Genomic DNA, 59,448 nt, shown 5'->3' with positions numbered 1-59,448 from the left:
AGACAAATATCTGGTCACTGGACCCAGATGACTCAGGAGAAGAAAGTGAGGTTGGTGACCCTGAATAGCCCTCCCTCACTTAAAACAAAGTCAAGTGCAAGTCATATATCATCATTTCTCTGATGTCATGGTCTTCTTCAAAAACAAAGGGCAAACACAGACTGTAGGCATTCTTCAGGATTTTGTTTCATGTGTTTTTTTAATTTAATATTTTCCCTCAATTACCTGAAAAAACAATTTTAACATTTTTTTCCTTCAGATTTTGAGTTTCAGATTCTCTCCCTCCCTCCTTACCTTGCTGTCATAGAATTTTTTTTCTTTGCAGTCTTATTCTGTTGCCTGGGCAAGTTACCTAACTGCTTGATTTCATTTTCAGTGTAAAATCAGAATAGTAATAGCACCTATCATATAGGTTGTTGTCAGGATCAAATGAAATTCATTCACCCATTCATTCATTGATTCAAGAAGAATTTATTAAACATCTCTGAAATCCTAGGAGGGAATGTCCCCTGTGATGTAAATTGTCTGTGTGACCCTAGGCAAGCCATTCTATTTGTCTGTGCTTCTCCAGGCGATTTTCTAAGGTTGTAAGTTACAGAGCAATTGCTGATGGCATTGGTAGAAAGAATTTCTTTGGGAGTTACCTGTATCATTGAAATCACAGCCCAGTCCCCAAACCAAAATGTACTAGGCACATTGCTAGATGCTAGGGATAGAAAGACAAAAATTAAACATGTTAAAATACTATTTAAATTTAAGATATTATTGTTTTTACACTAGTGCCCTAGTAGAAACCCTCCCAACTCAAACTCATCCTACCTATGGAAAGCCCTATTCCCTCTTCCCCCTCTTCAGTTTCAAGGTATTCTGCAGGTCTGCAGGGTTAAAACTATTGCTTGCAAGTCCCTACCTATGTGTTGACCTTTCAACAGTTTGACAGGAGATACAATTAACTCAAAGGAAAGGCATTTTCTGGAATACCGCAGTAAAGGTATTTTTAATAAAGTACTTTCCTAAGATACTTTGAGTACCATTTCCTAAAATACATACTGTCAATTTGGAGAGTGAAGGAGCATAGAGACTGAGCAAAAGAGCCTCCTATACCAAAAACACACATAGAAGGACAACTTATACCTCCTGTACTTGAGCAGAGATGTCAAACACACAGTGGGGAGTGTGGCCTGAACCAGATTAAAATGTAATTGGGAAATATTTAACAAAATCAAAATAAATAAAAATACAGTAAAACATAGATAATGTTAACATGGTTTTCTAAGTCAAGATGCTCTCCACAGGGATCCTTATGATACCAGTTCTACTTGAGTTTAACACTACTCCAAGTCCCCCAAAGCACAACCACTTTTCAGCCCAGCCTACAATATTACCCATTCTGACTCAGAGAGAATTGTTCACATTTTGTAAAGGGATCACTGTTAACACTTTGTTACCATAATCTGTTGGATTACTTCATCATCTATGCCTATTTCCTCTGATACATAAACTGGGGGACAGGAGAATCAAATTCCCCCTCCCCTCTGCTAAAACACAATGGGGTTACATTTAGAAAGGAAGAGCCTGAAGACTGTATGGAAAGCATGATTTCCTAAAGTAAAAAAAAATAACCTAAACTGTGGTTACCTTATTACTTACAGTTAAAGAGGGAGACACACAAGGCAAATACTCCAGGTAGAGCTGAGGATGATGGGAATTAGATTGAAAACTGGAAGTTTAGAACCTATCTGTTCCAACTCCCTCATAGAGAGGTGGAGACCTAGGCTTAGTTAGGTTAGTGACTTGGTCATGGCCATACAAGTTAAAAGTTGAAGAGCCAAGATTAAAACTGACTCCAAATCTTGCATCCACAACCAATTAGGTCTGGTATGGTTGCTATAGTATCCCTCCACATTTCAGATAACAGTTACAAAATAAATTAAAGAGGCTTATTACTATCCTTCTAGTCTAGAAATTCAAATAACCCACTGTGCCGTATGCCTTCTGCTTCCTATAATAAGATCCAGGTTCTTCCCAAGTCAACAATGTTTGCTTACAGCAAATCTGGTGTGGCTGATTAAATGGATATGACAAAAATAATATCCAAAGAGTGCTTGTATGCATTTAAGAAAAATCAATTGGAAATACTTGTGAAAAATAAATATAAGAAACAAACTAAGATTTACTAATATTTATCATATAGATTGACATTAACATCCTCACTTCATCAGTCACTTGTCATATATGGCATTCTATTTGGTGAATTCCTCTCAGAATCTCCACTTGAGAAAATATCCACAACATGCTCACTTCTAACTCAGCTCTTTCCCTGACTGTCCTTCTGGCTCCCTTTTCTGTGTTATCTTCTCCCATTAGAATGTAAACTACTAGAGAGCAGACTGTTTATTTGTGCTTGCCTTTGTATTTCCTGGGATTAATACCATTAATAGAAATTTAATAAATGCTTTATCTAGTCTGAGATACACCAAGTGAAGAGTAGGAATTCCATAATTTGGAAGGGTTGACTGTAGTACCCTCACTTAGTCCACTTTCAGCATATGGCCAATAGCTAATCAGAAAGTGTTAAACCAATATTTTAAAAAATGATGAATATTCTCATTAAGAATTTTATTATTGATAATTATTGATATTAGCACGAAGAAGAAGGTAAGTGGTGCAGTGGATAGAGCATTGGACCTACAATCAGGAAGACCTGAGTTCAAATCTCGCCTCACACCTTTTAGTAGTTGTATGAAGTTGGCCAAGTGATTTAACCCATCTGCTTCTGTTTCCTCACCAGCAAAATGGAGATAATAATATCATCCACCTCCTAGAGCTGTTTCAACAAGTATCTATTACAAATATGTGCATTTTCACACTAGACGTGATTCATTTTGTCATGTACACAACTTTCTGGACTTTTTCAGTTAGGTGGTTGTGATGAGGGCTGGAATGGGGTGTGAGACCCCCACAAAGACCAGGACACAAGGGGCAGGTCATCTGGAAAAGAATTCACGGACTCAAGCATTGTTGAAGTCAAGGTAAAGATTTATTAGGCTTTTCAGCAGACAAGAGTTCTTAGGGAAACTGTGACCTTAGAGGAGTACAGGTAAAGTTTAAACAGGATATTCTATAGGTCACTAGTACTAAATATGCTAACTAGGTGTTTGGGGGTGGGATTAGGGAGTGGTTAAGGAATGGTCAGTTCTTAAAGCAACATGCACTTTTTGCATCTACTGCTCAGGTATTTTACCTAACATTCATCAGGAAATTGCCCAAGATGGGTGCTACCTAGAGGTGTGGTTTTAGGCCTGAAATGTCACTAAGTCAACCAATGGTCAGGGCTAGCTCAGAAATACCAGGTTGATCTCATCAATGTCTTGTTAGACAAGACAAATATAAGGGAGTATAGGTATGTCTAAGTCTAAGATACATATGATTGATCAGTAAGTAATAAATGTCATCATCACCCAGTACACAGCCTGTTCAGTCAGTACACAGCTGGTTTAAACTAATGAGTTCTACAGGTGCAGCTGGCTACTACAGCAGGAAGGGAGATAATAGTTGTTGCAAGGGCAGGCTGTACCCTTGGGCTGGGGAGAAACTGCCTGGGATATAATTTGAGGCTAGGGAGAAATGTGATTTTTAAAGAGAAATATGATTTTAGAACTGGGGTCAAAGTACATGCACCCAAGCACCCCATCAGTTGTACACATAAATACTGAAAAATGATTGACATTTTAATCTAACATAGGAGTTCTTTAACTAGTTTTCTTTAATAAAGGATATCCATATGTAAACTACTTTGCAAACTCTAGTTCTTTTTAAATTTTATTTTAATATTATTAATCTTTGTTTTTAATAGTATTTTTCCAATTACACATAAAGAACATTTTTAGCCTTCATTTTTTACAAAATTTTGAGTTCCAAATTTTCTCCCTCCCTTCCGAAGATGGTAAGCAATTTGATATAGGTTTTATATGTGCAATTATGTAAAATATTTCCATATTAGTCATGTAATGAAAGAAGAAACAGAACAAAAGGAAAAAAATACTAAAAAAAAAGTGAAAATAGTATGCTTTGATCTGCAGTCAGACTCCATCAGTTCTTTTTCTGGATGGGGCACATGCTCAAAATCTTTTTTTACTGAGAGGAGTGCTTGATCAAAAAAATTTTAGAAGTTACTATTCTGGTGCACTCTTCTCACCCTTTTTTCTTCTAAAAACTCTACTATATTATGTTTACATATGTTTGTTTATATTAAGACAGTAACAATATTCTAAACATGAAGAATCTTCATGGTTCCTTGTACCTCCTTGCTGTTGTACCCTTAGAGGCAGAGCAGTATACTGGAAAGGAAAAGAGAGTTATCAAAGACTCAAATTTATATTCCACCTCCAACATCCACCAGTTGTGACTGAATAAATCATTTCATCTCTACAAACTTTAGTCTCCTCACTTATAAAAAGAGACTACAAGTCATAGTGATGACAAAATTGTAGCGAGGATTAAATAGCTTAACGTTAATGTACTAATACCTCTTTGCAAACTAAAGCACTAGCAGGGAGGGATTCTTAATGTTTTTTTTGTCATGGCCCTTAGGTGAAGCCTATGGACCTTTTCTCAGAATAATGTTTTAAATGCAAAGTATTAAAAAAAAAAACCAACCCAATAGTGTTGAAGTAAGTTGTCTAAATACGGTTAACTGCATTGAAGCTTTTGGAATACCCTGTATTAAAGAAATTATGTGAAGAACTTTTATGTTAGATAAAAAGAGTCAGTCTTTTTTTGAGTATCTATGTCTAGAATCATCTCACTGAAAAAGTGCAGAAAAGTTGCATACTTGATGAGTCAAGACTAGTATGAAAACACACACACATGTGTGTATAAATATATATATGTATATATACATAAAATAGATATTTGTTGCAAGAATGATTTTTCTACTCTGCGATCAGAAATTTTTAGGAGTAACCTTAATGTACTGGGGAAGGGCACTCATTAGACTGGAATCTGTTCAGAAAAGGTTAATCTTTAAGGTTGTTCATTCTGGTACTTTCTATATCTATCTATCTACCTATCTATCCATCTATATATCTATCCATCTATCCTGTTATCTATCCATCTATTCTAGCTATCCATCTATCTATCTATCTACCTGTCTATTCATATATCATCTATCCTATCTATCTATTCATCTATCATCTATTCTATCTATCCATCTATCCTGTTATCTATCCATCTATTCTAGCTATCCATCTATCTACCTATCTATTTATCTACCATCTATCATCTATTCTATCTATCTATCTATCTATCCTGTTATCTATCCATCTATTCTAGCTATCCATCTATCTACCTATCTATTCATCTATCCTATCAATCTATCATCTATCCTATCTATCTATCTATTCATCTATCATCTATCTATCTATCTATCTATCCATCTATCTATCGATCCATCCATCCATCTATCCATCCATCTATCCTGTCATCTATCCATCCATCCATCCATCTATCTATGTATCTATCTATCCATCCATCCATCCATCCATCTATGCTGTCATCCATCCATCCATCCATCCATCCATCCATCCATCCATCCATCCATCTACCTATCTGCCCATCTCCGTTTGCATGCAGTCTCCCCCATTAGATCCTGAGCTCCTGGAGGACAAGCCCCCTTCTGCCTCCTTGTTCACAGTACCTGTTTCTCTTTTACCCGGGCACCCTGAGGGTCCTCCCCTCTCAGTCTGATTTTTTCTGTTATCAAAGGGGCCATCCCTTAAGTAACTTAAAGAAGCCTCTTCATGGAATGGGAGTATCTCACTCCAAGTGAGACCTAAGCCAGAAAGGTCCAGGGTCCCCCACTGCCTCCTGGGCCATCTCCGGGTATCCTGATGAACACCTGACCCCTGGACCCAGATGGCTGAGGAGGAGGAGGTGAGGCTGCTGCCCTTGCCCAGCCCTCCCTCCCTCAAGGCAAAGCCAACCCCAAGTCACGTCATCACCCTGATGTCACGGTCCTCTTCCAGGACAGACGCGCCTGACACACCCTCACCTCTTAACAAGTGTCTGTCAAACGTGACAGATCCCTTTCTGTCTGTCTGTTCGCACACGGTCTCCTCCCTTAGATTTCGAGCTCCAAGGCAGGAGGGGCTTTTGCCTCTTCGTACCCCAGTACCTGGCACAGTGCCTGGCACACCGTGGTCAGACTGGTTTGCCATCTCCTCCTCCAACTCATTTGACAGATAAAGGTGGGTAAGTGACTTGCCCAGGGTCACACAACAAGTGAGAGTCTGACGGGGGATTTGAACCCAAGGAGGTTCGTTGTCCAGACTGGCGCTCTGCGCACTTCGATGCCTAGCTGCCCCCTGGCAGCTGGCACACAGAAGGCACTTAATAAATGTGTACGGAACTGAATCTCCAGCAGTTATAAAGCTTTTCTGCAAATACAAGAGACCCTTCCCTGTCCCACAGCTTTCTCATTCTTCCTGCCCAGAGGCAATGTAAAAGCCGAATCAACTTTCAAAAAAACGTACTGAGGTTGCGCGAAACTTTCTGCGCATGCTTAGTAGCGGGAGGGGGCGGGGCAAATGTCTATAGCCTGAAGCTTAGTCCGTTCAGTTTTCTTGGAAAAGGCGGGAACCAGCCAGCGGGGCACGGGAGGGGCGAGGTCCAGTCGGTGTCTGTCCCGCCCACACGGCATCATGATTGGCCAGCGCCCTCGCTCCGGGTGGAGAAGCCCGGGTCTCATTGGCTGTCTGTCGGAGCGGCAGCGTGTAGCCGGCATCTTGCCCCGCCCCTTCCCCAGCTGTCTACGTGGGGGCCCCGAAGCGGTCTGGGGGTCCGGGGTGGCGTGCAGGGTCCCCGCTCGAGGCCCGGCCGGCCGGTGTCGGGGGGCGGGGATGCGGGGGCTTGGGCTGCTGCTGGCGATGGCTTTCGGCTGCTTCTCGTGGCTGCCGAGCAGCCGGGGCAAGACCCTGCGAGGCAGCTTCAGCAGCGCCTCGGCCTGGGAGCTGCGGGGCCAGAGCATCGGCCACTTCCAGTTCCACGGTAGGCAGCGGGCATGGAGGAGGCGCCGGGCCTGCCCCGCAGGCCTCTGGGCCCGCGCCGCGGGGCGGCGTGAGGGACGGCCGGGGCGGGGGGCGGGGCGCGGCCTCTCCGCCGCTCCCCCCTCCCCCTGCTTCGGAGCGGCTCGGGGCGGGAAGGGGTTAATCCCGAGGGAAAGGGCCCCCTCTCTTGGCCTCAGTTTCCCCATCAGTCAAGTGAGGAGTTAGCCTAATGAGTCAGCTGGGTGTAGTGGAGAGAGCCCAGACTGACGGCCCAAGATGAGGGTTCGAATCCTGGTTCCCCTTTGGGCCTCAGTTTCCTCCTATGTAAAAGGAACGACTTCTTAAAGTTCCCCATTGAGCTCTCAGGCCTGTGATCGCCCATCATTCCGGAATCAGAGCTCCCCGTGACCGGCAGGTCTTATTGATTACAGGCGGATTCCGATTGCCCTCTATCTCCAAAGTCTCGCCTTGGCCGATGCTATTTTCTTGTTATTTTTGTTTGTCCCGGGGTTCTTGGCTGTGGCCCTGGGGTGATTCCTAGGAGCAAGCCCTGCCCTGGAAAGGCTCTTGGAGAAACCCGAATCCGGGAGAGAACGTTAGAGCTGGGAGGTTCTGACCTTTGCTTGTCCAGAAAGTAGAGCACACGAAGGAGGAGCCCAGACCGGAGGTCAGGCCTCCAGGTTCTCAGTCCAGTGTTATCCAAGACTGCCAAGCCGTCTGTGCGGAGGGAGGACGGAAGGAAGGAGGGGAGTAAAGGACACACTGGCCCAGAAAAGGAGCGCATGGGAAATACCATCATATAGCACTTTAGCCTCATCCCCTGGGACTCTTATCCTAGGAGAAGTTAAAAGTCGAGAAATGCAGTCTTTTCTTGCATATATTACACATGGCTACAGTATGTGCTTTGTCCTACTGTATCTATAAGAGCATTTCACCTTTTCAATTTAACAATAAATTGATTATACCTAAACTACTGTTTTTCAGTATAATATAATAAAGGTGAATAAATATGTAAGATTATATATTACATGACTATAAACATATGCGATTATATAGACTACATAAGGTAAATAAGGTAAATACAATGAAGTGGCTAGAAAATGCAACCCAGTATTAATAATTAAAAATAGCATCCTAACTGCTCTGTGGGGTTTCAGACTAAGTAAAGCATACAGAGAATTACTAGAATATTCCTATCGCAGATTCCTAAAAGTTATATCACCTTTTATTGTATTTATGTACTTTGTACACCCAATGTACTGGGACAGTACTGGGACAATGTGATAACAGTGGAAAGAGCCCTGAATTTGCATACAGAACTGCATTTGATACTGGCTTTGATTTTTACTCTCTTCGTTACTTTGAACATCGAACTTAGCCTTTCAGGTCCTCGATTTACTCATTTGTAAAATGGGGAACTAGATGATCTTTATGGTACATTTCACTCATTTTATAATTTTTTCCTTAAAATGATAGGATGTAGGTTACTTAGAACCAGCAAAATGCTTGAATACTTCAACATGGCAACCTGATCGTCAGAAGCCTTATAAGAAATTACATGTGCAGTAAGCTCACATCTACTCCATATATTTAAAGAACAAGTTATTCTTTTTGTTTGCTACTCATGCATTAGCAAATAATCTTACATTGCTTCACAGATGCTATTCTGCACAATGATTATTATATTATAGTAATTATGGAAGATTTAGAAGACCTGGTTTAATGTGTACTGAGGCTATGACAATATACAATATTGTAAAATGTCTTTTTGAAATCACCTACAATGTCAGCTCGGAGAAGAATGTATGTTGTAATGGAAAGAGCATGGGACTCAAAGCCAGAATATCTGGTTTTGAATTTGATTCTGTCAGTGACTTCCCTTTGGGACCACAGGCAAGTCTGAAACTTAGTTTCCTTATTTGTAACACAGAGGTAATACTTACCTAACTTACCTCACAAGGTATTGTGAATATTAAATGAAATGCATGGATAGGATATTTTAACCACAAAATGCTATATGTAAATATGAATTGTCACTATCAGCTATTTTGTTTATCATTTATCTCTTTCTCATAAGTCAGATACAAAATGTATCCTCCCCCACTGAAAAATAAAGATTATTTCGGTTCTCTAAGTATTTGGACTGATAGTCACTTTTTATATCAGGATTTTGAAAAGTTTTCAGTGTGTATTTTTAAATTCCCCATTATAAAATAGGAAATTAATATTCGAAAGGAAACTGCCTGTAGATTGCTAATCATCCAGTGTAAATCAATCAGTTAATCAACAAACATTTATTAAGCTCTTGTTACATGCCAGGCACTATGCTTAGTGTTGGCTCTATAGACCTACAGATGACCTAGAGGTCACATGGGGGAAAGACAGGTCAGCTCATGTGAAAATAAATACAACAACTACATACATCTACAAATATGACCAGAAAAGCTTAATAATGATCTTTTCCAACAGAATTCCAGTCAACAAATAAAGACATTCCCTTGAGTTTCATACTAACTTAATTTGTTGTATCATTTACTCAACAAATATTTATTGGGTTATCTGCTATGTGTAAGACTGTGTACTAAGTGGTATAAGAGGTGTTAGACATGACCCTTTGGGGATATTTAGGCTAATGGGAGAAACAGCATGAAATGTAATAGATACACAAATAGTTACAATGCAGAATAGAATGTGATAAATGAAGCCAGAGGTACAAGCAAAGTCAAGTAGGATTGAGAAAAGGTATGAAGAGGTGTGTCATGGTGTGGTGCAAGTAAGAGTGGCAGATTTGTAGTTAAAGGATCTGAACTCAGACCCCGCCTCTGCCTCTCTACCCATTTGATCTTGGTCAAGTCACTATACTTTTCTGGGCCTTATCTATAATATGAGGGGGTTGGTCTAGATGATTTTTGGAGTCCCTTCTAGCTTTACATTTATGATTGCCTTATTTCCAGCTGAGGTGGCAGTTGACTTAGAATTTTATGTATGATTGAGAAGTAGCTTGGAGGAGCTCTAAGAGAAGTGCCTTCCTGGTGGAGGTCACAGTGTGAGGCAGTCACAGTTCATGTCCTGGGAAAGACTAGTCAAGTTTGGTTGGAACATAGGATATGTAAGAAGGAGTAGCTGCAGATAAGGCTGGAAAACTAGTTTGGGGCTTTAAAAGATTTGACCACTTTTTTGACAAACAGTTAGTTATTCCATCGTTTCTTTCTTGATTCTATAAGAGACCAAACTAGTTAATAACATTTTTTTATCATGTCAAGGTGACCATGCTCTTCTGTGTGTCAGAATCAACAACATAGCAGCAGCTGTTGGAAGAGAAGCTAAACTTTACCTGTTTCAAGCACAAGAATGGCTAAGTCTGCAGGAAAACACCCAAGAGGATTATAGCTGCACAGAAAAATTATCCAAAGCTCCTTTGACAAGTGAGTTTAAACCCCATCCCCCATAAACATTTTCTTTAAAATAATTTTTCCACATCAATTGATAATATATTATTTGCATTTTTATGATATTTTGTTTCAGGTTTGTATTCTACAAATGAGAAGTTTATGGAAACACATTGTATTATTTGTTTGCCACTTGACAGAATAAATTTTTTAAAATATCCATACTTTTGGAAAATATTCCAAAATATAATTGACTGGAACTGGTGTTGGCAAGCTATATACTGATTCAATTTGTTTTATTTTTTTTCAAGTTCTATAGTTCATACTAATGAAGATAGTAGTACTTCTTTTGTCAGATGTATTTTGGCAACTTGGCAATAGTCTGATTCCACAGAGGTTTGAATTTCTTCTTAAGTGCTGATACTTTAGAAGCTGCTTTTGATACGTGAGAGATAAGATCAGACACTTTTTTGTAATAGTCTAATTCTCATCCTGGCCATGCCCATGGAGAGAATTCATTTTCACTAATCCAAACTAATTAGGGAAATCCTTCAGATTTTCCAGACTTTTAAAAACTATTCCAAGCAGCAAGTACACATTACCCAGAGTATACTGGAAATCTTTGCTAGCAAAGAACTAAACCATATATGCTCATTCTACCTGCATCCCATTTGGTTCTTCCTTTAGCCATTTTAGAAGCATACTTTAATAAATCCATAGTCTCATCAATATTGATACTCCCAATATAGCTGATGATATACCAGTGCAGATTGTAAATCACCCATGCCTTCTCATCTTCTACGAAACTTATACATGTTCTGTATAATAGAGGTGCTATCACCCAGTGTACTTGGAGTTTTACTATTATCGGTCATTTTATATGTCTTGAATACTAATGAGAAGAATTACCCATTTCAAATTCTGTAAGTCATGAGTAGGAGACAACTAAGAGCCAGATTAGGAACCACTGTGTTGAATGGTTTCCATATTCCTGAAGGTTTCCTGACTCCTCAGTATTAATCTGGGAACATATTAAGGTTCCACTTCTATACATCCTGAATTCCTGCTATTTGATTCCCCTATGGGGTGTGCTACTGGGTCAGACAGGTAACAAGGAAAAGTTAGAATTGAACCATGCCCATCACTTGTCACTCATTCATGAGGATTCTGATCTAAGTGGGTGAGAGTGGATGCTGTTGTTGAGACTAGAAAGGTCTGGGTGATAAAATTCAGAAATCATAAGGACAATTTGCTTTGTAAATTGTCCTCGTGACCATGAACTTGCTTTTAACATTGGGAATTTATTTTTACTTGGTCAGTTCTCTAACACTGTAGGAAAGAGTTTTTTTGCTATTTTGACATTTTGCTCTTTCTAAATATTCCACAAATGTGCAAAAAGTTGCTGGATTTCAATTCCTAGTCGATGGAATGACAAATCCTGATTGCATTGTTGTGGCAGCAAACTGGAACTTGATGCTTATGGAAACTTACTCAATTTGGGCTCTTTTGTATTTTGAGCCAAAGAATTTTCTGTCACTAGTAAAAACTGTCAACAAGTAATTTCTAACCTTGTTCATATCAACAGTAATTGATTACTTATATTACACTGCAAGCTCTAGGGACCGTCTTATCTAAACTTTATATCCTCCCAGGGCTAAGCACAGTGCTTTATACGTACACATTGGATGCGTAATAGATGTTTGGTAAAATTAGTATGTTCTAATGACATGGTCAAAATCATGAAACTTTCATGTGAAAAATATGACTTTCATATTTGTTGATGAACTGTACTTCAGATCTCATTTTTGGAGATTCAGAAGACATGGTATTATATCTGTTTATATAAAATAATAATAAATAATAAACATGTTTGTATATGCATATATATGCGTCTGTGCACATATGTTAAAAAATAATCATCTTAAAAGTTGCTATTGGATGAAAAAAACTGATAGGTTAGTGAAAGATCTTAGAAAATCTAGAAGTAGAATCTATGAAAGACTGACAAACTTAAGATTAAAGCATCAAGGAAATAAATTATTATTGAATGAAAACAATTAGAAAGCAAAAATGAGTTTAGATCCATAATCTCAGATTTGTGATCTTGTTGATTGAGTATATCCCCCAGTAGTAGTGATCTCAACCCAATCTTGTGCTGCCTTTGTCCAAGTCATCATAAATATGCTGCAGAATGTACATATAGCATGCTAGAAGTTCCTTCAGATGGTTTGACATGGTATAATACCAATGGATGAATGAATGCAACAACAGTTATTAAGTGATTACTTTGTGCTAGATGCTGTGCTAAACACTGGGTATACATGTACAAGAAGCAAGATTTTCCTTGTCCTCAAGAAACTCACATTTTAATAAGGAAAGATGATATATATAGGGCAGTGGTGAGCAAAAAGGGATATTTTGGTTAAGGAAGTAACAGGGATGATGAATGGAGCCTTAGGTTAAATGCTTGTCATGTTCTTTCCAGAAATGCTAGTGTTGATTTGATTAATGTTTCTAGAACTAGAGATGGAAAGAGAATGGGAAAAAGAGTATGCCCTCAGTGATATGGGGTATAGTAAGGGTAGAGGTGGAGTTATGGTATGAAGATGGCCAGAGAGTAATATGGTAGGTCTGTGTCTGGCCTTGATATGGAGCATTCTCACTAATCAGGATCCCAGTATAGGCACTGTAGTGCCAGGGCAGAGGTGGGAATTGGAACCAGAAAGCATAATTTGAAGATGCCCAAAGAGCTGTGTGGTAGGTCTTGGTCTGGGTGAGATTGGGAAATACCCACCAGTCAGGGGCACAGGGTATAGAGCATAGGCTTTCCATCTGTTATTCCTTGATTGACATCTCTTTTTCCATTCATACTTCTATGATCACTGGATCATAGATTTAGTGCTAAAGGGGATCTTTGACCCCATCTAATGTAATCTCCTTTTACAGATGAAGAAACTGAGGCCCAGAGACATTAAGTGACTTGTCCAGTCACTTTAATACTTGTGTATTAAAAGGTGAAGGTGGTATTTGAATCTGGGTCCTCTGATTCCCAATCCAGTGCTCTTGCTACTTTATCGTGTCACTTCTCCAGTAATTTTTTACACTTTTTCTGGCACATAGGCATTACAGGTAATATGCTGCAGCTTACTTATATCTGCCATGAGTCTTCATTATCTCTTGGGTTCATAACTACATAGCATCACTGGTAGAGTATGAGCATGAAAAAGGTGGGTCTTTATTTCATGGAGAAATATGAGCTTAATTCTCCCAATGCAATCAGTGTTCTCTTGCTATTCAATTCTGGACTTAGTTCATTGTCCATCTTTAGTGGTTGTTTAACATAGGTGCACACTTGTACCAGCTCTGGGTTTTATAGATGACGTAGTTTGGACAATCAGCATTCTTTGTGTACTTGATTTTTCTGTGTGATTGCTTTAGTAGAACTCTTTTAAATGTTCATGCATCTTATTTAGAAAGTTCGGTAATTATGCTTGTCCTGTACAGTAAATGCCATTATGTACTACTAAAATTTAAACATGTTTTTTAAAAAATAGTGTATAAGGCTAGAATGATTTTTAAAAATTTGATTATAGCACTATTGGGTGATGTAGAACTAGAGAGAAACCTTAGAAATTGTTTAGTGTGACTCTTACATTTTATAGATCAGAGAATTGTAGAACTTTGAAAGTGAAAGTAACATTTTCTTGCTTAGGTTATTTCAGCAAATTAATGGTTAAAGTTACTTTTCAATAATCTGGTGCTATTCCTCTTCACAAAAATAGCCGCATAAGATTTTTTAGGTTTTAAAATAAGCCAGTGCTAATAAGTTCTGTTAATTAAAATGTACTAAGAATAGTTTGTAGATTCCTTCATAAGTAATCTTAAGATGCAAATCAACATTTATTGTGAGGTAATAAAGTCACAATATGTAAATTTACATGTTAAAGCCACCTGTTCATATTATAATTACGCATTTTAGCTCCCTTTTGTATATTTCTTGTATTTGATAAATCATTTAAAAATGATTGTGTTGTCATTCCATGTAGTTTTAGTTAACATTATTCATTTCCTTTTATAATTTGATTCAGCAATTAGCTGTAGTACACCAATCTCTGTAATTCAAATATTGTTAGTATTTGAGGTACTAATTACACTAGCATAGAATTTGCATGCTGTGCTGTCGTCTTTTGTTTCAAAAACAATGACCCACAGTTTTGTCAAGAGGCACGTTTCTTGGGCTTGCTAGAAACCGCATTGTTCAAAGGTGGCAAGACAAAACAAAAGACCAAGGTTACCTTTATGGAGATCGAATTTGTTTGCCTTTGATATATAAATCCACAAAAAAAAAATCTGTAGTCTTTAAACTTGATTTTCAAAGTGTTGATCAAGATAATGGATAATTTATGTTTATATCTGTCTGAAGTGAAAAATGGCAAAATGGCAAAACTTTAGCTAGTAATGGCCAAATTATATCATTGAAAATTAATATCTACAAATAGTTTTTGAATAGTGATTCATGTCAGATTAAAAATTCTGATTAAAGGTCTTCATCTAGAGATGGCATCATGGTGTAGTGGAAGGAACACTGGATTTAAGGACAGTGGACCTGGATTCAAATCCCAGTCCTGTTAATTCATGTTAAATTTAATTAAGTACACATTTATTAAATGCTTACTATGTACATTACTCTGCATTAAAGTCTTGCTATGATGCTTATTTGTGGCTTGAAGGTGACACTGTGTTCTTGGAAATTAAGCCAGTAGAGTATAAACAAGTACTGGAAGTCTCATCAGGTGGGAAAGGCTTCAGTAGTGATTGGATGGTGTATCTGTGATTGTCTGAGGATTATCTTGGCTAAGTCTAGAAGGTGCCCATCATCAAGTTAGCTGCAGGGTGATGGGTTTTTTTATTGTAGCCCTTTTTAGGACTGCCAAATTATATCAATGGAGCTGCACCTTGGCCTACGCTAAGCACTTAATAAATGTGTATTGATTTGTCTTAAAACAATAATTCCTTGATGTCACATGAAGGAGGAGCTTGACATAAGAAAGTATTTATAGTAAGTATTAAACAGACCATAAATCATAGTGGATAGAAAGCCTCCCAAGGGACCTGGGTTCATTCTCAACCTCAGATGAATACAGGGCCTGGTCAAGCTACTTAACGTATCACTAAAACTATAAGTTTCAGAAAACATACAGATCTGCTTTGGCAGAGGAAGTCTTCTCTACCATCACAGTCTAGAAAAAAAAATTAGATGCTAGCTAGGGATCCAGAGTCTTGTTTTGTTTTTAACATACAATTTTTATCTCAGGGGGCTTATAAACCACTTTTTCATTGTGTATGTATTTAGGAGGGCTGATAGGATACATGTACAGATAAGTATAACATAAGCTGACATGCAATCTGGTCAAGAAGAAGACATATCCAGGCAGAGTGCTCTAGGAAGATTTGGGGAGAGAACACTTTTAGCTGGGAGGATCAGGAAAAGATATGGAGGATCTTCTGTAGATATGGCTCTAAATTTTAGAGAAGGGAAACACAGAGACCATCTGCTCCAACTCTTTCATTTTACAAATGAATAATCAAAATAGCACTTTAGCTCAGTTGTGGAGAAAGAGAAAGATTCCAGTAGATCACTATTTAGAGGTAGTATTTTCCAGTTGTGCGGGACAATTTGGGTAAATTCTTAGAAGTAAAAGGTAATATATCGTCTTTGGAAGCAGTTTAATAATTCAGTGAGATATAAGGCACATGATGAGGGAGTTGTGTGAGCCAAGATTGGAAAGGTAAGTTGGAGTCCGATTGTTGAGGGCTTTGGATTCCACAGTCAGAAGTTTGTATTTTACCCTATGAATGTAGTAAGCCTCTAAAGAGCTTTGAGCAGAGAAGTAACACTGATAGATCTAGGCTTTAGGAAGATTTTTCAACAGTTGTATGTAGGATGGATTGGAGAACGGAAAAATTTCATCTCTGGTCCCGTTTCTTCATATGTAAAATGAATGTGTTGGAGTAAACTCTTTACAATCCAGTTCTAAATTCTATGAATATTAGTTTGCTGAATTACCTTTGCATTTTTGTAGAAATCTCTGTACGGCTAGGGAACCTATCTGGGTGGTGTTAGCTAATCCTGGATGTTTGTAAAGCCACTTTGAAATTTCCCAAACTCTGTCTCAAACTGCTTATATGTAATTTATCTGACACTGAAGATGGTAAATTCTCAAAATTTGAATTGGTAGCAAAAGTATTTTTGTATTTACATTTAATCATTAAAATATTTTTACTAAGAAAAGTGACTAAATTATTCATATCTTTTGACCTATCAATCCCTTTACTGCATATATACCCAAAAAGGTCAAAGGTAGAAAAAATCCAATATATACCATAATATTCATATCAACGCTCTTTGTGGTAACAAAAAACTGCAGACAAAATGAGTGTCCATCTACCAGGAAAGGCTAAACAAACTATGGATGTGATTGTATAGGAATATTATTGTGGGATAAGAAATGACGCATATGAGGAATTCAGGGAAACACAAAGATTTCTGTGAATTGATACAGTGGGAAAAAAAACAAGTAGAACAGTAAACACGGTTTTTATAACCAAAGATCACTAAAAAGGAAATGAGCTCTGAGTAAGTGAAAAGCATTGTTGAGCCTGGAGACTAGATTTTAATGAGCATATCTTGCTTCTTGTGGATGAGAAACAGGGCTGGCTGAAGAGTACAGAATATTATGTACATTGTCCGACATTTTTCTTAACTTTTTTTTTTACTTGGAAGGATTCACCTTGGAGATGGGGAGAGGTTTGTTAAGATAGGACAATAATATAAGAAAAAAGGCATCAATAAAACTTGCTTTCACAAAAATGAATTATTATCTTCCTAGGGTCAGTAAAAAATTCTACTGAAGTACTGAAATGAAATTAATTGAGTACGACTTTGGTCCCAAATATTGGTTGGACCCCTCATGGATGAGAATACTTTGCTGAAAAGCAGCGTAGTCTAGAAGAAATAGTGTACTTGTAACCAAAATATCTGTGTTCCATTCTTGGCTCTCTTGGTATGGTCCTACGTAAATCAGTTACTCTGTGGGCCTCATCTGCCTATTTCTTTCCCTTTATATTAAACTTTCAGCCACACACATCTTTGACTTTTTTCTCTTTTCCCTTCAGCATGACTCTATGGCATGGTATGAGGTATGGAGTCTCCATGGAGTTTGGAAGAACAAGGAAGGACAATTGTCTGTGTTCTTTAATGTTGATGAATTTCCATAGTATCTTTATAGCACAGCAGTAAGAAATCTCTGCACTACACTTTTGCCACTCTTGCCAAAAGCACCTGGGGCTGCTATTGTCCAGAAGACTCTCCTAACAGTTCTGTCGTTCCTATGAGTCACAGGGTTAACTGGAGGGGCATCACGTTCTTTCTCTTATATTAAGATTTCTAGCCCTTTGAAAGTCACTAGTTTATTGTAAAAGAACTTGAAATCAAGACCATTGTAGTTGTGACTTTATATCCTGTCATTAATCCATTGGCAGTATGACACTAAAGAGGAAAATGTGATATTTGCTTATTCTTACTCCACATTACAGCTTCTTCACTCCCAAAGCTTTCTATCCACATCAACAAGGATAGAAAATCTGTTCATTTGAAATAAGTGGCTCTATTAGAGTGCTAGTCATATATGGTGGATTATCAATGAATGATTATTGATTAAATGAGAATATTCCAGCTTTCCAAGGAGTATTCTACCCTTTCTCCTTAAGGATACCATTCCTGTGTATTCCCAGGGTGGAGATGGGCAATAGAAAATGTTGATAGGACTACATTTTAGGAAGAACATTGATAAGCTGATGAGTAGGGCAGATCAGATGGCATTGACTTCATGACATATGAGGAATAGTTGGAGGGAGTAGACATGCATATTTGACCTGGAGTAGAGCAGACTTAGGAACTACATGGTAGCTGTGTCAAAGCATTTGGAAGTTTATTATGTGGAATGGGATTCAGTTTTTCTTTCTTGTCTCCAAAGGGCAGAACTAAGAGCACAGGATAGAAGTTCCAACGGTAACAATTTAGGTTTGATATTAGGAGAAACTAATAATTTGTGCTTTCTAAAACTGGAATGGATTGCCTGAGAGAACAATGGTTGTTCCTCACTGGAGAAATAACTGTTGGGTGTGATGTAGAAAGAACTCTTGTTAAGGATTGGGTTAGATTAATTAGATAGCCTTATCTGTTAACTTCAAAATTATCATGACTACAGAATGGTTCGTTTCATAAAACAGTATACTTTTGTCCTTGTAATTTAATTTATTTTTACATGGAGGGAGATTAAATTTTTTTGTTTTTAATTTATGGAGTAAAACAAGCATTTCTATAACATAGTACAGTAAAAAAGATGATTACACATGAAATTGCAAACCTATTATGTATGACCTGCTATTCCTTTTAAATATGTAATATTTATCATGTAAATTTTTTTCCCTTTTTCTTCCCTGCTGCCCTAGAGATGACTACCATTAGACACATTAGACATATATACACATGTATGTATGTATGTATGTATGTATGTATGTATGTACATACACAAATTGTTTTGATTTCTTCATTGGAAAACTGCCTGTTCATATCCTTTGACCATTTATCACTTGGGAGATGACTCATGTTCTCATAGATTTGACGAAGTTCTTTATATATATTTGAGATATGAAACCTTTATCTGAGAAACTGTCTATAAAATTTTTTCCTCAATTTTCTGCCCTCCTGATCTTGGCTATATTTGTTTTATTTGTACAAAACCTTTTTAATTTAATGTAACTGAAATTATCCATTTTACACCTAGTTTTCTTCTCTCTTCTTTATTCATAAATTGTTCACCTATCTATAAGTCTAATAAATAATATGTTCCATGTTCTGATTTTCTTGTAATATCTCTCTTTATATCTAGGTTATGTATGCACTTTGACCTTATCTTGGTAAATGCTGTAAGATACTGGTTTATGCCCAGTTTCTGCCATATTGCTTTCCAGTTTTCCCAACAATTTTTACCAAATAATGAATTCTTATCCTAAAATCTTAAGTCTTGTCAAGTACAAGTTTATTCCATTCATGTTCAAAGTTATGATTACTAATTGTGAATTTTTCTCTATCTTATTTTTACTTCCTGTTTTCTTTCTCAGCCTTTTACCCTGTCCCTGTTACCTTGTCTTTTTCTCTTACCATCGTATTCCTTATTTTACGCACTTTCTACGAGTCCCTCCCATGTCTTCTCTCCCTACTCTTCTATTCTTAACTTACTCCTTCAAAAGTCCCTCCCTTATGTTCTCCTCCCCTCCAATCCTCCTAAATCTTAATCTCTACACTCTTCAAAAAATCCCACCCTTAGCCTGTCCCCCAGTTTTCTCTCCTCCTTACAACTTCAGAAAACTTCTATACATCTCCAGATGTATGCAGTTTCATCTTCAATCCAGATGAGAGTAAGGTTCCTACATTACCAGCCTTCCACCTCCACTTGCTTCCTGTGTTATTTCTTCCTTTTATTCCCCATTTTATGAGATAGTTGTTTCTTTTTACCTTTTTCTAACCAATTTTGTTTTTTTAGAATCACCTCAACATACACAACTCATCCTCAACCGTTCTTTCAAACTACCTTAGTAATGATGACAGTTTTAAGAATACTAATAACATTTTCATATATAATAAATAAATGCCTTATGTTCCCTTGTATTTCTTCTGGATCTTTTATATAGAATTTTCCATTGAATTCTGTTCTTTTTGTTAAAATACCTGAAAGTCTTTCAGTTTGCCAAATATCCTTTTTTTTTAGTCAGGATATATCCAACTTTACATTTTTAATTTTAAGGGCTTCTTCATACCCCAAACACATGTTTTGCTTTAGACTGAAGGGTATAGACTCACTATAAATGTAAAATGTTGTTCATATCACATCCCTCTGAGATTGCCTCCATTATATACTCTTTTTGTATGTGTGTGTGTGAGTATATACGTAATTGTTTTAATATTGTCTTCTCTTTAGAATGTGAACTCCTTGAGGGCAGAGGCTGTGTATGTTTTTATTCCCATAACGTAACAAAGTGCATGGCATATAGTAAACATTTCATAAATGCTTGTTGACCTCCTGACTGTCCAGGTTATACTTGTTCCATTTATCCAGAAGCATATAAATCTTGGAAGAAATATATTGGAATTCCAAAAGGAGAAAATGGATATTGCTTTAACTCACATCTCCCCATCACAATACACAAGTAAAAGCAAACCAAGGAGAAGCTTGTTTAGGACATATGTAGTTATTCCCAGCTCTTAGCCATTTCATTTGAAAAGACCCTACTAGTGGGAAGCAGAGCTCTAACAGGCACATAAAAAACAAGCCCAGAGACATACAAGGAAAGCTGGGGACAAACAACAGAGACAATCTTGCTGAGGGCCTCAAAGTCTCTCCAAACCATTTAAAGAAACACATACTTCTGGGGACAGACAATACTGATAATTCAGAAAAATGTCACAGCGGTTCACTGGAGGTGATTAAACAGGTTTTCTTTTACAGGCTCCTGCTTCTAAAAATCTGCTAAAACAGAACAAAACCAAACTGGATTCTTCTTAATGAGTCTCTTGGATTTAGAATGGAATAGTTCAACCCAAGTTTGGGGAACCAGCTGCTTAATAGGAACAGAAAATCAGGAATAAAGGTTTTTATTGACCTACACACACAAACACACACACACACACACACACACACACACACACACTCAGGAGGAATCCAATGCCTTGAACAAGTGCTGAGTTTGTGGATAGCAGCCTTTTCTAGCCCCTTAAACATACTTAAACAGAATCTCTCTTACCTTTGATCTAATCCAAGAAGGTAAGTGCAAGATGGAGCAGCCAGTGACTTATTCTTACTTTTCTGTGTTTGGAATTCCCAGTCAGGGCACCAACTTATTAGTATAAAAACACATAACTTAAAAAATACAATTAAAATAATAAGTCAGAAGGAAATCAGTTTGGGGACTTGTAGTTATAGGGAGTAGTCTGCAAAAAAGTCCTCTTGCCCATAGCAGGAGAGTTTTTTATGCTCTGGACAAAACAATATGTTATTTTGAAAGCTGTCTGTAACTGTCCTTGCTGATAGTTAATAGAGGGGAAATGACACACAGGTAATAGTTTGGTAATAATACCAAAAAAAGGTGGACATCAATAATTTCGTCCATACACCTGCTTCATCATTAAAATTTTTATGAAAATGAACTGTATGTATATTGAGGATATCCTTGATGAAAATTTGAAAAGAATTAAGTTCCTACTATGTTCTAAGAATTGTACTAAACTCTCAGGATAAAAATAAAGGCAAAAACACCTCACCTGTCCTCAAGGAACACACAGGAATGGGAGATTCAACATACAACTATGTACCAACAAAATATATACAGGATAAATTGGGGATAATTTCAGAGGAGAGGCACTAGTATTAAGGGGGACTGAGAAAGGCTTCCTGTGGAAGATAGATTTTTATTTGGGACCTGAAGGAAACCAGGGAATGTGGGAGATGGAGATGAGGAAGGAAAGAATTCAAGGCATGGGGGGACAGCTAGTAAAAATGCTTGGAGCCAGGAGACAGAATGTTGGAACAGCAAGGATGCTGTATCACTGGATCAAAGAGTAAGTGGAGGAAGTAAGGAGTAATGTATAAGAATATATATAAGTAATATATAAGATTTTCTGTTCCTATTAAGCAGCTGGTTCCCCAACCCTGGGTTGAACTATTCCATTCTAAAAAGTAATATAATAATAAAAAGTAATGTACTTTTCCTACTGGAAAAGTAGGAAGGAGATAGATAAGTTATGAAGAACTTTAAAAGCAAAATAGAGGATTTTATATTTTATCCTTAAGAAAATAGGGAGTCGGTGGAGTTTATTGAATGGAGAGAGTGAGTGACATTGTCAGACTTGCATTTTATATAAGAAAGATCACTTTTGATAACTGGGTGGAGGGATGGACTGGAAAAAAGAGAGACTTATAGCCAGAAAACCAACCAGTAGGCTATTTCAGTAGTCAAGGTGTAAGATGATGAGGGTCTGCATCAGGGTGATAACAGTTTTAGGAGAGAACAGAGTGTATATGATTAGATATTTTAGTGGTAGAAACTAGAGCACTTGACAAAAGATTGAATGTGGGAGGTGCGTGACCTAGGTTGACACCTAGGTTAAAAATTTGACTGACTTTATACATCTGATCAGTTTCACTGACTGAAAGTTTTCATTGACTGAAAAATGCAGACTACATAAAATCTCACTGAGTTTATTATTTCTTGATCATAAAATATTTAACTTAGTCAAGCAGAAATGCATATTAAAGTTCTTACACTGAGTTGTTCTCAAATATTAAGATTATATACATTTCCATAGTAAATGCACTCGCATAGAAAACTTTTGTAATGATCCTCTGATTATTAGTGTAGACATGAAGAGTCACTAGAGTTGTCTACCATTGTAATGGATAATTCTAGCATAAAGTTCCAAATGGAAGAGTGATTTGCTACAAATGCTGAGGTCCTGCAGACATTCCTATTTGCAGATGACACTATGCTGAATGAAACAAGTCCAATAATACTATAGAGCCTTCTTAATGAGATCTCTGATCACTCCAAAGAATTTAGCCCAGTCATACATAACAGAAAAAAAATCAAGTGGATGAAGAATCCTATTGATTCTAGACTATGTTATGTAATAGAAGCATTGGTAGTATATTGATATCCAAGATCAAGCGGAGGAACTGTGGTATCTGAATGCAGATTGAAGCATATTGTTTTCTCTTTTTTTGCTTTTTGTTCTTCTTTCTTATGGTTTTTTCCCTTCTGTTCTGATTCTTCTTTCACAACATGACTAATGTGGAAATATGTTTAATGTGATCATACATGTATAGCCTATATCAGATTGCATGCCATTTTGGAGAGGGGGTAATAAAGGGAGAGGGGAAAAACTTAGAACTCAAAATCCTTAAAAGTGAATTTTGAAAACTAAAAATAAATTAATTTTTTTAAAAAGTGGTATATTGAGTTAGTCTATAAGTAAATGCATCTTGGAGAGATCAACACTGATAGGGTAAGAAAAGTGAGCTGGATTGCATTTAGCAAAGTGTGTAGCATTTGTGTCCATCTTCAACCTCTCCCTGAAATGATAAATGGAAATTGATTTTTCTCTCTAAGTAGATATTCTGAGAATAATTAATACTTTCTTCTCTCTCAGAGTTGTATCCCAAACACAGAATATAGAGTTTTTCTTCCTTACTATGAAATGTTAAAAGCTCTAGTGGAAGTTAGATGGATCTTCTATGAAGAATTTATGAGAGGACCTAGACAAGAGTCCACAGAGTAAGGAGGTATGGATTGATGGTGATCTGCCCTGTTAAACAAGAAGTTATTAAACACCTGCTGGAAGATATGGTAGGCACTGGAAATACAAAGAGAAAACAAAGCATCCCTGAACAAACGTTCCCATTGATGAGATTACAGATTATAAATACAGATTACAGTGAATTCTTCTTTTATAGATGATTATTTAAATCATAAACTTTCCTTATAAACTTTTTTCTTTATAAACACTTATTTACCATCCCTATCACATTTCTTTTATTTCATGATTCAACATTCTAGTGCTTTAAATTTTTTAAATCCTTTTTACCAAACATTTAATTCCATATCAGATCAAATAGTTTAGTTGGTATTTGCATTCAAAAAAAGCATTGGATAAAAAAGATTGGAAAAGATGGCTTCCAAGTACTTTGCATTATTATACACACTAGATGGAATTATATATCTACACATGCCCAAATAATAGGCTACGGCTTGCATTGTTGGCATTATACTTGACTGATCAGTCTTCCTTATCCCATGTATATCTTGTCAATTCTATTTCCATATCTCCCACATCTGTTCCTTTCTCTCTACTCACAAAGCCCCCAATCTCATTTAGAGCTTCTCACCTTTTGCCTATAAATTATATTTGTCTCTTAATCAATGTCCAGGCCTTAAGTTTCTTCCCCCCTCTCTAGGCTATCCCTCACCCAGCTGCCAAAGTGCTTTTCCTAAAGTGCATGTCTGATCGTATCACTCACCTATTCATAAACTCCCGTGATTCTCTACTATCTCTGTGATCACATGGAAGTTACTATTTAACTTTAGCTCTTCATACTCTGGCCCCAGTTTACCTTTCCAACCTTATTATCTGTGCTCCTCTTCCCAGGACACTGATTGTGCCCCATACCTGGAAGGCATTCCTTTCTCAACTCTGCCTATCACAATCCCTCGTTTGCTTCAAAACTCTGCTTAGATGCCACCTTCTCATGACATTCTGGATTCTTTCAGATGGCTTCTCTTCCCCCAATTTAACTTGTCTTTATGCTGTCTCTACTGTGAACATATAAGTTCCTTTAGGGAAGTACTGTTTCATTTTTGTTTTTATGTCTCCAATACCTAGCACAGTGCTTGAAAAACAGTAGGTGTCTAATAGATGCTTGTTTGGTTAGTTGGTATTCTGTTTTTCTGGTTCTCTTCATTCTGTATTCATACAAAACTTCACAAGTCTTTCTAAATTTGTAATATTTACTTTCCTTTATGACACAGCAAATAGAAGTTCCTGGGACTGTTTTTCTTTTATGTTTTTGTGCATGGTACGTAGTGGATACTTAATAAAAGTTTGATAAGTTGAATTTAATATATTTAAGTTAATTAATATATTAATGCATGATAGTCAGTGTGGTGTAATGATTAGAGAGCCAGCTTCAGAACAGAAAGCCCTGGGTTTAAATCCTTCCTCTAACTCATACTGGCCAAGTCATCCTGGCTAAGTCACCTTGTCTGTGCTGTAGACAAGGCTGAGGCTGTAAATTACTCAGGTGAAGGTCTGCCTTTGTAGAAGGAGTTTCCTTAGCTGAAAGTTCATCATATTAATGAACTCATAGCTCTCCAATCCTTCTTCCCAGTCTCCTTATGGATGTACTGTAATTTGTTCAGCCAGACCTCATTAATTGGGCAAGTTGTTTCTAGCTTTTTGCTATTATAGATCATCTCCTATTTTTCACTTTCGTTATATTACGTGCCCACGTCCTTTCCTAGTAATACTTATTTTTGATGATTTCTTTTACCCAATTGCCCACATGTAAATCATTACTGAGAATATGATGTGATTGGTTTATATCAGTCTTATTGTCTTCCTAAGGCTTTTTTTAATAACTATGATTTTTATTCTGGAATTGTATTATTCTGTGATTTGTAGTTATATACCATTTACTAGGAGAGCATTGGTATTAAAAAGTTGAGCTTTTGCAGCAGCAACAGCTTATAATTATTCAAAGTTCTATAAAATTTCCCAAATATGATTCAGTGACTCTTGCTCCCAAAGATTTCAGATTCATCTCATTATTCATCTGTAATCTGTCCAAAATAACCTGTCTCCACAGTCATGTTTATCATATCTTGGATAATTAAAATGTGTGAAGGACACCTTGCTTAAGCCTTTAAATTTGCAGTTTTTTCTAATGAGCTGAATGTTTGGGTTTTTTTTTTTTTTGAAGAAAAGAAACAGATTACAGTGAGATCTTATATTCTCTATACCTCTTAGCTATGTGACTGTAAAAATATAATTTGCTATGGAAGGATATCTATAAAAGCCTGCCTGTTGAAGTTTCAGATTCCATCAAGGATGCCCTTGATGTTTTTGTAGACCATTCTCATAAAAATACAGAGATGAAAAAAATTAAAAATAACTTATTAGTTGTTAATATACTTTTAGTCACTTTTTTAGGCAGGTAAAAATACTATCCATAATCTTTTTTATGCCCTTAGAATCCTTCTCCCCTTGAAAATGATTTGACTGACTTTAAAATTATGTTTCTTCCAGCATGTATATTTTCTAAAAGCATTTGGTTAGATGCAACCACTCTGACTATCTTCATCTTGTTAAGTTTTGCTTCCTCATGTCTTATGTAGGGTAAGGAGGTGATAGAAGTAGACTTCAAGTGACATTGTTCCTTTTTTGCCTTTTAAAAACACTGGCAGATTTGCTGCATTTTGTATGTTTGTTATCTACCTTTTGGTTTCACTTACTAGTGCCCCCAGGGTAATTTAGCTTCACTGGATCTCATGCCAAGCTCTTTTGCTCATTCATTTTTTCCTAGATTGTTTTCTGAGGGGCTTTACTTGCAGTCACCTGTCATCCTTCTCTGTGACATTTTTTAACATAAATATTATTGGTGACTTTTGTTTTTAAATCATAGTCACTTCTGGATCTGTCAACCCTGTTCTTGCCCTCTGCTCCCCATGAAGACCACCCCTATAATAAAACTTGTGAGACAAAATCAGTCTGTCTTCAGAGCAGCTGAATGTAACATTCTGTACCTTCAGTTCCCTACTTCTGTGCTGAAAGGAAGGAGGTGTGTTCTGAAGGATCAGGAATTGTTCGTTACAGTCTCCCAGAGTTCAGCTGTATTTTAGCGTTATATCATTTATATGAATTTCATAGTGTGTCATTGTTCTCCTGGTGTTGCTCCATTCACAATATGGAAGTTCATGCAAGATGTCCCATGTTTTCCTGAATTCATATTCATTGTTTCTTACTTCACAGTAACATTCTCCTGCTTTAATATTCCACACTTTGTTCCATTCCCAAATTGATGGATTTTACTTTGTTTCTATTTTTTTTTTTGCTACCATAAAAAGTGATGGTTATGAATATTTCAGTATAAATGGGGCCTTCTTTCTGTCTTTGATTTGGCAATCTCTGGGTCAAAGGATCGGAAAAGTTGATGAACTCATATAATTCCAAATTGATTTCGATAACGGAAGGAATTGTTTTCCGCAGTTTCGTCGATTAATTCAGTTTCACCAACAATGTGTTAGTGTTTCTGCCTTTTCCTCAGCCCTTCAAATGTTGACTTTTTCCCATCTTTGCCAGTCAATTGTTGCTAAAAGTGTGAACTGAAACCAACATTTTCATTTGTATTATTATGTTCATAGTTTATAGTTCTTTTGAAAATTCCATATCCTTGACCATTTATCTTATTGGGAAATGGCTTGGTCTTATTTATGATAATTCTCTATGTATCTTGGATCATAGACTTTTTTTCAGAGATAATTGATGCATTGATTTCTTTCCCTTTTTACCCATTTCTCTTATTCTAATTACATTAATCGTGCTAACATAAAAAGATATTTAATTTTATGGTACCAAAACTGTCTATTTCCTCCTTATGAACACTTTTTTTCTTGGTTAATTTAGAATTCATCCTCTAGGCATAGTTTCCATTGTCCTCTAATTTTTTTTTAGTTGTGACCTTTTAGATCTTGGTCTTATGCATTTAAAACTAATTTTAAAGCAAGAAAAGGAAAATTACCATATTGTCTGATCCCCTTGTTTTATAGACATCAGTATACTTTGGGTGATGCTGTATGGTTGAAAGTCATGGAATATAACAGTTTCCAAACAATTAAAATTGTGGGTCATTCAAAGACCAGTGTGCATAATGAATATGTGTAGCATATTTCTGATAAAGAATTGCACAAGCAGTGAAAATTACTGATGTCATCAGAAAGATTTAGACCAGAACAAGAGGGAGACTAGCTAGAAAAAAGAGGCCATGCTGCAAGAATAAGAGATAATTGCTAAACTGTCCACATGCTCTACTGATACACACCCACTGAGATTTAGAGGAATTTCTCTGGCACACTGGGGACTCCTGTAGAATATTTATAAGAGGACATGAACAGGAATTGGACAGGATTAAAAGGCGTAAATGGGTTGTAATCTGCACAGTTGGAGGGAATAATTCCTTTGAGGAATTCCCAAATCATTGAAATAAGACTAGATAAAAGAGTTGACTCATAATTTTTTTCTTCAAATAATTTTTTCAAAAGTAGTTTATCAAGAAAATTCATATATAAAAATTTTGCCAGTGAAAGTTAACAACTTCTCTAATGACTATAAATTCCTAAGTTAAACTTTTTGTTTGAATTATGTTTTACTTCTTTAGATATTTTTCAGAAAAGTAATTTATCTCACTTGGAAACTTTTAAGCGTAATTTAAAAGTTATGATTTTTCAATACAATTTTTTAAGCATTCATCAAGAGTATGTGTAATTGTGACTGAGGTTCAATTTCGGATTGCTCTGTTATCTACAGTAATTACCTACAATAATCTTCCTATACTGAACCAGGTATTTCCATGGTAATAAGAACAAAATAAAAGGAGTTGTACAACCTTGAATAGGATGAAATCACTGGTTGAGTGCAGGACTACGTCATTCATTTATATTATAAAATAAATAAATTATTTTCAATTTAAAACCAAGTGTCATCTTCTTTCTTTTTCTTTCTCTTCAAAGTGACTCTGAATCACACTGAACACAACCTAACTGTGTCTCAGATTCCATATCCCCAAATGTGGTATGTGTTTTATGTTGACAAGTTTACATGTGATGAAGACTTTGAAAATTCTGAATTAGAAGACATCTCATTTGAAATGATATTACTAAATCCAGATGCTGCAGGAAATCCATTGGATCATTTTAGTGCTGGAGAGTCTGGTAAGGATACCTTTTCTTTAAAATACGTTGTTTAATATATATGTATATATATATTGTGTGTGTGTGTGTAGTGGCCAGGTAGGTGGCACAGTGGATAGGGTGATGGATCTGGAGTCAGGAAGACCCTTCTTCTTTAGTTCAAGTCTGACCTCAGACACTTACTAGCTGTGTGACCCTGGGCAAGTCACTTAACACTGTTTGCCTTAGTTTCCTCATCTGTAAAATGAGCTGGAAAAGGCAAAGGCCAGTGACTTCAGTGTCTCTGCCAGGAAAACCCCACATGGCATCATAGAGTCAGACATAACTGAAAAATGACTTGATAACAACAACAATGTATGAGTGTATGTGTACATGTGTACATATGTATGTTTGTATATATATGTGGGGGGAGAGAGAGACAGAGAAAGAAAGATTAAGATTTTGGGTAAGTCTTAAAACTCATTAAGTAGGAATAAAGACTGATCCAAACTCTATCCCTGCCTTTTGCTCCATGCCAAATTTTAACTTAGAATTTTTATATGTACCATTATATCATACTTGTGCTTGTGCCTTCATCATTCCGTAGCAACCCACCTTCTGTGCTACCTATATATCTTTACCATACTAGCCCAGACTAATGCCCTGCCATGGGCTCTTTTGATCTGTGTGCACATGCATGTGTGTGTGTGTGTGTGTGTGTGTGTGTGTGTGTGCACCTTTTCATAAGTTTGGACTTGAATATAATTAGAATCATCTTTGACCCAATCTAAGGAAAAGAATGTGCTACTGAAACTACCAGATTTCTTTTTATAACATATTGCCATCAAATGACTCCCGAACACGACATTCATTGACTGAAATATCCAACATGTCCTATGTTATTTTTTTGCCATAGTTTAAAATATCACAAGTTCCAGAATGTTTTAGGAACATTTTGGTTTGTAAGTTGAGCGCCTTGGGAGGTTTTTCTCCCATGTGGCATCATGTATGAAAATTGTGTTTCCAGTGAATCACTTCCATTAGTTCATTTCAGAAGTGTGTATTGGTGTATATTTTACTTAACTCATTTCTAGACTTAGCTCTTCAAGAAGGAAAACTATACCCATTTTCAGAAGAGAAGTGACTTTACCAAATATTCATCAGAGGTATTTTGAGTTGTAAAATTATGTTGCAAATATTTGTAATTAAGGTTGCATGTAATCATTATTTACTTTCAAATCAGATATAATTCTTTATACTCACCATGCTTGAGTTAATGCTATATTTTTTGTAGACTCTCTGCAATTAAAAAAAATCCAAGTCACTTGTGCTTCAGATTGACATAGATTATGAGTAGAACAAAGTAAAATGCTTTTAAAAGTCAAGGTGGTTCTTCAGTATTTTTAAAAAATGTAGTTATGCTAAATATTTATATGTCCAGGTAGCACATAGTTTATTTTGAAGAACAAGAGATCCACTTGTGAATCAGATGTGGTAGTATTGGACTAATTTTCCTTGGTATGTGGTCTGGTTACCTTTTAACACCTCAACCTCACCATTTGTGAGAAGAAAGTATTGGTGTACAGTTCTATATCTGAGAGGAAAGTTAGTGTATACTCACTTCCCTTGCCCTCATTACTCTTCCTCATTCCTGAACCAGAATTTCAGTACATCATTTGTGAAAGGTTCCCATTCCCCCTCTCCTTGCCCAGCTGTATTATTTTACTGTTATCTTCCACCAAATTCATCTTAGGTATTCTCTGATTTTATTTCTTCATTGGCAAAAGAGGAAAAATAGCATTTGCTGGTTACCTATGTGAAAATTGCAAAAGATTCTTCCCAGTTTGGTTTGTGTTCAGATTTATATATTTCATAATATAGATAACATTCACCATCTGTTTCATGCTCCCTTAGAAGTATATTTTCTTTTGAGTTTATCTAAGTTTACTCTTTAGTGCCATCTTTTAAAATTAAACTTAGTTTAATTAGTTTTAATTTAGTAATTAATTAGTTTAGTTTTCAGAATTAATAATCATATTATTATTTCCTTCTGATGAATGGTAAGTAGCCGAATAAAATTATAATTGGTAGTTGAAAAATAAATGAAAAAATTTTTTTCTTTCCATTAAAATTGTATTTACTTCAAAGAATGGTAAGTTCAAAACAAGGAGTATATTTTAAGACTAACCTTGTAGGCAATTAAGGCAAGAGTGATTTATGCAAACTTCAGTGAAATTGCATTCCGTGAGCAAGATGCTACCCCCGGCTACACAAATGCCTTCAGTACAGTTCATTTTATGCATTGCTGTCTCAGGGAAATAATTTCCTCTGCTGATTATTATCTTAGCATCCGAAAGTACCATTCATACTGAAGAATCCTAAAACATCTTTCTGGTTATATGAGTTTCATTGTCAAGACTTCTTTGCTCATGTTACTTGGTAAACAGTGAGGATTTTTCCTTTTGTGATAGTTTTGTAGACTGATGAAACTTGCCCATTTTCTCCTTTGCAGAAAGATTCTAGATAAAAGAAAGATAGTTTTAATTTAGTAATACCAAAGAGTAAAAGGAAATCGGATCTGCATGGTGTACTGCATGGGTGGAGAACCTGTGGCCTCGAGGCTATATGTGGCCCTCTAGGTCGTCAAGTGCAGCCTTGACTGAATCCAAACTTCACAGAACAAATCCCCTTAAGAAAAGGATTTGTTCTGTAAAACTTGGACTCAGTCAGAAGGCTGCAGGTCCCCCATCCCTGGTGTAGCAGGTAGCGGAGTTGTCCTTGGGCTCAGGAAAACCAAGGTTCAAGTCCAGCCTCCAATAGACTAGTTGTGTGACCTCAAGTTAGCCATTTAACCTCTCAGTAACAAGACTTATGTTTACTGATTTGCACCTTCTATAGGAAATCTTTCTTAGCCCTCATCCTCTAGCTGCTATTGTTTTTTCTCCTGAACAGGAAAAAAATACATATTTATCTTGAATTTAGTGTGTGTGTACACACACACACACACACACACACACACACACACGTTCATAGATAGATAAATAAAACATTCATTTAGTTCTTACTATGTTCACTGCTTTAAACCCTGAGGATATAAATATAAGCAAGCAAGACAGTTCCTCAGAAAACTTATATTCTGAAGACAACACATAAAGGGAAGGTGGTGTGTGTAGTAGGTGACCATATAGGGTGAGGGAGATGGAAGAACTGCATATGTGGCAGCATGAGAAGCATGGCTTGGAGCTAGTATCAAGGAAGGGAGAGGTAGAAGGAAATTCCACACTGGGACCTCCCCTATGCAGATAAAATCATGGGCCAGAGAATGAAAGTAAAAACTTAACAAGCATAGAATAGCATAATTTAAATAAAATTGATTGATTTTAGTTGTGGTGCCCATGTTTTCTGCATTTGCTGTAGTGAAATAGGCAGCATTCATGGTCCCTATCTGATTTTCTTATGAGAAATAACGTTGATCAGGTGGTGACTCTACCCCTTTCAGACATGTATACACTATATCAGTACTGATACACTTTTCTGAGTAATAGGATGGGGGTGGGGTGGGGAGCAGTATGTTCCCACTTACAGTCTCTTTATTTGTTCAAGTCTAAATATAGTGCTGTAGTATAGCATATTGTCTAAGACTATGAGTTTTAGAATCATAAAGATCTGGCTCAAGTCCTTCCGCTGACACATAATGGCTTTGTTACTATGGGCCAGTCCCTTAATATGTCAGTGTTGCAGACAGATCTTTAAGACTAGAAGTTACACACAAGCTACTGATGTGCATTGATGGAGAGGGTATCAAGAGTTCCCTGCACTTTCACCTGGATTTTCCAATAATCCTTCACTAAAGTTTTCATCAGGGTTCAGAAGTGATCCTGAGAGAGTGCAAATTGTGATAAGTTGTACAAAGCCTTTGAGCATGGGATCAGTGATGGACTATGTGTCTGCTGTCCAGCCTAGCCAAACATAGAGAAACTCATTACCAGAATGCCTTCCAGGTGACGAATTTCTTGAGCCTGATGAATTTCTATAATTGGAGTTATAGCTATAGAGGTTGTAACCACATTGATAAAATCAGGTCCTTGAAGTTTTGTAACTTGAGTGCCAGAATTCATTTTATGTGGAGCAAGTGGGACACCCAGTGGCTAAACTATTTATTGGCTTTTCCTTTTTTCCATTTTCATACTATTCCTTACTTTCATCATACACATGATTGAAACATTTATTGAATACATCCCATCCTGGTTATCCATGTAGATGTTTTTATTTGTCTTTCAAAAACTACTGTTTTTTCCATTTTCTTTAATAAGAATATTTATGGTAGAAATGATTATGTGATATCTCTAAAAAAGTATTAAACTTTCAATTTGGTCACAAATTTTTCAGTCTTAAATTTAAAACTTCTGAATTGTTTTTATGCTACTGTGAAATAAAGATAGAAATGTAATTGAGCACACCATTTATTTAATTTAAAATGAGACTTGCTATAATAGTAACCACTCATCAATTATTGTTCTGTATTTTCTAATTTATAAAAAGATAATTGATTATATAAGCAATAACTAATATATTTATGAAAATTGCTTAATGCTTGGTTTTTCTTAATTTGAAACATTGAGAGTTTGTATATATGAAAGGATCAAATATTCTCCTTACTCTCCCTATGTAATCCCTATCTTTTCTTAGCTGCTAATACAGTCTCTCTGCCCAGGAAGTCCATGATTATAATAGAAGCAAGAGTTGGCTAGAGCCATTCCGACCACATATTCGTAGGGTTCGGATATTAACCAGAAACCTTAGTTAAGGAATTGGCTCCATGGCTATAAGCTATAGTTATTCAGCCTTACCACTAAAATTATCATTTAAAAATTTTCCATAACAAACATACTTCTTCGTTAATTAGCTCAGATAATTAGTTGTTGAGCCATTTAAAAATGTACCAGACCATTGGTGACCATGATAAAATGTGTTTCTAACAAAAGCAAATTCTTAGCTTTTCCTTTAATATGAAAAGAACAACATTTTTGGAGAAGAGCAAATCTACATGTTATACAAATGAATGCCAAATTAAAAGCATTATTTTAATTTACTTTTTTTGGAACAAAGTCAAAACACAGGTTCTGTTGGTGAGACTATTAGAACCAGTAACGTTCGCCTTGGTTCTTTATAGCTTAATTATAAACCCAGGGGAGGGTGTTTATGCTATTTAAACTAAGACACGGAAGTTTAGCATGACCTGCTTTTTTATGGTTGAAGTTTTGCCCTAAAATTAGAGGACAAGGTTTTTAAAAATAATTTTTTCAATTCATAACCAAAATCAAAATTCTGTGTGAGTCCAGTTTACTTTGAAATACCAAATGTGATTCAGATTTAAAATTTTTTCTAGAAACTTTTGTCAGAGGAATTTTAGTAGTTGTAGAAATGTACCTTTTATTTTTCACTTGATGAAAACAGTCTTTTTTTTTTTCTCTTCCAGGGTTACATGAATTCTTTTTCCTCCTAGTCCTCGTATATTTTGTGACTGCCTGCATTTATGCTCAGTCGCTGTGGCAAGCTATTAAGAAAGGAGGGCCTATGCACATGGTTTTAAAGGTCTTAACAACTGCATTGCTCTTGCAAGCTGGCTCAGCTTTAACTAATTACCTGCATTTCTCCAGGTACTTTGCTACCATTGAGACTCACTCGTTAAAGTTAATTCTAATTTTGATTATGAATTTTGTTTTAGAACTTTCTAATTTACACTAACGCTACTCCTTTCCATTTCTTAGTTACTCCAAAGATGGAATTGGGGTCCCTTTTATGGGAAGTTTGGCAGAATGTAAGTATCTTTTAAGAATACATATATTAAGCATAGCCATTAGTTTTTGAATTATTTTTGGTTGTGTTTATGCTTTATTTAACTAAGGTTGGTAAGTTCATTTGATTAAATTTTGGCACTAATTCAGCCAAAGCTGGAGATTCAGTCTGTTTCTACATGGACCAGTTAGCTCTATTTTTTCAATAACCAATGCTTGTACTTATAATTCAGTAAATCATTCTCTAAAATGAGAATCAGTTTCTTTAGTGATCACTTGAATTTTTGCCAACTCTGGACCTATAGAAAAATTTCAGAGAGTAATCAGTCTGTGTGACAATGATTGACATAGGTGTAGTGGTTATCATGATGCATATCTATATTTAATCTTATTTTTGCTGCTTTTTATTTTTGGAATACTGAATTAAATTGGAAAAGTTCAACTAAGCTTAGTAAATTTCACAATTGAGAATAAAAAAATAAGAGGACAAACATTATAGAGCCTACCTTAAAACTCAGGTTCTAAATACAAATATATTCTCCTGGGAGTAGCATTCCTTATGTTTCTGTCTCATCCACATTTCACTATCAAATGGGTTGTCATCTGACTAGTTACTTATACTGATTGGTCCAGGAATCCACTCTGCTAATCTTCTTGTCTAAGCTTTTAAAAAATAGTGAGCCTGAATTTTACTTGTATTCACAATCAAGACATGAATGAACTCTTGCAGTCTGTTTGTATCAACTTTGATTTATCAGTGGGCTCATCCAATTAGTGGAATGTTCAAGTCCCTTTGTCCTCCATCTCTTTCATATTATGAACTTTTGTCTTTTAGAGAACATAAGATTCTCAGTTAGAGATTATCTAGTCCAAGCCTGCCATTATGTAGGTGAAGAAACTTACACAGGGAGAGTTGAAGTAATTTGCCCAAGGTCACCCAGCTGGCTAATAATATGGGATTTGAGCTAGTCTTTTAATAACAGGACAAGTGCCCTTTCCATCATACCATGTGGCTGCCACATACTTTGTACCTCTGCCAAAGATTGATCAAGAAAATTAAGAAAAACTTAAGTGGTAATATTATTATTGTATATCTGTTAGGGCTGAATCAGTGAAGTACTTAAAGTTCTTGGACAAAATGGAATTTTTTAGTATACGTATTTTTTTGAACTCTCATTCATACAGTTTGTTATACCTATAATTAGTGGGTAATTGATTCCCTTTAAGATGAACCAAACTGTTTTGTGTTCAGTGAGAGAATTGTATCCAAAATGTTGTATACTATTTTGTTTCAAATGTAATTTTCAAATACACAAAGAAATAATTTGGAAAATCAGAGTAGTTGTAGATATTTGGCATTTTTTTGCAGTTTTATAATGACAACAAACATGATGGTGATTATGATGATAATGATAGCTAGCATTTATATAGCTTCTACTTATGTTCCAGATAATGTGCTAAGTCCTTTACAGAGGCACTCTCATTTGGTCTTTAGAGCAACCCTAGCTATAATTAGTTCTATTTTAAGTTGAAAGGTCACTCAGCTAGTAAGTATTTAAGACCAGAATTGAACTCAGGTCTTGTAGCATCTCGGCCTAGCACTCTATCCGCTGTGCCATCTAGCTGTCTTGTTTATATAGGATAGATAATAACCAAATAGTGGTATAATGACCAAATAGTGTTTGCCAAAAGTTAGATGTTAGCTTTTGTGATTAAAAGATCCTGTACTGATATTGTATAAAAATCTAAAATATCCTTATCTCATTTTAAAATATGTCATTTAATAAAACTGAATTTGGAACATCCTGCCCTGAAATGAAAATATTAGCATAAAGGTGTGACTCTTTGGGTTGACAGCAAACTCTCAAATTATTTGATCTAATGGATTATGTGATTATTAGTTAATCTGGCCTATATTCTTTTAATGTAAGTAAACTTTGTTATATAGTTAACCTTTTATCACTTTTAAAAATAGCTTCAGATAGAGCAGTGGCTGTCCCAAGTAGCTTTAAAAAAATGTAGAGAAGATTCTAAAGAAAGATGTATTTTGTAAAATTGTGATAAATTTTACTGTGGACCAAATCAAAGTTCATGAGAACGTAAACATGGTTCAGTATTTTTTGGCCTGAAGAAAAATAGCTTGTGAAACAACAATCACATAAACTTAAAATATTTTCAGTCTTTTTGGTTTACTTGATTTTATTGCTATTTTGCTACCTCATCTAGTAATGCCGTTCCTGCGTTAATGTTGCTTCCATTGACGCCAACTTGCAGTTCTAAGTGATGGCCACCTGGTGGCGCACCACGCTAGTGCAGCAGGCGTTCTTCAGAACTTGAAGCTGACTACTGTCCTCAGAGAGCAGGTTCTGTACAGTCATGCGTCTGTTCCCATGTTATTCCATATTAGTGTTCTGTGTTAGACAGTATTGGCTCTAAACACCGTAGTTAAGTTAAAGAAACAAAATATTGTGGCCTGCTCTGATGAAGGAGTCACAACCTTGCAACAATTTCAGTGAATTAAATAACAGGTTATGTGTTAAGAGAACTGGATTAAAGAACAAGTATAAAAGCTTACTAGCAGTTGTAGTTTTACGTTTGTGTAAGCTGTTTTGCACTTGGTAAAGTGAGATAGGTAGTGCAAGTATAATTACCCTCATGTTACAGAGGAGGAAAGTGACGCACCCAGGGTCAGACAGCCGGTAAGCAGTAGAGCCAGGGCTGGAACCCAGATTTTTTGTTCCCGGGTTCAGTGTTCTTTCTGCTATATCACACAGCTATTCAAAATTAGATTTAAGGTAGGTTTTTCTAGAGGTATTATACAAGTACTCCTTTTGAACAAAATAATAACATTTATTCAAAGAATAAAGACCTAAATGATCTTATAGATTTATTAAAAGTATTACTTCTGTAGTGATCAAATTTCTGATTGAATAGATTCATATTTTTCTTTGTATAAAAGTTGTGGTACAAATACTTGTATTTAAAATGAAATTGATACTAACTTGGCATGGTCTCATAAAGTATACTAATGGGGAATTAAAATCCAGGTTCTACCACTGATAAACTGTGTGACCTTTATCAAATCTGAATCTCAGTTTCCATATTGATGAAGTACAAGGTTATACTAGATGATGTCTAACACCCTTTCTAACTTATTTGAATTAAATTTCGTAACCATTTACTTAATGCCTACTATATGCAAGGCATTGTACTAGGAATTAGTTCTTGGACTCCGAGGTTTTTCTGAGTTGAAATGTATCTTAAAAATAAGGCAAAACTAGGCTATTGAGTAGTGGTGGTGATTCATGAAGCACTGACTAACAAAAGTTAATTAAATTAGTGGGGTTAATAAATAAACAACACTGGCTCCATTTTCATATTTATCTAAACTACTTGTATTGAGTTCTAAATGAGTGGTATAATTCCAGAGTGTTGTTTTAATTCACAGACTGGTTTGCTATTCTCTTATCTTTTATCTGGTCCCTTTGAAGGGAAGAATACTTTGAACGACGAATGACTGTCAGTTTTTGTTTTCCTCTTTTGTCAGTTTGTGACATAGCCTCCCAGATCCAGATGCTGTACTTATTACTGAGCTTATGCATGGGCTGGACAATAGGCAGAATGAAGAAATATCAGAGCAGACCTCTCCAGTGGGATTCTACTCCAGCATCTACTGGTGTAGCTGTAGTCATTGTCGTAATACAGGTCTGTGTTATTTAGTCTGATCTTCCTGCTTCACTTTGTTCAGAGGGTAGAATTAAATTTGAGAAGTATTGTCAAGCTTGAATGTAGTCTGATTTTAGAAATATGAATAGACAGTCACAAGGACTTCTTGTTATAGTTACGGAATTGAATACCACCACCTAATATAGAAATTTTTATTTTTTCCAACTTGAGCCTGATATCATTTAACTGTATATGCCATTTTTAATTAAGAATATTTAACTTACCTGAATCAAAATCTCCTATTTCAGAATAATCCAGTGTTAAAGATGATTAATTATAAAGTCATCAGGTCCAGTTTTGTTAACTAAGTATATCAGAATTCAAATCACTAACTGAAAAATGGAGTTTGAATTTAACTGGAAATGAAAATCTAGAATAAGAAAGAAGTAGAAATTAAGTGAACTAGAGAGCATTTTGTCTTAAAGAAAATCTTTGTTACTGATTTTCTCTCAACCTCATTTTCTTAAACTAAATGTAATGTGGTATCTATTTCAAGTTCTACGTACAAGATATAAAAAGGTATATAAGAATCAGAGTAGGGAAAGGAAATTTACTTATTTATGATTGATTAATGGTCAGTATTATTTTCAGGTATAAATATATATCATGTCATAATCTGTAAGAGTAGTTTAGAATAAAAAACAAATGATCTGGGAAAGAGAAGCCCCAAGGTAAGTATATACACTCACTACTTAGACAGAAAACAATTCTATTATACCAGGAAATAAATATTAATGGGAAAAAAACTAAAAATAAATGAAAAAGGATGAAATTCTAACAATTGTAGTGTTTTGATCCTGGAAAATAATTAGTATAAGAGATACATTTACTAATAGATCAAATTTCCATTTGTCATTTTATGTCCTTTCCTTCATGGAATTCCTATTACCTTTTAAAGAGAAGAAAAGATTGAAGGTAAAGAAATTTGATCCCAAACTCTTTGATCTATTTAATTTTAACACTTCACCATGGATAGAAAAATTACGTATTGAGTATTCATAGGGTATATGTCACTGTACTAGATTCCTGAGAGCTTATGGAGTATAGATTGCATGTCAAGGACCCCCAATTTAATAAGGTGAAAAGGATGGTTAGATACTCCATCAACAGAAATATATAGATTGATTATATATCAATTTATGTTTATAAAGGGAGAGTGAACTGGAATGTGTGAAAGTGACGTGAAAAGTATTAAAGAGTAGTTTTCTGTTAAATGAGAAGCACTTTCTTAGAAGAATGTTTTGGATCACAGCTTACAGAATGAGAAGGGTTCAGTATGGTTGGGCTGAGAGGGGTTAGGAGTGGCGCAGGCTATTTTAGTCATGGAGAATGACCTGCACAAAGGCTTTAACCTGAGAAGGAAGTCTCCTGCATGGGGAATGGCAAAGGAGTGTTGATGACTAAAACAGTGATTTGTACTGATTTAAGCCCCTGTGAAATCCAAGAATAGCTTAGAAGACATTAAACACTCTAAGGTGGTGGATAACGTTTTCAAGTCTGTGTGTTTGGTGGGTCTTAAAAGTGGTACTTAAGATTGACTGACGGGGAGGCTAATGATTAGGATTTCTGTAAAGTATGTTACAGTAATTCAGGTGCATGGTATTCAGCCTTTAATAAAGAGCTTTGGAAATGGGAGGAATGATGGACTGGTTGTAGGAATTAATGATTCTGATAAGCAAACACAGCAAAAGTTAAATCCAAAAAGTCCTGAAGATTTAGAGGATACATGGTAATAATTCACAGTATATGCTAAATATACAGATCTGTACTCAGAGGTCTTAAGACATGATAGGAGAGACAAACTTTTAATAAACAACTGAACAGATTTCCAGATCATACAAGAATAATGAGGTATTATTGAGGATTGCCCCCAAGGTTGTAGACTTGGAGAACCAACCTGATCCTGATAAGGAATATTGGAGGAGTGAATGAGTATTAGAGGAAAGATAAAGATCTTTTTCTTTTCATGTTGCATTTGATACTTCAGATTTGGAAAAAAAAACTGTCTTGGTTTTTTTTTTATTGTTTTATTTAAAGTATGGCATATCATTGAATAAAGGACTATGCCTATACTTTATCAAGTGACAACTTTTGTGGTTTGCTTGACTATGGAACATCTTCAGTAGTTTTTAGAGAAGCATTTTGGGGAGGAAATAGCCATAAATATTTTCTAAAATCTAAGACTGCTGTTTTTCTTTACAGAGTATTTTGCTGCTTTGGGAACAATTTGCAGATACCAACCACCACAGCTACCATGCACAGCATAATTTAGCAGGGATACTACTAATTATTTTAAGAGTTTGCCTAGCATTATCTATAGGCTGTGGTCTTTACCAGATCATCACAGTGGAAAGAAGTACACTTAAAAGGGAGTTCTACATCACATTTGCCAAAGTAAGTGTTCTGTGTAGGAAGTAACTTTTTTTAAATTATGTTTTCTTTATACTTTTTTCATAAAGGTATGTGGCACAGATGTGTAAAACATCCCGTTTGGAAGACAGGAGACCCAGGCTCATATCACTACTAGTTTATCCTGTAATCATCATTCAGTATTTGTGACCCATTAATTTTTTTAAACTTGTAAATGGAGAGATTATTTATTCTCTGCTGTTGCGCAGGACTGTTGTAAGGAATAAAGACATGATAAGAATAAGTAATAAAGCAGTTTGGACTCTTCAAGAGGGCTCTGACTAGTTCAGGATGTTGTGAATAGAACAGGAAGACCTGAGTTTAAGTTTTACCTCTGACATATACTGGCTTTGTGACCCTAGGCTAGTCACTGAACTTTTCAGTGCTCAAGGCCAATGATGTCAGACTCAAATAGAAACAGGAACCACTAAATTATACGTAAGGAACTCTTCAGGCCTCATACATTTAGTTTTTAAAATGTAATATTTTCTGTGTTTTATTATATTTTTATTTATTTTGTTAAATATTTCCAAATTACATTTTAATCTGGTTTGGGACAGACTCAAGAGTGTTGTGGGGTGGATGCAACTCGTGGGTGTTGTGTTTGACACCACTACTCTAGGTAACTCTAAGACTATCAGTACAGAGAATTACTGGTTAGAGGGAGTTTTCTCACCAGAGTGTTCCCTTTATCAGTAAAATCACAAATCCAGTCCCCAGTCCTTCTTTAAGAGACACATATTAAATGAATGTAAGATGCAACAGCTGAAAGGTAGTCTTTTGTAATACAGGCATCATCAGAGGCAGAAGTTGGGTGATGAACCATTTTTCTATAAAAACAGATACAGCCAGGTAACTGAAATACATTCTACATCCTACTTAGTCCATCTCACCTCTAAATACTTACATATCCAGAGAGCAGTGGGGACAGGTGGAGAAGATGTCATGGCATAATGGGAAAAACATTGACCTGCAATCAAGAGAACCTGGATTTGAAGCCTATCTTTGCCTCTTACTACCTTGGAAAGTCACTTAACTATTCTGGGTTAGTTTCTTCATTTATGGAAGGAGGAGACCACGCAAGATTACTTGTAAAGGCCTTTCTGATTCTAAATTCCATGATCCTGTATCTGACAGAGGTCTTTCTGCACTATTGTTCAGAGGCAGAGAATAGTGAAAGTTATTCTTCATTTGTCTTTTGCCTTTCTACTTCTTTTCTTGGTGTGATCTTGAAGCCAGTCTGATTTAATTTGAATTAAGAAGGGGAAGTTTTCACAGAGATTCAGCAGAAGACACAGGAGGTGGCGTAGAGAGCTGGCGGTCGTCCAAAAGTTCATCCTTGCCCCATATCGTGTCCTTTTTCTAGACCAGGGGTGAGGAATCTGCAGCCTTGAGGCCGCAAGTCACCTTCTGAGTCCTCCAAGTGCAGCCCTTTGACTGAATCCACACTTCAGAGAGCAAGGATTTGTTCTGTAAAACTAAGACTCAATCAAAAGACCATACCCAAGGATCTAGAAGGCCACATGTGGCCTTGAGGCCGCAGCTTTACCTCCCCTCATCTAGACTGTTCCAGGAGCCACACCTCATGTCAATTATATCAGTCCAATCCCCTTATCTTTGTCTTGAGCACTTCAGATCTGCATATCAGGGAAAGAAATACCACTTTGTTTCATCCTGAAAATGCTTTAGAAATAAAGAATTTTTGTTTGTTTGTTTTGGGTGCCTTTTAAGAAATCCTATTTATTTGTTAAAATGGTTTACTACCTTCAGATTCAAAGTGTAATAAACTTGGATTTAGTGGTTCTGATTTTTAAAATCTGTCATCTATTAATCAGTTTTTGAGTTTCAGGAAAAAAAAGGCAATTTGATATATATGATAAATACAGTGCAAACCTGTAAATTAGGTATGTAAAAGCTCATTAAGTGTTGCATCAGAGTAAGATCTCTTGTATACATGGCATGATTTTCTAAATGCTGTAAAAGTATAATCAACCTGGTGAGACAAAAAGCTTATTAACATGACAGTAGCAAAAACAGTCCTTCCAAGTCCTAGTCATACAGTTCCACTTTGCAGACAAACGGAATTGATTTTAATCAGCCTTGTACTGTGTTACTGTAGTCTTCTTGTAGTTCCATTTCAGAGGATAAGCACAACCTTACTCATCTAACATTTTATTCTTCTGTTTCAGGGATGTATCTTATGGTTTTTGTGCCATCCAGGTCTGGCAACCATTTCTGTTCTTTTTAGTGACTACCAAAGAGAGAAGGTGGGTAGTATAAAATTAAAACTATTATTTATAATGCATACATATACATATGTATGTATATATGTGTTGGTTAAGTAATTATGTATATGCTTGAACAAGTAATTATAAGAAGGCCAAAACTGTCTCAGAGATTCGGAAGTTAAATCTATGTGGAAAGGAGGGGAGGAAGGTCTCTATAAAACGTTAACTTGTACTGAAGCAATGGGTCTTTTTGCTTAAAATCTATGTGCAAATTAAATTAGAACTTTAGAATAAAGTTCCTTAGAAGAAAAGTAAATTATATATTTTCTTTTTCTTTATCACAAAACCCAAAATTAGGCAAAAAATTGCTTTTAAGGAGACTACCCTAGACAAGAAGCGGAGTCAACGTCTGCAACTTCACGCCCAATCTTAGTATTATTAGAGGTTTTCTTTCAATATGCCTTTGGTGAAAATGTAGTCATTGCTTCATGTTGCTTTTGTTAGGGTAGTTTTTTTACTGGTTAGCCAATTCCAAAATAATGTTTTACAAAATCAAATTAATCAGAAAAATCACAGTACACAGTAGTGTTGTCTTTGACCTGAGATTAATTTTTTGAAATTCATGATGTGCTTTATTCATTTGGTAAACAGCAGTAGAGATCAAGGTGAATTTACAGGAATCTATCTTGTTGCTTTAACATGCTGGGAGCTGGAGTGAGGAGGCTGCCATGCTCAGGTCTGCCGTAGTTTGATTTGTGTCGATACCTGCCTTCTTAGGTGAATAACTCCATCATTCCAAAGTGGAGTGCTGCCAGCAGCTCTTTACAAGCCATGCAGTGTGTGCTCGAATGCACAAATGTTTTCTGAGCCTGAGGTATTTTACAAAGGGTAAAATAGGTAGAAAGGTAGTCTGCAAAAATAGAGAAGTGACTTGGGAATTTGAAAGGGCCTTTAGAGCCCTTTCAACGTTGGGGGGGGGGGGGGATGTTTTGTTCCCTTTGCCGCATTAGCTTGGAACCCAATTTTTCTCATTATTTGTAGAAACTTCTTCCCTCTGTACAACTTGGCTCCCTTGGGAGGGAAGTTGGTCTAGAAAATCATTCTTTTGTGTCTCACTTTGCCATCTACAAACTCACTGCTGGAGGATTTTTACATGCAGACAGTTACAATTCTGAACATTTAATGGTATTTTCCTTTTATATTTTTTATATTAAAATAGTCTGTTGAAGTTCAGGAAAGAAGTAATATTTTAAAATAATAAATATGTAGGCATATAATAAATTGAATATAATCTCTGTGTTTCTTCATGTAGAATGATGATTTTTACATATTAAAAGCATTCACTTTCTCTCTTTTAGGCTGTTACAATAGGTGTTATCATCTGCCAATCTGTTTCCATGGTTATCCTCTACAGACTTTTTCTGTCTCATAGTCTATACTGGGAAGTTTCTTCACTTTCTTCAGTAACACTACCATTGACAATATCATCTGGACATAAAAGTCGACCTCACTTTTAATACTTGGTTAAAGGGAGAGTACATTCATATGACAAAGTGCAATAAGGATCCAAAAACAGTGACGTTTCACATTTTTGTTCATGTGTTCTTTCGGAAAAATCGAACAGAAAAAACAGAGCGTGTTATACAACTGGCATCTGAACAGTACCAAAACTGAAGAAAGCGAATTAAAGAAATGTTATGAAATATATATAAAATATGAACTTTTAAAGAAAGGTTATTCTTCTGTGGTGCAAGCAGTTTTTTTCCAAATGGAAACAAAGGAGAAAAAGAACTGTGTAATATTTTGGTTAGCTATTTTCAATACAGATACTTCCTCATCTTGTATCAATATAGCTGACTCAGGTTTGACAACCTTATAAAAAGTAATCAGTTAAGTGATTACCTGCTCAAACATGTCTCAAATAGCCCAGTTATGAAATCAGTTGTAATACACTAAGATTGCTCTCTTTTTAAGCTTTAAGGAAAATGTTTAAGAGAATAAAGGGCTTGAAAAAATGAAATCACTTCAGGAAGTGAATGTAAAGTGTTCACATCTAAATTTAGTAAGCTTTTGTTTATTTGTGAATGAGGGAAGCCTCATATATTTTTCTACCACTATTGACTCTGCTTCAGATTTCAACTTGAATAGCAAGGAGCTTTTGATAAACTGTTAAGTGGAAAATAAAACTTAAAAATATTATATGGATGGTATGGACAGAAAACCCAGAAGAAAGCTTTTAAAAGGTCACAGTATTATGATGGAAAAAATAACAGGCTTGCATGTTTGAAAAGAAAAAATGAAAAATGGAATGTGTGATATGGTACTAAATTTTTAATCCTCATATAATTCATTTCTCTTATATTGAATCCTCAATCATAATTAAGCCATATACACAGATTAAATTAACAGAAGCATTTCACATAAATGTTGGTTTCAGTCATCAACTACCCATGAATTCCTGCCCAAGGATACTTAATCAGGATTAAATTTTCTATGAATAATTGAAAAACAAAATACTCACTGGATTTGTTATAATCCTGGTTGGCACTGGGTTCTAAGTAGTTGCCATCTTGAATCCATTGTAATAGAGCCATACTTTGTTATGCCCCTGTATTGAGAATGCCAGCTGAAAAAAATATACTTTATAGAAGTGCCTGTCTATTGAAGTAGTGATTAAAAGGTTGACAATCTTTTCTGTATAAAATTAGCATTACCATTAATACTCATTGATAGGAAATTTTTCTTTTCACATTCATCAGATTATTCAAAACTTTCATTTTCACCACTTACTATGTCGTTGTGAGTGAAAATTTTATTTGTTTCTAGAGGAAGCATTTTCAAAGAAATGAAACCTTGATTTGGTGATTTTTTTTAAATTATAAGTTAATAATGGAACTCTGTTTTAAGCTGTCTGTGACTTTGTATTTTCTTTTGGTGTTTGCCTCACTTCTAGACTTGTTTCATGTAAGGGCTGAGTATATTTGATTATGATTAAGGCAAAATGGCACCATGACAAAGTGCAATATGCTCATTAAATCATCTCTTGAGGAGTTCATGGTAATTTGTTTCATGAATGAGAACTACAGGTTGAAGCTGGAAAATCTGAGATATATTCTAGTTTCACATGTTGTACAAATTGGTCACAGAGTTTTTCTTTTGCTCCATGTTACTGATAATGATAGTCAAGTTCTGTTGTATTCAACCAGAGTATGATTAATCAGTTTTTAAAAGTGAAATTCTTTCTTTGTCTTCAAAAACAATAGTAAAACAATAGTATTTGTCAATTTGAAGTTTCTCTTGTGCAGGAAAAATACTTAATAAATCCTCAGTTGTCCGTCCTGAGTTATATGCGTCTGCAATGTACATGGCACTTAGCTTTCAAGAAGAAAGGGTTTTTTTTTTTTCTGTTCTCTTCTTTACATTCATTGTATATATTTGTGGTAGGTTTGGATTTTTTTTGTTAATTTATTATAGTCATTTCAAGAATCATTGTTTACATGAAGGAAAACTTTTTCACTATGAAATTGATATGCTTTTATCCTAAGTTTATCCAATTATCAGAATTAATAGGATATGAACTAGAATAAATCATTCCATCTTTTTGTTTCCCTAATACCTAATAACCTCATCATCTCAGTTTGCTGCAAAACCAGAGTCGGTGTATGTTGTGGAAATCCTTAGTGAGAGGATCAAAAGCTGACAAATAAAATGTTTTTCCAGATTTGTTACTGGCACTTGCTCACCTGATTGCCTGTTTTTTTTTTTGTCTGAATTTTATTAATTGGGAAAATGGGTAGTCAATATCTGAGGAAATACTTCTTGCACTCAAATTTCTTAATAAAGTACAATGTGAGAAAATGTTCTTTTTTTATTATTAAGTGTATATTCTTTAGTGGGGATGAGTCATTGCCCCTCGTTTGTTTTTCTTTTCCATTGTAATGGTCTAAATTAGAATTGCAGTGAAATCAGAAGTGGAGTTCAGTATGTGTAGGATCTAACAACAATTCAGGACCTGCACTGTGGCTTTTGGCCAGTGAGCTTTGTAAGTCATTGCTGCCACAGTGCAACAGAGGGCCTTCATTTGAGGAATGTTTCCCATGGACTCTGAAATGAAGAGGATAGGCAAGTAGAGGTGGAACCTTCATGTAATGAGACGTGATAAGAAACAGCAACATTTCTGTATCCAGATGAGCACCGTTCCCTTTAAATTCATCTTCTTGGAAAACGATGTTCAGACCAGTGATACTGCCATAGCTGATTTTTAGTCTTCAAAGCCAGCAGCATATTCTTGCATGGCCTCAGCACAATGAATCTTCATTCTTTGAGTAGATTTGGTTTTTGAAAGTAGCCACAAGTGATTCAGAGTCAACTTTGAGGAATGTAATGTGTAATTAAATATAGTTAATACTATTTTTGGTTTGAGAAAAAAAAATTAGTTGTGACCACAGTAATGAGAATAGTTTTCTTGTGTGGTTTGTAAGTGGAACTCCAAAAGAGGAATTTCAAAAACGTTTTTGAGCATCAACTGTATGAGAGCGTCACAAGAAGCAGCTCATCTCTATGGAACTAAGTTACCTGCAGCAAAATTTAAGATCAGGCACTTAGTAAAACAAAAGTCCTGTGGACAGACAAAATAGATGTCACAGAATCCATGCAATAAGTTCTATGAACTTTATTCATAGGAGAGCCCCTTGGGCCCTCACCCTGCTTACATGTGAAATGTGATGCTTCCATTTCCACAGTGGATCTAATGAAGGTCCACCTACAGGAGTGAAAAGTGGTAGCTGACAACATGGCAGCAAGGCTCAAGTCAGGAAAACAATTGAAAATGGACATAAGGACTCAGAGATCACAATAGTCTGAGGCCATTGAAATTGGGAAAAAACAATCCTATACTGATTCCTGCCACCTTAGAGAGTCCACTATTTCAGCTGAGTAGTAGATTGTCAAGAAAATGTTACATTATTTTCTTTACAGACAGCGTATACTTTTTAAAAGTCCATGTATAATATAGTTTTAATTTTTTTTCACCTAAAGTGGCTAAAGTAAACATTTGGTGCTATTTGACAGGGGGAGGGGGGTGTTGTCCAGAGTAACTGATTCACTGATGGTTCCCAGTAACTGAGGGTTGGTTGTACTTTTAAGGATAATGCTTATTTGGAAACATATGTGCTGACATGTTAATTAAATCTCATTGCATTACAGTCATTGTGTACATTGATACTTCAGGTTCCCTGCCATCAGATGCATCAGGTTATGTAAATATAGGAAGGGCTGAGGAATCTGACAGACTCAAAAAACCTTTGTAAAGTAGTTTGTGGACCTAAAGATCTTTGACCTTTTTGTGCTTGTTTATGGATAGATGTGTTCTATTAAAATATGAAGGAGGTGAAAACGTTTGTATTTAAAACATGACTTACATGTGTGATTAGAAAACAGAGTAGGTGTGATTGGAAGATGTTCAAAACTCTAATTCACATATTACTACATTCCAGCTTACTCCCACACAAAATAAACATTTAGAGTTACAGTTAATGAATCTGCCTAGTTTCTATCCCATACAAACATTTAAGATTATCAACTTTTTTAAAAAGACAGTTCTTCCTGGAAGGTAGCATGTTTTTTGAGTTTCCGTGGTTAAAAGTAACTAAGTTTGATTCATTAACTGGTATAAGTTCTCCATTTAGTAACATTCAATATACTTTGTCCACTTTTTACAAACATGTTAACATGAACATCTTAGACTTAATGCTCCTTTGTTAAAAATTATCCATTAAAAGTCCATTAAATTCTGCCTTTGACCTTCCCTCAAAATGTTTGTCTTTGAGACTAAATTAAGTGATTTTAAAATGGAAGCATTACTCATACAAGAAACTGAGTTTTAAAAATACTAGCAGAAGTTGAACAGCACAACAACTGAATTTTGTTGTGCAGAATCACGAATCCCCTGACCTGCCCATTTCCATTTTCAGCAGCCCATTTCAGATCTCAGGACTTTAATTTTCATCATCTCTCATTCTTTTTAGCAAGTTCCTTTTTGAAATCTCAGATCATCTTTTCCAAATCAGATGTGCTTCCCTAGTCATTGACCTTTGTGGTAAGACATTTCCCACTATTTGCTTTTTCATTTTTAATTCAGTCATGTCCCAATGTTTGTTCTGTGTTCATGGTTCTCGATGCTACAACAAGATTATTTCTTGCCATGCTCAAGCTCCTGTTATAAGTTTCAGCAGCCATGGCATGTCTAAACTATATTATCTTATGTTGGCACTAATGAAAAATGAAGGGAGCCAAAGTCATAAAAACCAAACAAATCAAAAACTTCCTGAGGATATATTCTCAAACTGGGAAGTATGCATTAGATTGTGTTTTCTTTAGAGAGTCTCCTCTACCTGCTGCATCATCTGTACACACATTAAGCCAGTATAATGCATGCTTAGAAATACTGAAGCATCTGATTATTAGAACTATCACATAATGGGTACCTTTTACCAATAAAACACATTCTTAGGTTATTTTGTTTTTGAAGTGAATTATGATTTTATTTTATTAGAAACAAAATCTGTATTGCATAGGGGATGTGGAAGTTCAGGTACAATAGTTTGTTTTATGGAGGGATAATCAGAAATTAATGAGCATGTATTCTAATGAAGGTAAAATCTCAATAACAGATGAGAAAAAGACATTCTTTTATTGTTATTTAAAACTCTGCATGGCTAAACCAGAACAGTAATGGAGGGAAATGGTCTGTCTTTGTTTTGCATCAGATTTTTTGAGTTCCTTTGTGTGTCAGAGTGACTTTGTCTTCATATGTATCCATGTTAAAGTTTTGATATTTTTGTTTTGAGTTTGATCTGTTTTATACAAAATAAAGCTTCAGGGCTTAGGTATAAATATTGCCAAAACAGTTTCTTGAATTACTGAGGGAGGGGAAAGGGTAGAAAAAAGGTGTCTCTTCAATAAAGATAAAATTATTTTTCACCTTAAAAAGAATAAAAATCCTTTCTGAAAATTTTGCTTAGAATTTAAGAATATTGCCTTAGGAATTTCAAGGAAAACATACTTTTTACTTGGTGTCTTGAGCTTACTTTATCAAACAAGCAAATGCTGTGTTCTAGATCTATTTCACGTATTATGAAGACAGTTTTTAAATTTTTTTAATTCAATATAATAAAAAATAATTTAAATATTTTCTACAAACTGAGGATTTTCATGTTAATAATTTATATTTCTGCAATGCCTTTAATTCAGGAATTTCTAAGGGTTTTATAAATGTATTTGGTTTCCAAGTTGTCTGTCAGAAATACGTAGTGTTACACATTAGACAGTAGTCTCCGAAGGATCAAAATTATGTTCGAACTAAAGGCAAGAGTGGGTATAGTTTGGTTTCAGCATATTGTTAACTACTTGCATGCAAGAGGTAGCATGTTATCCAGGAAACACACAATCGAGATAGGAAGAAGACAGCCATGAAAATGAGAGCTTAATACAACAAACAGATAGCCCAAGTATTATGCTGTAATGTCAAAAGACTTGAGAGGAAGATCCCTAATGTGTTGGGTTAATGATGGTGTTAGCTAGCATTTACAGTGTTTTAATGTTTACAAATTGCTTTACAAGTATTTCATTGGATCCTCAGAACAAACTCTGGGAGGTAGGTGCTATTATTATACTCATTTTACAGGTGAGAAAACTGGGAGGTTGAGTGACTTACCCAAGGTCACACAGCTAGTATGTGTATGAGGCAGCATTTGAAGTCAGTCTTTCTGACTCCCAGTCTAGCACCATCCACTGCACACCTAACTGCCTATCCTCTAAACATGTAGGAGGCAGAGGTTTTTAACCTCAGGTCCACAGACACCGAGTCCATGGAGAGACTTTAGGAGATATGTGAAATTGGGTAGGAAAAAGTTATGGCTTTATTTTCACTAACTCAAGTGAAGTTTAGCATTTCCTTCAATTTTATTTATTTTTTAATTAAATAGGTGGATAAGCTTAACCAGACTGTCAAGGGGTCCAGGATATAAAAAATGGTTAAGAATTCTTCATTAAGGGAAAGTCATGGACAAGAACCCTGTAGGATGAGAAGGTATCCATGGATTGCTATTTGTATTGTACAAGGGGATATTCATATGAATGAGTTCATGAATCCATTGAAAATTGAATACAGGATGTCTATCAGCTGACTTTTTTAGGATTATGAATATTTGTTCAATTAATTAAACAAAAAATAAGCACCTACTATATGCAAGTGTTAGGTGCTGGGGGGCTCCAAAAATTTAGGTAAGATGTAGTTCCTATCTATTTGGAGTTTACAGTCTAGAAGGGGAATATGGCATCAATATATATTTATTGTGGATTAAAATGAGTATCTGAACCTTAGCCAATAAATCCTATTATATCATTACATAATTTATGAATATATGTATGCCAATGGTATATGAGCTTTGAATCTAAAACAGATTGATTTCTTGATAAGAGTTCCAGACATCATATATCAAAATCATCTTAGAAGACTACAGACTTAAACTCTTTTTAAAATGTTTTTTTTTTTTTTTCCAATTTTGACATTCTGTTTTGAAACTTTGAGTTCTAAATTCTCATCCTCCCTCCCTCTCTACATTTAGAAGGCAGGCAATTTGATATAGGTTATACATGTGCAGTCATGCAAAACCTATTTCCATATTAGTCATGTTATGAAGGAAAACACAGACCAAGAAACCAGACAAACCCAAATCCAAAACCAACCAAATAAACTCAAACAAGAAAAATAAAGTTAAAAAAAAAAAATATGCTTTGATCTGCATTCAGACTCCTTCAGTTCTTTCTCTGGAGAAGGATATCATTTTTTATTGTAAGTCCTTTGGAATTGTCTTAGATTATTATGCTGAGATTAAGTCATTCATATTTAATCATTGTACAATATCACTTTTACTGTGTACTGTGTTCTGGTTCTGCATGCTTTACTTTGCATCTGTTCATGTAAGTCTTTCCAAGTTTTTCCGAAAGTATCCTGCTCATCATTTCTTTTTATTTATTTTATACTTAATTTGTTTTCAGCTTTCAACAATTGCTTCCATGAGTTTTAAACTTTCTCCTCTTCCTGTCCTCCCTCCGCATGATGGCATCCAATCTTATATGGGTTCTACACATACCTTCTTATTAAATACATTTTCACGTTAGTCATGTTGCATAGAAGAATTACAACGAATGGGAGAAATGAGAAAAAGATCAAAGCATAACAAAAGAGAAAATAGTCTTTCATTCTGCATTCCAACTCTATATTTCCTTCTCTGGATATGGATGAAATTTTGTTTTTCATCATGAGTAATTTGGAAATGTTTTAGGTCCTTGCATTGCTGTGAATGGCTAGGTTTATCAGATTCAGTCCTTTCACACTGGCTCTCACTGTATATAATGTTCTGGTTCTGCTCACTTCACTCAGCACCTGTTCATATAGATCCAGGGTTTTCTGAAGTCTTCCTGTTCATCATTTCTTGTATTCCATTACATTCACATACCAGAACTTGTTCAACAATTCCCCAATTGATGGGCTTCCCCTCATCTTCCAGTTTTTGGCCACCGCAAAAAGAGCTGCTATAAATATTTTTGTACATGTGGGTCCTTTTCCCATTTTTTATGATTTCTTTGGGATACAGCCCTAGACTGCTCATCATCTCTTACAGCACAGTAGTATTCCATCATAATCATATGCCACAACTTGTTCATTTATTCCACAAATGGGCATCCTTTCAATTTCCAATTCTTTGCCACCACAAAAAAAGAACTGTTATAAATATTTTTGTACATATAGGTCCTTTTCCTTTTTTCATTAATCTTTTTTGGGATACAGACCTAGTAGTGGTTTTGCTAAATATGCATGGTTTTCTAGTCCTTTGGACATAGTGCCAAATTGCTCTCCAGAATGGTTGGATCAGTTCACAACTCCACCAACAGTACTTTAGTGTCCCAAATTTCCCACATCCTCTCCAACATTTGTCATTTCCCTTTTCTGTTATTTTAATTTGCATTTCTCTCATCAGTAATGATTTAAAACATTTTTATATGACCATATATAACTTTGATTTCCAAAAACTGCCCCTCTGACCATATATCAGTTAGGGAATGACATTCTTATAAATTTTACTCCATTTTCTATATTTTTGAGTAATGAGTCCTTTATCAGAGAAACCTGCTGTAAAATTTTTTTCACAGATATGATTACTGTATGTTTCTTCTATCCTATATTCTCCTGTTTATCTCTCCCTCTCTCCCTCTTTTTCTCTCTCCCTCCCTCCCTCTCTCTCTTCCCCCCCAACATGTTTTGCTTCTGACCATTGTCTCTCCCAGTATTTCCCCCGTTATATCAGTCTCCACCCCTTCTCTCATCCCCTTCCCTTCCTCCTTCCCAGATTGACAGATTTTTATATTCACAGAGTGTGTATGTGATTTCCCTCTTTGAGCCAACTGAGAGTAAGATTCAAGTGTTGTCGCATTCTACCTCAATCTTCCTCTGCATTCTAAAAGCTCTTTTTTGCCTTTTTATGTGAGATAATTTACCCCTATTCTACTTCTCCCTTCCCCCATGCATCCCTCTTTTTCACCCCTTAATTTTATTTTTTAGGTATCATCCTAGCATAACCATCCCTCATTTTCACCCTTTAATTTTATTTTTTAGATACCATTCTGTCACAGTCAACTCACACTCATTGCCCTCTGTGTATACTCCTAAGGGCCCTAATAATGATAAAGTTCTTAAGGAGTTACAAGTATCATCTTCCCATGTAAAGAATGTAAACAGCTTAACTTTATTGAATCCCTTACGATTTCTCCTTCATGTTTACCTTTTTATACTGAATCTTATATTTGAAAGTCAGATTTTCTGTTCAGCTCTGGTCTTTTCATCAGGAATGCTTGAAAGTCCTCTATTTCATTAAATAATCTTTTTTCCCCCGAGAGAAGTATTACACTCAGTTTTGCTGGTTGGGGATTCTTGGTTTTAATTTTAGCTCCTTTGCTCCCCATCATATCATATTTCAAGCCTTTCAGTTATTTAAGGTAGAAGCTAAGACATTTTATGTTATCCTGACTATGACTCTGTGATATTTGAATTGTATCTTTCTGGATGCTTGCAATATTTTCTTGACCTGGAATTTGACTATAATATTCTTGGGAGTTTTCATTTTGTGATCTCTTTCAGGAGAAGATTAGTGGATTTTTTCCCCCAATTTCTATTTTACCCTCTGGTTCTAGGATATTGGGGCAGTTTTCCTTGACAGTTTCTTGAAATGTGATGTCTAGGTTCTTTTTTAAAAATCATAGTTTTCAGTTCAATAATTCTTAAATTAATTCTGGTAAATCTATTTTCTAAGTTAGTTGTTTTTCCAGTGAGATATTTCACTTTTATATTTTTTTCATTCTTTTGCTTTTGTTTGATTGTTTCTTTATGTCTTGTGGTATCATTAGCTTCTAATTCTTAAGGAATTCTTTTCTGCAGTGAATTTTTGTACCTCCTTTGCCGTTTGTCCAATTCTGCTTTTTAAGAAGTTTTCTATTGAGTGAGTTTTTGTGCATCTTTTCTCATTTGTCCAATTCTGCTTTTTAAGGAGCTCTTCTCTTAAGTGGATTTTTGTATCATTTTTCTTAACCATTTGGCCTATTCTGTTTTTTAAGGTGTTACTTTCTTCAGTATTTTTGTGCATCCTTTACCAAGTCATTGACCCATTCTTTAGGATTTTCTTCCATCCTCATTTTTTCCCCAATTTTTCTTCTACCTCTCTTATTTGAGTTTTAAAATCCTTTTCAGGTTCCTCAGGAATTATTTTGAATGTAGTTGTTTTTGACTTTGTTTTATTCTGACTTTGTGTTTTGATCTTCCATGTCACCACAGCAAGTTTCTATGATCAGGTCTTTTTGTTGCTGTTCTCTATTATTATTTTGCTCAGTTTCCAGGCTATTTCTTCATACAATTGGATTCTACTAGGGTGGTGGGGGCACTGTCCCAAACTTTTTTATGCCGTGATTTTTAGGGATAGTTATGGAGGTTTGTAGATTTTCAATTCTTCCAAGGTGGTATGATCTAATTAGAGATGTGGTCACTACTCTTGGACTGTGCTCTGGTCTATGAGTGATCACAAGCACTCTTTTCCTCCCTGGAATGGTGACCAGGGTCTAACTCCCCTGAAGATGTGTGCTAGTGCTCTTCCACAGTCTGGAACTCTGATCCAGAACTGCATATAAGAAATACAATTCTAATACCTTCCAACCAGTTGTCTGAACCCATTACCATCTGTGGTCTGAGAGCTCAGCCACTATTGCTGATTCAGTTACCCTCAAGGCCTGCTGATGGCTTACTGGGGTGCAGCCTGTCCTGGATTGTGCTTCACTTTCACCCCAGTGAGACAAACCTTTCCTGTTAACTTTCTAAGTTGTTTTGGCTTGGAAAACTGTTTCACCCCATCTTTTCATTGGTTCTGCACTCCACAATTCATTTTGAGGCATTATTTTAAAGTTGTTTGCAGGGGATTGTGGGAGAGTTCAGGGAAGTCACTGTTATACTCTACCATTTTGGCTCTGCTTCTCAAAACCCTTCTGTAATGCTCTCATTTTGGATATGCTCTTGGAGTCAAGCAATAGGTCACATTACTCAAAGCAAATCTAATTACTTTGCAATCACACTTTATTTTGGGGGATGAAAACTAGCATCCAGCAAGGTTGTCTCTGACTTCCTTTGAATTACTTTTGATGGTTTCCAAAAGTGAAATTCCACCTTCAATTGATAAACATTTTCCATCATTTGAGGATAGAATACACTATGGTCTCTAAAAGAGTTTTAGAGGTGTGTGGTGGCAGTATTAATGGAATGTGCATAAAACCTCTCAAGGGGATGGTTTTAAAGTATACAGTGTTCTTTAAACTTTTGTATATTTGGTACTTTCAATATATAGACCTGTATGTTGTGTGTGTGTGTGTGTGTGTGTGTGTGTGTGTGTGTATATATATATACATATATATGTATATATATATGTATAAAATAATACAAATTATGTTTGCGCTATCAACTAATCAATATTAGGAGGAGGTAAGTGCCACAGTGGATAGAGTGCAAGTCCTGGAGTCAGGAAAACCTGAGTTCAAATCCAGCCTCAGACACAGCTTTGTGACCCTGAACAAGTCACGTAACCCTGTTTGCCTTGGTTCCTCATTTGCAAAATAAGCTGGAGAAGGAAATGGCAAACCACTCCAGTATCTTTGTCAAGAAAATCCCAAATGGGGTCACAAAGAGTTAGATACAGCTGAAAAATGCCTAAATGACATCACATGCTAATCAGATTTCCTGTCTTATCAAAGTTAACTCAAACATGTAGTTCTTCTTTACCAAGAAGACAATAGTCACTAAAGATTTTTAAGAAAAGAGTGACATGACCAGATGAGGAAGATAATTTTATTATGTAGGAGGCATTGAAGTAGGGAGAGAGAGAGTAGTGATTGGAGATCAATGAGGAGGCTGTTGCAATTGTCTAGGTGGCAGGTGACCTGCATTCTGGTGATTGCAGAAGACACATATGAGAGTGTGAAGGTATTTAAGTGTTTAGTAACTGACTGGCTATAAAAGATAAAGGAGAGGGAAGATTGAAGAGGGAAAGGTACACTTACAGATTCTAAATATAAAATACTACTAGAAAAATGAATAAACGAGCATTTATTACACACCTACTGTGTGCCAGGCACTCTAGGCTAGGTGCTAGAGACACAAATAGAAAGAATGAAGTAATTCCCATTCATAAGGAGCTTATATTCTCATAGGGGTAATAAGTACACATATAAGAATATAAAGAAAAAAATAAAGAGAATATTTAAATACAGGTTAGTAAGGGAAGAGGGAGGACAATAAAAGTTGGGGGAATCAGGAAAGGCTCCCTGTAGAAGGTAATTTATAAACTGCCTCTCCACTCTGAGGCCAGTTTTCTAGTCTGATGACACAGTGAACATAGTTGGACTGGGAATTAAAAAGAACTGGGGTCAAATCCTGCCTTGTATGCTACCTGTGTGACCCTGAGCAAGTCACTTAACCTGTTAGCCTATTTTACCATCTGTAAAATGTGGATAATAATAGCACCTACTACCTTACAGGATTTGTATGAGGACCAAATAAAGTATATTTGCAACATAAATTTTGCAAACCTTCAAGTGCTACATAATTACTATCTGTTTTTATCATACAGCATGCCAAGCTGCTTTGGAATAACAACCTGGGATTCTTATTCAATTTCTTAGCTTGTTTACATATTAAAAGAAAGATAGTTATACCTAACATTCAGTAATGTTTTGAGATATAATTATTAGCTAATTAAAATTAAATGTAGGAAGAGCTATTAATGCATCCTTTCCTTTGACATCCAATTCACTTTGTAATTGTGTAATTCATTTGCCTTTGTGAAATCTTGAAAGGAAGTGTTGCTTTGGAGGTAGATTGGGCCTCCGGTACAAAATAATTTTTTAAGGATGTAATGTATTCTTTTATCTATTATATTATTTAAAGATACAATATATTCTTTAAGGATGATCGTTTGAGCCGTTACAGAGCTCATTCAAAGGGGTCTAAAATGTCTCAGAGAATGATACAGTCAGTACTATGTCATCCACAGACAAGATCATCTGAAGGATCTTACTGTTCACAGGGATCCCCTTTTTCCAGCACTCCACACTGGGTATCTTCAACATCAGTGGAAAACATTTTTGACAAGCATGTGTCTCATTACTCTATTTCATGTTCAGGGGCTGCTGAATAAATTCATTTCTGTTACTGCATCTTTTAAGGGATCTTATGATTTGATCATATATATAGCAAACACCTATGCTGCAGAATAGCGGCTTTACCAAATCAAGTAAATACCTGACAATATTAAGAGAGCAATATACAATGGATCTGTGATCTCATCAATGTAGGTCTTGCTTCCAAGGATACAGAACATAACTCATGTCACATGACAGTTCCTCATCATAGAATCATAGGAGTGTAGATTTAGGACTGGAAGGGACCTCGGAGACCATGTAGTCCAACCCATTTTAGAGATGAAAAACTGAGACTCAGAGAGATTAAATGATTTGTGAGATAGGCTTCCTACTAGTTATCCCTCACTCTTACTGCATGACTGACCCATTTTTTTTTCATTCATTGTTTCTTTGATAACATCCTTTATGCTTTTCCTTTATAATTCTTTATTTGCTGTGTTACAGCCCCTTCACACCCACCATTCAATTCTCTATTGCCCTCTGAATGAACCTTGACTTCAATTCTTCAAAGACTATATAATATTCTTTGGCTTGGCAGTCACACTATTTCACTGGAAGAATTTTGATATTCAAAAGATGAGCCTTTGTTTCCAGGAGGAGTTTCGAATCATTAAAAAGAATTGTGTTATTTCCCAAAAGCAGTCCAGCCTGTTTTTCTCCTGTTCAACAGATTATCCATTTTCTTTATATGTCACATACATATGTGGATATATACCTCTATACACATACATATATACACAAATCTGTGTGGTATACCAATACATACTATATATGTATATGTATACTATATATTTGTTTCTATTATTATAGTTTTCAAACAACCTTGTATGATTTTAAGATATTCATAGCAAACACTTTATTGCAGAAAAGGCTTTAAGATGACAGTTTGCTCTACCAAATCAATACTACAACAGATGTGAAATCTCATCAATATAAGTGTACCCTCCCATGGAGGACATCTCTGCATACACACACACACACACACACACACACACACACAGACGCACACACATATACATTATAAGATGAACTCTCCAAGATATCCACCCAACTACATATTATAATCTGGACAATAAACGTTCTTCATTCATTTGGTTTCTCTTGGCATGCATGGTTAGCCAAAATCTTTCGAGTAATTATTGATTGTCTTACATAACAAGCTCTGCAGAGTTCTAGGGATTGATACCATTAGCACATGTGTGGGGCAGCTAAGTGACACAGAGTGACATAATGAATAGAGTGACAAGTCTGATGTCAGAAAAACCCATCTTCCTGAGTTCAAATCTAGCTTCAGATGCTTAGCTGTGTGACCCTAGACAAGTAATTTAACCCTGTTTACTTCCGTTTCCTCACCTGTAAAATAAGCCGGAGAAGGAAATGGCAAACCACTCCAATATCTTTGCCAAGAAAACCCCAAACGGTGTGACAAAGAGTTACATACATCTGAAAATGATTGAACAGCAGCACTACCTGCAAATTGGAGCTCCTGAAGGACATA

General features: G+C 35.8%; 1 protein-coding gene and 1 long non-coding RNA gene across 2 annotated transcripts; one reads left to right on the top strand and one right to left on the bottom strand.

Moving 5' to 3' along the window:
• Nucleotides 1-3,809: 3,809 nt before the first annotated feature.
• Nucleotides 3,810-6,535, bottom strand: LOC140512762 (uncharacterized). The gene is made up of 2 exons (XR_011969900.1): nucleotides 6,053-6,535; nucleotides 3,810-4,340 (listed from the first exon to the last, which is right to left on the bottom strand). It is a non-coding gene; the product is annotated as an uncharacterized lncRNA (long non-coding RNA).
• Nucleotides 6,536-6,778: 243 nt separating this feature from the next.
• On the top strand, nucleotides 6,779-47,012 carry GPR180 (G protein-coupled receptor 180). Its single transcript, XM_072622115.1, has 9 exons — nucleotides 6,779-7,047; nucleotides 10,310-10,471; nucleotides 28,835-29,035; nucleotides 34,473-34,653; nucleotides 34,765-34,814; nucleotides 38,339-38,496; nucleotides 40,720-40,911; nucleotides 43,116-43,193; nucleotides 44,513-47,012. The coding sequence occupies exons 1-9, from the start codon at nucleotides 6,900-6,902 to the stop codon at nucleotides 44,669-44,671; spliced, it is 1,329 nt and encodes a 442-aa protein (XP_072478216.1). The 5' UTR covers nucleotides 6,779-6,899; the 3' UTR covers nucleotides 44,672-47,012.
• Nucleotides 47,013-59,448: the final 12,436 nt, after the last annotated feature.

The sequence above is a fragment of the Notamacropus eugenii genome, chromosome 6 (genome assembly GCF_028372415.1).
Source record: "Notamacropus eugenii isolate mMacEug1 chromosome 6, mMacEug1.pri_v2, whole genome shotgun sequence".
NCBI classification, from domain to species: domain Eukaryota; kingdom Metazoa; phylum Chordata; class Mammalia; order Diprotodontia; family Macropodidae; genus Notamacropus; species Notamacropus eugenii.
The sequence above is the reverse complement of the archived record's forward strand: the minus strand, read 5'-3'. Positions and strand labels throughout refer to the sequence as shown.

What these genes read in the sequence shown, in the direction of transcription:
- GPR180 (XM_072622115.1), top strand. Translation starts at nt 6,900, where the DNA reads ATGCGGGGGCTTGGGCTGCTGCTGGCGATGGCTTTCGGCTGCTTCTCG. An exon ending in ATCCAAAGCTCCTTTGACAA is followed by an intron (nt 10,472 to 28,834) that starts GTGAGTTTAAAC and finishes TTCTCTTCAAAG; the next exon opens with TGACTCTGAATCACACTGAA. An exon ending in GTGACTACCAAAGAGAGAAG is followed by an intron (nt 43,194 to 44,512) that starts GTGGGTAGTATA and finishes TCTCTCTTTTAG; the next exon opens with GCTGTTACAATAGGTGTTAT.